At 38.8% G+C, this 72,089-nt stretch overlaps 1 protein-coding gene across 1 annotated transcript; it reads right to left on the bottom strand.

The window, feature by feature from the left end:
* Positions 1-17,706: 17,706 nt before the first annotated feature.
* Positions 17,707-51,722, bottom strand: PNRC1 (proline rich nuclear receptor coactivator 1). Its single transcript, XM_053710535.1, has 2 exons — positions 51,383-51,722; positions 17,707-18,864 (listed from the first exon to the last, which is right to left on the bottom strand). The coding sequence occupies exons 1-2, from the start codon at positions 51,614-51,616 to the stop codon at positions 18,418-18,420; spliced, it is 681 nt and encodes a 226-aa protein (XP_053566510.1). The 5' UTR covers positions 51,617-51,722; the 3' UTR covers positions 17,707-18,417.
* Positions 51,723-72,089: the final 20,367 nt, after the last annotated feature.

Here is a 72,089-nt window from a genome sequence, read left to right as displayed (position 1 = left end):
ATGCGGCTCTTGTTCAGATGTCCAGTTGCCAACCTTGACCACTTCCATTAAGGCCAGACCTTCTGTCTCAAGGTCCGTTTTTCCATCAGGATCTCAAATAATTAAATTTGAAGGTATGGGAATTGAAAGCCTAGTGCTTAGTCATAGAGGTTTCTCTGACTCAGTGATTAATACTATGGTACAGGCTTGTAAATCTGTTTCTAGGAAGATTTATTATCGAGTTTGGGAGACTTCTATTTCATGGTGTTCTTATAAATTCTCCTGGCATTCTTTTAGAATTCTTAGAATTTTACAGTTTCTTCAGGATGGTTTGGATAAGGGTTTGTCTGCAAGTTCCTTGAAGGGACAAATCTCTGCTCTTTCTGTTTTATTTCACAGAAAGATTGCTAAGCTTCCTGATATTCATTGTTTTATACATTCTTTGGTTCGTATCAAGCCTGTCATTAAATCAATCCCTCCTCGGAGTCTTAATTTGGTTTTGAAGGCTTTACAGGCTCCTCCGTTTGAGCCTATGCATTCTTTGGACATTAAACTACTTTCTTGGAAAGTGTTGTTCCTTTTGGCCATCTCTTCTGCTAGAAGAGTTTCCGAATTATCTGCTCTTTTTTGTGAATCTCCTTTTCCGATTTTCCATCAGGATAAGGCAGTTTTGCGGACTTCATTTAAATTTATACCTAAAGTTGTGAATTCTAACAACATTAATAGAGAAATTGTTGTCCCTTCTTTGTGTCCTAATCCTAAGATTTCTTTGGAGAGATCCTTACATTCTTTAGATGTGGTAAGAGCTTTGAAATATTATGTTGAAGCTACTAAAGATTTCAGGAAGACTTCTAGTCTATTTGTTATCTTTTCTGGTTCTAGGAAAGGTCAGAAGGCTTCTGCCATTTCCTTGGCATCTTTGTTAAAGCTTTTGATTCTTCAGGCTTATTTGGAGTCGGGTCATCAGCAACTTGGCTCTCTTTGCATACATTTACTAAATTCTACTGTTTTGATTTATTTGCTTCTTCAGAAGCAGTTTTTGGTAGAAAAGTTTTTCAGGCAGCTGTTTCAGTTTGATTCCTCTGCTTATGTTTAAGTTTTTTTCTTTTCATTATGAGAATAAACTTATTTTTTGGGTTGTGGATTAATTTTTTTCAGCGGAAAATGGCTATTTTTTTTTATCCCTCCCTCTCTAGTGACTCTTCTGTGGAGTTCCACATCTTGGGTATTACTATCCCATACGTCACTAGGCTCATGGACTCTTGCCAATTACATGAAAGAAAACATAATTTATGTAAGAACTTACCTGATAAATTCATTTCTTTCATATTGGCAAGAGTCCATGAGACCCACCCTATTTAGGGTGGTTATTTTTTGTATAAAGCACAATTATTTCCAAATTCTTTTGTTGATGCTTTTTACTCCTTTCTTTATCACCCCACTACTTGGCTATTCATTAAACTGAATTGTGGGTGTGGCGAGGGGTGTATTTATAGGCATTTTGAGGTTTGGGAAACTTTGCCCCTCCTGGTAGGATTGTATATCCCATACGTCACTAGCTCATGGACTCTTGCCAATATGAAAGAAATTAATTTATCAGGTAAGTTCTTACATAAATTATGTTTTTTAGGGGTTAATTGTTTTAGTAGTTTTTTTTCAGAACCATTTAGCTAGTTTTAATTTATTTTTGTAAAAAATTGTGAGACCCAAAGGCCCTTTTGAGAGCCATTAACCCCTAGCTTGCCAGTGATCACTATAAATTACTTGGCACTAGCACATCAGCACTTTTTTGCTCTCTGCATTTTTTTAAGGGTTCATTTTTTTAGTAATTTGTTGTGAGACCCAAAGGCTCTTTTCAGAGCCATTTAGCTAGTTTTAATTAATTTTGTATTTTTTTATTTTAATTTTATTTATAACCAACAAAGGGTACAATTATACATAATGTATCAGCATCACATCTCGCAAGTTAAGTTAACAGGCAGACATAGCCGGTCAATAAAAAGAGGCAACATATATATTGACATATACATGAGAGTATATAGCTCAATTGAAACTATGAGTTTGAGAGTCTCAATGGATCGAAGAGTGTTCCAACAGGAACATGTCTGCACTACAGTGCTGGGATTTTTTGTTGAGAAACTAAACTAAATTAACGTAACCAACCAAGGGTACAATCATATAAAGTATCAGCTTAACATCTCACAAGTTAAAGGGACACTGTACCCAAAATTTTTCTTTTGTAATTCAGAAAGAGCATGCAATTTTAAGCAACTTTCTAACTTACTCCTATTATCAATTTTTCTTTGTTCTCTTGCTATCTTTATTTGAAAAAGAAGGTATCTAAGCTTGTTTTGGGTTCAGTACTCTGGACAGCAACTTTTTTATTGGTGAATGAATTTATCCACCAATCAGCAAGGACAACCCAGGTTGTTCAACAAAAATGGGCTGGCATCTAAACTTACATTCTTGCATTTCAAATAAAGATACCAAGAGAATGAAGAAAAATTGATAAAAGGAGTAAATTAGAAATATGCTTAAAATGTCATGCTCAATCTGAATCATGAAAGAAAAAATTTGGGTACAGTGTCCCTTTAAGTTAGCAGGCAAACATAGCCGGTTAATAAAAAGAGGCAACATATATTGACATATACATGAGAGTATATAGCTTAATTGAAACCATGAGTTTGAGAGTCTCAATGGATCGAAGAGTGTTCCCAACAGGTATGTGTTTGCACCAAAGTGTTGGGATTTTTTGTTAATAAACCAAACTAAATGAACTTAAATAATCTAAACATAAAAATAAAAACAAAATTCAAACAATAATTAACTCTAGGAAAACATTACAGAAATAATAAGGTGGCTCAAGGCAGATCATGGGGTTTACCCTTAAAGGGACATTCCAGTCAAAATATAAATGTACATAGATTAATTACATATTTGAATAGAAACATATTTGTAATATACATGTATTAGCAAAAATGCTTCTAGTAAAAGGTAGCACTGTTTTAGTGTTAACTTTTTCCTCTGCATGTGATGCATAGCTAGATATTGTTACTGCACCCACATTTTAAATATTGCAGATGCTCAGATCATCGGTGGGGCTTGTATCATGTCAGCAATTAACAAATTGAGTCATTACCAGATGGTACAAGTAACTTAGGCTCTCTGAGCAATTGCTGTGTTTAAAATGCTGGTGCACAGCGCATACTTAAATACACTTTTAAAACAGCTATAGCTTTTATTAGAAGCATTTTTGCTAATGCATGTATATTACAAAATTGCTTCTGTTCAATACCGAAATGTACACATGTGGTTTGCAATTTTGGCTGGAATATCCTTTTAAGGAGAAGGCTAAAAAAGGACATGCATGTTCTTAATTATATTGGTCATTGTTTATTCAATGATATAGACTATGGCATCAGGGAGAAAATTGGAATGGGTGTAATATTTCCATTATGCAAAGAATCTGAGAGAGGGTACATTAGCCATGACGGCATGTTACGTTCATATTTTCATAAAATGTAGGGATGGGGGGGGGTTAGTAAAGGTTTAACCTAGGGGATAGTGGGATACAAGGATACAAATGTAGACCTGTAAAGTTATCTCTGAACCCAGAATATTAAGCCAATTTTCGGTGTAAACCGCATTTTATCTGCAAGGCCTTTAATATGTAGAAGGGCTTAAATATATGTATTTATCCTGATACAGGATGCAAGAAGTTTAACTAGATCACTAGGAGAGCAATCACAATACACTCTTTCATAGGTGCAACATGTCAAGCCCATAATACCTTTGTGGGTCTATATGTCAGTGTATTTACTTTGGGTTGGAGTGCCAATAGATTACTAGCAGGGTATATTGTATAAAGTTCGGCAGGGTTTGTTGCCCTAAACTGATGCCCTATATTCATGCAGTTAACCCCAACTAGGGTATAAATATAGTGAGCAATTATGATCGTTGGTATGCAGAGGGTGAAGTGTATCATATTATAGAATAGAATTTAAGTAAAATTGTGGATGTGCTCAGCCCTATGTGGTAATTCTAGTGAAGGATACAAACAATATTCAATTATCTAGCACAATCGGTCAGTGTGGATAAGGAGTTTGCAAGATGAAATAAATGTGCACCTTTTATATCATGATTAATTGTATGCTAAATACATTTTTCGGCCGCTTTGAAGATACTAATTACATATTACATTACAAATTGACTACATACCCATTTTAAACTTGTGTAAACCTGTTTTGCGTTATGAGCCATATTTTAGGTTATGTACATGAGCCAAGACAAACATAGGACAGTAAACACAATCAAATAATTTCTTAATAAACTTCCATAACAACCATCTAAAAACATTGTGAGGCTAGTGGACTGCTAGGAGACGTGCATGAATAATAAAGTGAGACATCAGCTTATACAACGTAGTGTTAGAGAGTCCTTAGATTCAATTCTGTTCCACGTATAAATAGGCTGACTATATGAATGTATTGTTGTAACAGGCATTGTGGAAACTGCAATGTCTGCATAGTCACATACATTTTTTTTATGGAGGCATGTGTTGTGACGCCTAAGCTAGCAGTTATATTTACAAGGTGTAAGATTTTATAACGGGTCACCTCTTATGAGATTAACGCAGGTGGATAAATTGACCCGTAGTAGCTTTATCCATATTTTCAGCCAATGCCCATTGTCCTATGAATGTACCTTATATAGTCCCCCACTTGGGGCTGTTGGCATCTGCAAGTGGCATTGATTCAGATGTGTATTAGCTGAGTTGCTATTGATCATGATCCTCTGAGCGGAATGCTGCTATGTAGCTGGTATGCAGAGTGGGAAGTTGCGCTTCTCATCGACTGGTGAGAGGAGAAGTGCCAGAAGCACACAGCTGTGTAAGTGTATTGCCTGTTACTGTCTTACCCAGCAGCATATCTTCCATGTCTATGGTGGTCTCTTCTTCACTGTTTTGTAGTGTGGAGCAGTGGTCCGATGAGCCGGTGACAAATAAAGTTATATCAGGTAGCTGTGTCTGTATCTGCCACCCCTTTAATCTCTCAATCTTTTCTGGCTGATGCAACTTTGGAGTCACGCAGATATTGTCACGGAATGATTCTGCTGAGGTTTGGCGCAATTTTGAGGAGGATGAGAAAAAAAGTATAGTGTTCTGCGCCACGTGATAAAACTGCACAGGCTCACTTGAATTTAAACAACAGCCTAACACAATCGTTCTTAAAGAGACACTAAACAAATTCTAGATAGAATGAAGCTTTCAAAGAAAAGATTAGTCTGCGAATAACATGTAGATGTATTTCTTTCATGTAATTAGCAAGAGTCCATGAGCTAGTGACGTATGGGATATACATTCCTACCAGGAGGGGCAAAGTTTCCCAAACCTCAAAATGCCTATAAATACACCCCTCACCACACCCACAAATCAGTTTTTACAAACTTTGCCTCCTGTGGAGGTGGTGAAGTAAGTTTGTGCTAGATTCTACGTTGATATGCGATTCGCAGCAGGTTGGAGCCCGGTTTTCCTCTCAGCGTTCAGTGAATGTCAGAGGGATGTGAGGAGAGTATTGCCTATTTGAATTCAATGATCTCCTTCTACGGGGTCTATTTCATAGGTTCTCTGTTATCGGTCGTAGAGATTCATCTCTTACCTCCCTTTTCAGATCGACGATATACTCTTATATACCATTACCTCTACTGATTCTCGTTTCAGTACTGGTTTGGCTTTCTACTACATGTAGATGAGTGTCCTGGGGTAAGTAAGTCTTATTTTCTGTGACACTCTAAGCTATGGTTGGGCACTTTTATATAAAGTTCTAAATATATGTGTTTAAACATTTATTTGCCTTGATTCAGGATGTTCAACGTTCCTTATTTTCAGACAGTCAGTTTCATATTTGGGATAATGCATATGAATAATTCAATTTTTTCTTACCTTAAAATTTGACTTTTTTTCCTGTGGGCTGTTAGGCTCGCGGGGGCTGAAAATGCTTCATTTTATTGCGTCATTCTTGGCGCGGACTTTCTTGGCGCAAAAATTTTCTTGTCATTTCCGGTGTCATACGTGTCGCCGGAAGTTGCGTCATTTTTTTTTACGTTTTTGCGCCAAAAAATGTCGGCGTTACCGGATGTGGCGCCATTTTTGAGCGTCATTGTTGTCTCCACAATATTTAAGTCTCATTATTTATTGCTTCTGGTTGCTAGAAGCTTGTTCATTGGCATTTTTTTCCCATTCCTGAAACTGTCATTTAAGGAATTTGATCAATTTTGCTTTATATGTTGTTTTTTCTATTACATATTGCAAGATGTCTCAAATGGACTCTGAATCAGAAGCCACTTTTGGAAAAACGCTTAACTGAGTTTCAGTTCTACCAAAGCTAAGTTCATTTATTTTAAATGTTATAAATGTTTATCTTTAGCTATGGTTTGTAATAAGATATTATGTTATACTTTTACATGCGGAATCCATTAGTATTTATGCTTTATATATTTTCTTTTCTTACAAGAAATATTTAGAAGACTTATAAGAAATATTTTTCTGATTCTATGTTAAAGGCTTTGTCTGACTTCGTGCCTTCTAATAAAATTTTTAGGTCTTTTTAACTTCTTTTTTAATTATTGAAGTTTCAAATGACCAACAACATACTGATTTATCCTTCTCTGATGATGTTTTTTTCAGAAATTTTCTTCATCAGATATTGACACTAACAAATCTACTTTTTTTTATTATTTTTCAATTATTAAAGTACATTTGTTCTTTGTTGAAAAGGTGTTGATTATTTTGGATATTAAGGTAACTAGTTCTTTAAGACTAGCTGACATTATTTCTGCCTATTTATTTCTTTAGAGGTTTTCTTTCCAATTCCCTATACTAGGGAATGGAATAGGCTGAGAATTTTCTTTTATTCCTTCTTCAAAGGTTTTAAACTATATTCTTTGCCAGCAGTTAAACTCAATTTGGAGGGTTCTCCAATTTATTGGGGCTATCTCTAATTCTACTAATTATGCTATTGTTTCTATAGCAAAATAGTATTTATTTTCCTTTAGATAGTTGTATCTTATTTATGGAAAATTATTTAGTTTCAGGTACTTTTCTTGGTGATTCTGTGATTTATTTGGATATTGCAATTGCTTCATTTTCTCTGTTTACTTTAAGATCAAGTATCAGATTATGATTTATTTTAGCATTGTTAAAGGGACAACATTTACTAGACTAGGTGCTGTTGCATTTGTCTTGTTTTGCATTTATTGATTATGCAAGTCCACTGTATTGGCTGGTCCTTTAAACTAGACTATCATGCTAATAATTTCATTTGTGTCTTCATTTTATTGAATATTTTCGCAAATGAGGGTTAATCTATGTCTTTAGCTTTTTTAGCTAGAAGATTTTTGTGATTTTTAAAAAAAAAATAAAAAAAATCCATATTTCCTTTGTTCTAAGATAATCAATTATTTGTTTTATAATTGGATTCAATTCTTAACTGTTACTCTGGGTTTCAAGGTTGAGTTCTAAGACTAAAACTTTAAGCTTATACTAGTTTGGTTGTTCTTATTAAGGAACGAATTCCTGAGTTCTTTCCCAAGTAACATGTCTATAATTGGAGTTTGAAATCAGCTCCCTAATTTTGCGATGTACGTGCCGTATTCCAGCTTGGCTGGTAAGGGGCAGGTTAAGGCTTCTTTGAAATTTATTTTGTCCAAATTTCTTTGATTTTATTCCAGCAAGGCTAACACTTTCTTTAAGTGTGTTTCTGTCCTATATATTTTGGGTACTGTTGAAGCATGGCTGGGTACCCATGGGGTTCAAGCGCTGCTCAGACCTGGAATCTTCTGGGGTATTTCTTCCAGTTTCTTTTGAGGAACCGGGTTTTGGAGTTTTATTCAAACTATTTTGCCTTTTTATGGTCTTTGATAGCATTATTTGTTTTCATTAGATACAATAAATGCATATTTTCATTTTTCTGTTTTCATTCAGATTATTTTCTGAGGATGCGGAATCTCATATGATTCACTTACTCTTCAGGACATAGTTAGAGGATCTTCTTTTCTAAAGCTCTTGATTCCTCACAAAAGGGTCACCTTTTTTAGGTTTCCAGATAGTTTGTGTCACTGTCCTTGTCTCTATCAGACAAGGGATAATGTTATTGGGTTCCGTCTATCGGTACCTTTAGTCTCTATTATTTCCTTCAGTTGCTATTTATGCATAGAAGTTTTAGGTCTTATGGCCACAGCATTGGATTCAATTCCTTTTGCTCATTTTCTCTAGAAAGAACCTTTCCAGTCTTTTATTAGTGTTGTTTCTTCAAGAACATGGTTGGAGGATCAATTTACCAAAAAGTTTGTTTGATTCCTCAGACAATGGTAACCTTTTTAGGTTTCCTGATAGATTCAGTGTTCTTGATTCTGTCTCTGACGGACAAGAGGCGTCTGAAATTGGTTTCAGCTTATTGAAACCTTCAGTCTCAATCATTCCCTTCGGTAGCCTTATGCATGGAAATTCTAGGTCTTATGACTGCTGCATTGGACGGAAAGAAGAAAGAGAAAGAAGTCTCTTGAATACTTGTATGGGCGGAATCCAGCTCCTGTCTAATTTCTGCGGTTCATATCCCAGGTATAGACAATTGGGAAGCGGATTATCTCAGTCGCCAAACACTACATCTGGGCGAATGGTTTCTTCACCCAGAGGTATTTCTTCAGGTTGTTCAAATATGGGGACTTCCAGAAATAGATCTGATGGCTTCTCATCTAAACAAGAAGCTTCCCAGGTATCTGTCCAGATCCAGGGATTCTCAGGCGGAAGCAGTGGATGCATTGTCACTTCCTTGGAAGTATGATCCTGCTTATATCTTTCCGCCTATAGTTCTTTTTCCAAGATTCTAAAGGAACGTTCGTTTATTCTGCTGGTGGCTCCAGCATGGCCTCACAGGTTTTGGTATGCGGATCTTGTCCGGATGGCCACTTGCCAACCGTGGACTCTTCCGTTAAGACCAGACCTTCTATCGCAAGGTCCTTTTTTCCATCAGGTTCTCAAATCCTTAAATTTGAAGGTATGGAGATTGAACGCTTGATTCTCAATCATAGAGGTTTCTCTGACTCTGTGATTAATACTATGTTACAGGCTCGTAAAACTGTATCTAGGAAGATATATTATCGAGTCTGGAAGATTTTCATTTCTTGGTGTTTTTCTCATCATTTTTCTTGGCATTCTTTTAGAATTCCTAGAATTTTACAGCTTCTTCAGGATGGTTTGGATAAGGTTTGTCTGCAAGTTCCTTGAAAGGTCAAATCTCTGCTCTTTCTGTTCTTTTTCACAGAAAGATTGCTAGTCTTCCTGATATTCATTGTTTTGTACAAGCTTTGGCTCGTATAAAACCTGTTATTAAGTCAATCTCTCCTCCTTGGAGTTTGAATTTGGTTCTGGGGGCTCTTCAAGCTCCTCCGTTTGAACCTATGCATTCGCTGGACATTAAATTACTTTCTTGGAAAGTTTTGTTTCTTTTGGCCATCTCTTCTGCTAGAAGAGTTTCTGAATTATCTGCTCTTTCTTGTGAGTCTCCTTTTCTGATTTTTCATCAGGATAAGGCGGTGTTGCGAACTTCTTTTAAATTTTTACCTAAGGTTGTGAATTTGTCAACATTAGTAGAGAAATTGTGGTTCCTTCATTGTGTCCTAATCCTAAGAATTCTAAGGAAAACTCGTTGCATTCTTTGGATGTAGTTAGAGCTTTGAAATATTATGTTGAAGCTACTAAGGTTTTCCGAAAGACTTCTAGTCTATTTGTTATCTTTTCCGGTTCTAGGAAAGGTCAGAAGGCTTCTGCCATTTCTTTGGCATCTTGGTTAAAATCTTTGTTTCATCATGCCTATGTCGAGTCGGTTAAAACTCCGCCTCAAAGGATTACAGCTCATTCTACTAGGTCAGTTTCTACTTCCTGGGCGTATAGGAATGAAGCTTCAGTTGATCAGATTGGCAGAGCAGCCACTTGGTCTTCTTTGCATACTTTTTCTAAATTCTACCATTTTGATGTGTTTTCTTCTTTTGAAGCATTTTTTGGTAGAAAAGTACTTCAGGCAGCTGTTTCAGTTTGATTATTCTGCTTATTAATTTCAGTTTTTTTCATTATAAGATTTAAACTTTATTTTGGGTGTGGATTATTTTCAGCGGAATTGGCTGTCTTTATTTTATCCCTCCCTCTCTAGTGACTCTTGCGTGGAAGATCCACATCTTGGGTAGTCATTATCCCATACCTCACTAGCTCATGGACTCTTGCTAATTACATGAAAGAAAACATAATTTATGTAAGAACTTACCTGATAAATTCATTTCTTTCATATTAGCAAGAGTCCATGAGGCCCACCCTTTTTTGTGGTGGTTATGATTTTTTTGTATAAAGCACAATTATTCCAATTCCTTATTTTTTATGCTTTCGCACTTTTTTCTTATCACCCCACTTCTTGGCTATTCGTTAAACTGATTTGTGGGTGTGGTGAGGGGTGTATTTATAGGCATTTTGAGGTTTGGGAAACTTTGCCCCTCCTGGTAGGAATGTATATCCCATACGTCACTAGCTCATGGACTCTTGCTAATATGAAAGAAATGAATTTATCAGGTAAGTTCTTACATAAATTATGTTTTTTTCAAGTTTCATCAGTTTAAATAGTGACAACATAAGTTTAAAGTTTTAGTGTCTATAAAACAATGGGAGCTGCCATGTTGTAACTTAGGTTACCTTCTCTGCTGTCACCAATTAGGAACAGTTATAAATAAGTCACTAGAGTGTGCAGCCAATGGCTGTGTGGAATTGAACAGTGTTATGCATTTCCATTTCTAAAAGGAACTGAAAAGTTCACAATTTCAGAATGTAATTACAGGAAAAGGGGACACAATAAATAAAAAAATATATTGCAGAGGTTTTTTTATATATACAATTCATCATTTTATATTACCATCTCAAAGTGTTTAATGTCCCTTTAATAAAGGTTACACAAGTATTTGAAAAGGAGCGCCTCCTTCAAAAGAGGGTGGCTTGAGTGTGGCGAAGATGCGTAAACCCTATATGAAAGTGCAGGAAGTGCTGCAATGTTTTAAAAAATGTGCAATTTGTGTGCTGCAATGTTTTAAAGTGCAATAAATAGTCCTGCAATCTTTTAAAGATGTGCAATTTAAAGAAGCATATAGTGTGCTAGTTGTGTATATCAACGTAAGCTGTATCATAAAAATGAGATACAGTGGATCAGAAATGCGATCAAAAGTGTAATAAAAAAACCTAACATTTTGAGTTGCAGTTTAAGTAACAAATCTCTCTGTGTGAAAAAAAATCACAAAGTTACATAAAGAAAGGGGTTAAAAAGTTGAAATCAAGTATTCTATTACAAATCAGTACAAGTGAATGAGAACATTAAATTAGGAGATAGGAATAATAACTAAGTTGTATAAAGTGCTTAAAGTGTGTGGAAAGTTGTTTCACATAGGAGTTGAAGTGTAACTTTAAATCATATCTAGTACCGGATACACATGGTTTATGTGTCACAGGTGATATTCAGTAAGTTCAGGTAGCAAGGCTTACTGTTAAAGGGACACTGTAAACAAAATTTTTCTTTCGTGATTCAGATTGAGCATGAAATTTTAAGCAACTTTCTAATTTACTCCTATTATCAAATTTTCTTCATTCTCTTGGTATCTTTATTTGAAATGCAAGAATGTAAGTTTAGATGCCGGCCCATTTTTGGTGAACAACCTGGGTTGTCCTTGCTGATTGGTGGATAAATTCATCCACCAATAAAAAAGTGCTGTCCAGGGTACTGAAACCAAATAAAAAGCTTAGATGCCTTCTTTTTTAAATAATGATAGCAAGAGAACGAAGAAAAATTGAAAATAGGAGTAAATTAGAAAGTTGCTTAAAATTGCATGCTCTTTCTGAATTACAAAAGAAAAAATTTGGGTACAGTGTCCCTTTAAGTATTACCTGGTAATACTATTTTAATTTACAAATACAGAGCAACAAACCATTACAAATATAAAAATAAGTGGATGTATCTCATAAATACATATTAAAACATATTGAAACACAGTGTTACATTTGCATATGTTAGAGCTGGTAATTGCTGCAGCAATAGGAACGTATTAACAGCTTAAAAAAATTATAAATAAAATACATATAATGAGGGGCGGAGCTGGCCGTCGAGGTGAATGGCTGCACTTTGAGTGAGCTCCTTAGGTTGCCCCAGATTTAACGCTAAAAACAGCGTGAAAAGCACAGATATCATACTCCAAACATGGATGCATATACCTAGAGATCATTCCTCACCTATTAAGCTACTTTTCATCGCTCAAAAAGGTCGCAACCGCACTTTTGGTTCGCTACCGGCTCCGGACATCTACTACAGCCCCTGGCCTCATTCTGGGCCTAACACGTACCTGTTGCTAATTGTAGGAAAAGGGCTGGCATCAGTATCCCCATGTAATCCGAGGACACTACGGCTCTCTAAGAGGCCAGAAACTGCTTTTTTCTGACCGGATTATCAGTTTTACTCCCAATAGACCTCAGGCCTCATCAAGGCCTATCCCAGCCACTGCCGGATTTGCTCCAACTCTGAGGTATCAGCAGGGTATGTAGTCTTCTATGCCAAATTGTACCATGCTGATACTGAATCTGCATTTATCCACTTAAAACTGGATCTCCACTCGCATGGCATACACATTTCAAAGCGCAACACTCTTCACCCAACTGTGGCCTACCTAAGAGTACAACATCCACGAGGACTAGCTGGAGCTGCCCACTGCCATGATTAAGGTACTGTTATATACATCCTATAACCACAGAACCCATAACATGTAGCTTATCAATATACTTCTCATCTGAAAGCAATGTACAGAGACAATCTGCCTTTACATGCGGTAACTTAACCCTCCCCTGGGCCTGCATATCACATCAATCTGGCTACTAACCACTTATACTAGCAGTTCTATAACTGTTCTCTCAGGATTGATGAGACTACAAATACTGCATCTTCTGCACCTTTTCTTGCATAAAATTACCTTGCTACACACCGTCATAAAAGAACTTCAAATCCACAGACAAATCAACTTTCTATTGCATAGAAATGTCTCCAAGGAGACAGGTAAAGCAAGATAAAGTGACTAAAAGTCATCATAGTATAACAGGTTCTATGAATAAATTCTTCAAACCACTTGAAAACACTGATTTGCAGCTAGAAGCTATGGATTCTGCAGATGAGGCACCACAGCTCCAGGCTGCTACGGATACCCGAAGCCCCAAGTCCATGCAATTAACACAGGCCTTCCTTGAGACCCTTCCATCTACACAAGACTTTACTAATTTAGTCTCATAGGTGAAATCCTGTATCAAAGAAGAAATCTCAGAACTATGCAAGGAGATGCATGAGATCGGGGACAGGGTGGAATTCCTCGAAGAGGAATCTGAGACACAACAATCTGACATCGCAGACCTTATCCAGAATGTACAAGCTCAGAATACTGTAATTGCTCAACTCCAGGACAAACTGGAAGATATTGAGAACAGAAGCCAAAACATTAGAATAAGAGGCATCCCAGAGACCATCACTGCAGAGAACCTTCTCGCTTACCTACAAGATCTGTTCAAAGAACTGAAAGGTTCACCTTCCTCAACTCCAATCGCACCGGACAGATACCACAGAGCACTGAGACCTAGGCCTAAGGATGGCTTACCACCCAGAGACGTAATTATACAATTCCAAGATTACCAGCAGGCCAGGATTTCTTCACCACTACGCTTCCAAGGATCTGCACTTTTGATTTATGCTGACCTTTCGATACGAACACTGCAGAGAAGGAAATTTGCCTCGCTAACCACTGTGCTCAGAAACCACATCTCATATAGATGGGGCTTCCCTTGTCATATACAACTATTGTGGGAAGGTCAGAGGAAAACATGCATGGATCCAGGAGGAATAGAGGACTTTTGCAAAGATCTGAATCTTGAACCTCCAACCTGTAATCAGATACCCACATCTACCATTAAACAGCTGAACAACCATCCTCCCACAACTAAACCCCAAAGAGTGCCTTGGCAAACAGCGGCATCCAAGAGACAGAAATATTATTATGTTATAAGTTTTATGTTTGACAATGTTGCTGTATGATGCCTTCTTTTTTCTTAGATAAATTGCCTATGTGCCTTCACGGACTCACTACCCACTAAAATTTGGGACGCCACTGGCCCCCAGTAGGAACATTATGCTAACAATATGAATAGTAACACTAGGTTACGAATATCTTATTCACTAACCACCCTTGCTATTACAAGCAGGGGCTATCCGTTAGCTTACCACATGTTTAGTTTAAAAATGTTTCACACGTTGTTATCCTGTTTATTGTTATGTTGTCCTATTACGCATTGTTATTCCATGTAATATTTCTTCATGAAACATCCAAATTATGTCACACCTCCTATTACAACACCTCACCAGGGATCTTCTGCACCTACCCTATAAAACATTGACATAATGACTCAAACGATTTCCGACCACTTATTTACCACACTCACTATTAATGCCAAGGGCCTAAATTCTCCCTTTAAAAAGGTCTAAAGCATTCCACGACCTACATCATAAGAACAGCAGCATCTTGTTTTTCTCACTACCCAAATCACTTTCATAGCAGTAATCCTAAAAAAAAAAGTTAACAGAGTTAGTATACTACTACATAAAGACCAAGACGAGGAGGGTAGATACTTGGGTTTACATGGTCTCCTATATGGGAAACCAATCACACTAGTTAACATCTACGCTCCAAACATGAACAAAGCCTCTTTCTTCCAACGCATTACCAATTCCATACTCATGTACCTGAAGGGTCCACTTATTCTGGCGGGTGATTTCAGCCTCCCGCTGGATCCAAAACTGGACAGTACTAACCAAAATCTAAAACTCTCTAGCACTACACTACATTCTGTCTGGAACAACTTATCGCTACTTACCCTACACGACACATGGCGACACTTACATCCACAGAAACTTGATTATACATTCTTTTCTAACCCAAACAAATCCTATTCCAGAATCAATTTTATCACGGCAGACAACCTGTCCTTACTGAATCTTCGCCATTCCCGCATTATCCCCATAAGTTGGGCAGACCGTTAGCTGTTCCTTTTTCTGGCCCTTGATCCCTATTCGTCCCTTCCAGTGGAGGCTCGATGAATCTTTGCTGTCAGATCCCTTGATATCATTAGATGTAGGGAAGGCCCTCCAAAAATACTTCTCCATAAATTCCCCTGGGGCCACCACACCAATTATTTCCTGGGAAGCACATAAGTGTATCAGAGGTATATTAATGAAACACAAAGCTATTAAAAACAAACAAACAAACAAACAAACAAACAAACAAACAAAGACAGAAATATCTCACGCTCACACAAGAAATAAACAAATTTGATTACTCTCACAAAAGACATCCTACGGACTTAGATATTTAAAACAAACTATACTATGGCCAGACAACAGCTCAATGACCTACTAGACATTAAAGCTCAGAATAATGCATTTCTCCTATGCCAAAAATATTTTATACAAGGGAATAAGCCAGGCAGGCTACTGGCTAGAGCTCTTAAGAGTAAACAATCCTTGACATATATACATTCATTAACGACCAATAAATCCACAAAGACTACAAACTCCAAAACAATAACCAATGAGTTCCGTAATTATTATAATAAACTTTAGAATCTACACCCTTCCCACATTAAATTATGCAATAAATATTTGGACCATCTCCAACTTCCCCAGATCCACCCCAAACATCTTTAAATTTTAAGTCAATCTATTACTCCTCAGGAACTAGATGATGCTATAAAGTCCCTTAAACAAGGTAAACGTCCTGGGCCGGATGGCTTCATTCATTTTTACTACAAAATACATAAACTCTCTCCCCCACATTTTAAATCTCTTTAACTTTATAGGCCCAGATAGTCCATTCCCTCCAAGCATGTCCCCATCCCTCTCCCAAAATCCATGATCCCAAAACTCCAACTTCTCTATCAACTTTGAGAAATCAGACATCCTCCCAGTCCACATCAATCAGTCAGATCTAACATCCCTCCAACACATTGCCCAATTCACGCTAATGACCCAGTCTCTTAAATACGTAGGCATACATTTATCCCCAATTCAAGCGGATTTAATCAAACTTCATTATGACACATTAACCTTGAATATACTTTCAAACAACACGAATTGGTCTCCTAAATCTGGTTGGGCAGAATTGGGGCAGCTAAAATGACATTACTCCCAAAATCTTATATGTCTTACAGACTGTCCCCATCCCTCTCCCAAAATCCACAATCTCAAAACTCCAATCAATCATTAATGCCTACAACTGGAAAACCAAGCCACCTAGGATTGCCAAATCAACCCTATACAGACACCCTACCCAAGGGGGCATGGGGTCCCCAATGTATGTGAATATAGAAATGCCATATTCCTTTCCAGGATTATAGATTGGTGCTCTTTCGAAGAGCACAACAATAAACAATGGGTCAAACTCAAACATGAACTTTCAGACTGCACTCAGTTGGGATCCTCCTGTTGGACCGATCCAAGATCAAGCACTCTAATAACCCAAATCATTAGCGAGACCTATAACACTTGGCTGGAAACCGTTAAAACGCACCCTAGCCTGTCTACAATCCCTTCCCCACTAACGCCCACATTACAGAATGAAAGCTTCCCACCAGGACTAACTTCCACTCCCACAGGTACTAGGGACATCCACATTTTGATGCCCACTTATATCTTGACAGAGGGGGGGTAGCTTACTACCTAGACAATCTATTGCACTACTGGGCGAAGGATTTTTTAATAAGTGGTTCCGATATCACCAACTCATCCACTACTTACAGACAACAAACTTTTTCTAACCAGACAACGCATGCAGTTCGAGATTTTGTGTAGCTCATCCTCACCTAATCTCCACACAATTTGACGAACCTATAAATTAATGATTACACCAGCTGAAACAGATCTACCAACTTTCACAAAAGCGTGGAATAGAGACTTGCCGTTTTTAATCCCAAATACAGAATTGCACTCAATTTTTAAAGCTATAAAAAAGTCAGCACACTCAGCCAAACTCATAGAAACTAACAGAAAATTACTAACAAGGTGGTATCTCACCCCACAGAGACTCAAATACCTCTTCCCCGGTTCGTCTAGCTGCTGTCGGAGACAGTGTAGGAGTGAAGGCACATTTGGTGGGCCTGTCCCAAAATTTAAGTATTTTGGACAAATAAAATCTTGCTTGAAGAAAATTTTCTAACACCTAACGTTACCACTTCCTTGCTGTACACATAAGCAAAGAGAATGACTGGGGTGGGAGGTAATATTTAACAGCTTCCTGCTAGGCAGGAGTGATATTCTCATTAGTAATTAGATGATCCGTGGACTCATCGTGCTCTTTACCGCCTCCTGCTAGGCAGGAGTGATATTCTCATTAGTAATTAGATGATCCGTGGACTCATCGTGTTATTAGAAAGAAACGTAAATGTGATTCAATTTAAAATAACTTATATAAATGTAATGGTATACAAATGAGGAGAGTTTATTATTGACCTTTAAATTACAAAATGGGACTATTTCATACCAAAATTGCTCACCATGTTCATAGTAAAAAAAAAACAAAAAAAAAAAACACACTACACACAAGAACAACACAGACACAAAGTGGGGGTGGCCAAATTATTATTTTTATTTTAGAATTAATCAATTCGTAGAATGGGACATTTGATTTCAGTGAGGATTTTTTACACACTCAACTGTTCCAGTGCTTTATATTTCAGGGATAATATAAACTTTTTGCAAAATTCTATATATTCAAATTACTTTGAAGTACAAAGCTAAAATTTGTCTTGCATCATTGCCAATAAACCTGATGAATGCATACAAAGTTGTTTGAAGAGTTAATCATTTTGTTAAAATGAAACTGAAAAAAAAAAAAAAAAAGCTTTCTTGTTGTCTCTGTTCCTGAGATGTTTCAAAGAACTGAACTGCATGCACAATAATATTATATGTTACTGAAAGGTAAAGAATGTGCAAAAGAAAAGCTTTCATTTCTTTTGACTTTACAAAATCTTAATTACTATGCATATAAAAACATCTACTTTTTTTGCTTGGATCAAAATACATACCTTTATAACAAAACTAAAAATTTACTTGGATAGTAAAAACAAGGATATACACAAATTACACTGTATACATTATTTACAAGACCATAGAAAATAGAATACTAGATCTTTGTACACAACATGTAAAATGCAAGTCCAATCTTCTTGCAAGAGAAGAGTTCAGGTCTTCTTACAAGATGGCGGGGTTCAGTGATATGTTTGTTAACAAATAGTACATAAAAAGACAAGACAAAGGGCACAAGATATGATGATTACAAGTGAACTTTCAAGAGTGTTTTTAACTGAAACGCCATTTGTTCTTTACACTGATCAAAATGCTGACCTTTATTTCCAAACCAATGACTGGGTGGCTTTGGGAGGACACTGGGCGAAGGAGGATCACTAAATCTTGCTCCTGCGTAATTAATTTTCTTTTCTTTTACATCTTTTGTAGAGTTTTCTTGTTTTAGATTTCCGTAGTTTTCAGAACTGGTCAGAGGCTTCTTATCTGGTCTTCGAACACCATTGCTGACCAGATTTGATTCTGCTTGAAGCCTTTCAATTTTTTTTGGAGAGTTAGTCTTTGCATGCTGCGTATTACCTTTACTTTTTTGTTTTGGAAGGCTTAGTTGTTCAGAGCGATGAGCAGTAGAGGTGTGAGGAATGCTGCTTTTTTCAGATCTAATCCTTTTTTCGCATTTTCCCACCTTTTTTTTTGTCTATACACAGGGAGAAAAAAACAAAACTATTTGAAATATATTCATTCAAAATGTTTTTCACATGAACAGTATCTGGTGGAACTGGGACCATGATACAGGGCTAGTAACCCCCCCCCCCCATAATTGTACAGTATGTACACAAACACAATGAGACTCTCACTTTTTAAAAATAATGTGTTCTCTATATTTAAGACCCCCAAAAGTCCTCAGTTCAAAGTTGATATCCCTCTTGTCTGGTGCTACATTAAAAACAACGATTAGTACTGCAAATAGTATCCCAATGTTGATAGAATTAGGTTGTGAAAGTTAAATTACTTACAAGTTCACTTTCGGCCATTTTGAGATGGCTGCCTGAGCCCTTCACCCCTGACATCATCCTGAGATTGTACACATTGTCCACTAAATGAAATGAATAGATCCTGCACATTCCCGTGATTTACGCATGCGCAATGAGCCGTTTATGCTGAAGGGGGCTTTTTCAGTAAGGAACTAAAAATAACCGCTCTGTATCATAGTGTTTGCATTCAATGCGGGGACACGCAGGATTGATTAGTTTCATTTAATGGACGATGTGTACAAGCTCAGGATGACATCTCAAAACAGCCGAAGGTGAACTTGTAAGTAATTTAACTTTCACAACATAATTCTATCAACATTGGGATACTGTTTGCAGTACTAATCGCTGCAAACAATATCTAAATATGTTTGAACATTTTTATTGGGTTGACTGGCCCTTTACCTCTTGAATGCCAACGATGGCTCTGAGCCGTCCCAAATTGTCTCACTCAGGTGCTAACGATGACTCTGAGCCGCCTCTAGCACTCTCCCACCTTGAGGGAGATCTGGAGGCTTCCACCTGCTCCTAACCCGGCAATCGGGCCTGTATAGTGACAGGCATCGCCGGGGCTTCACGTTTTGTGCGGTGACGTCACTCATAATGACGTCACCGCTCAACTTTATTTAAAATGGACAATGCAAAGTATAGGGAAAGAGGGCATGCTGCATAGCAGCTACAGACCCTCAAGACCCACCGTTGGAAAGGTAATCGCCTTACCTTTCCAACTGTATAAGTCTTGGGGATCTTAGCACTCAAAGGTTTAAAAGGGAGATGAAATACAATTTTTTCTTTCATGATTCAGATAGAGTATGTGATGGTAAACAACTTTCCAATTTGCTTTGTTCTCTTGATATAATTTGTTGAATAAGATACCTAGGTAGGCTCAGGAACTGCTGATTGGTGGCTGCACATATATGCCTTATCTTACTGGCTCACCAAATTTGTTAACTAGCTCCCAGTAATGCATTGCTGCTTCTTCAACAAAGGATAACAAGGAGATAATAGAAGAAGTAGAAAGTTGTTTAAAATTGTATTCTCTATATCAGAGCTTTCCAAACTTTTTATGTTGGCGACACACTTTTTAGACCTACATAATTTTGCGACACAGTAATTCAGTTGTACAAGCAAACAGGAGGTTAAACTAGCTTGTTTTAAGCGATACGGACACATACATAAATTATATAATAATGAAATTTACATGTAACACTATGTATGTGCAAGAATTAAAAAAAAGTTTAATAACACCAATAGCTACTTACTATTTTAATGGGATGTATGAGGTTGATGGGATGAACACAATTTCTTAATATTTGGTGGAATATTAGATAAAGACACTCGCATTTCATCATCAAGCATTTTTAAGTTTCCACTTCCTATCCATAAATCAAGAGCAGGAGCAGCAATGCACTACTGGGAGCTAGTTGCAAAAAAACCCACTGACTTCTGACTTCAGCTCAGCATTTAGGCTGCCGCCCTCAGAGCTCGGTGAGTCCGATTGACTACTGCTCGCTCTGCAAACACACTGCTGTCCCACTCAATGACTACACATGCAGTCACGTGCCAATTAAGGAGACTACACGTGCAGTCAGGAGCCAATGTGCCATCAAAGCCGCCAATGGGAATAGTTTCAGTTCCCACTGAGCTGCGCCAATAGGTTAAGATGATCTGTGACCCACATGGTATCAATCACGTGTCAACCATATGATATGCATAGCAGGCAGGCGGAAATTCAGAAACCAAAAAAATAAATACATTTAAAAAAAAATTGTGCTGAAGCAGGGACACACCAACACACTTCTGCCGACACACTAGTGTGTCCCGACACACAGTTTGGAAAGCACTGCTCTATATGAATCATGAAAGAAAAACTTATGCTTACCTGATAATTTTCTTTTCTTCTCACAGCTGCATTAATTACTTTTGGGAATTCAGAACCTGGCCACCAGGAGGAGGCAAAGACACCTTAGCCAAAGACTTAAATACCTCCCCCACTTCCCTCATCCCCCAGTCATTCTGCCAAGGGAACAAGGAACAGTAGAAAAAATATCAGGGTGAAAAAAGGTGCCAGAAGAAGAAACTAAATTACAGCCGCCTCATCGATAAACGCGGGGAGCTGTGGACACTTCCCGTCAGAAGAAAAGAAAATGATCAGGTAAGCATAATTAAGTCTTTCTTCTTAAAAACGGGAAGAGTCCACAGCAGCATTTATTTCTTTTGGGAAAACAATACCCAAGCTATAGAGGACACTGAATGCAAACAAAGGGCGGGTACAGAAGGCGGCCCTTTCGAAGGGCACCACAGCCTGAAATTACCCATAAAAAAAAAAATGAACAAAAGTAACTGCCCATCAGTTTAACAACCGGCATGCCGTGCTGGAGACCACTCAAAATCCTTAGATTCCACTGAGCACAATGCCTCTGAAGAGCCAAGTCCCGCAGGCTCCCAGATCACACAAACTTACCCGAAGGAAAAGCACCTCCACCTACCCCCGAAGGGGAGAACGGAATACCAAAAGGACCGTCAGAATAGGGTAAGAAACCCCAAAGACAAAGCAAACTAACCTTCAGGTAGATAACAAATCTCCCATGAGAGATAAAAACCAACCCCCCAAAAAGGGACAAGCAGACGTTCTAAACCCTAAAGTTTGAAACTGAACCGCCCAGGACCGAGTGCAGCGACCCGGACCCAAAAATCTCAGACAAGAGACATGGCCCTAAGCCAGAACCCCCCCGAAATCCGGGACAGGCCGTATGTCCTGAGGAACCACCAAGTTGCCTCATATGGAAAAGAGCACTCTAGGTAGTGCATGCCACACCCCAATGTCCTTGGACACTCGCAAGAAACTCAGACCAAGATCATAGACATCTAGACAGGCCTCAGAGATGGCAACCCGCACCCGTGGTGGAGGTGGAGCTGAACCCACCACTTGCAACCCCAGAAACCAAGAGCTCCCAGAGGCTTGAGTGCAACACTCCAAGTCCAGGGACCCCGGAGTTTACCAGGGATGGGGCTCCATATAATGGAGAACATACCACAATAGCTGGATTCAACACGCAACCTTAGCCATGTGGGCAACCCACTAGGCTACACCGCCAAGCATAACCAGCCACTTAGTTGGAGAGCCAAAGATCCTCAGAGGATCAGCCTCCCGGAAATCCCTGTACCAGGAATAACAGACAACCCCCAAAACTCCCTCTGAGAAGTGAGCCAGAGGCAGTTGCTGGGGAAAAAAAAGGGGAGTAACCCAACCCCTGCGCTCTATCTCATGAGAACGTGCGATATACTGAAAAAAAAGGGGAAACAGACATTTCCGGACTCAGATGACCAGTCCACTCAAGTAGGGAAAAAAAAAAAAAAAACAGTCTCAGCAGCCTCGAGGGGTATTTGCGACTAGGCCACAATAAAAACAGACACCCGGAATACCAAGATTGAAATGAAAATAGTCATCAAAACTGGTACCCCAACTGTCCAGCGGTCATCCAGAACGCCAAACCCCTTGGGAATAGAGAGAACTTCGGTTCCGAGGCCAAAAACATCCAAAACCCACGAGGAGTCATAGACGGATTCCCACAAAAGGAACGGCAGAGGACCTATACAATCCCTCCGACAGTTCATTGAGGACAAGGAGCAGGTTGACGTATAAGAAACGAAAACACCACCTCAAGCAATGGATAAATAAACATAAAACGAACACTTCAAACAAAGTGAACGACTTAATCCCAATAGAATAACCAGCACCACGTGGATGACATGAACCCTAAGGAACAGCAGCTAGCGCCTGACCAGTACCTGCCTGGTACAAGGAACACCTGAACTGTCCAAGGTCCAAGAAAAAACGAAACCCCAAAGAGATCGAAAACATAAACTATAATCATAACTAAGTTCTGATATAGAAAGTGCGCAGCTTTCAAGGAAGCGCGCACGCGACCACAAAATCGCAAGTATCAGTTACAGAGAAGAAATGTTCCCAAAATAGAAAATTATAGCAGACATGAGCTTCCTAAAACAAATCAAATATATCCTAACCGGATTAAATAAAATAAAGGCAGCACCCGAGGGTGAAAGCGCAAAGGAAAATGGCACACCAAACGGACCAGCCGATTAGAGGCCCAAACTCAGAACTGGAACAGATACTCAAAAGAAAAGAAACAGGGAGACGTTAAAGAGATTGCTTTATCCCCACACGTCTAATCCTCCAGCACCGCCAAAACATGCTTAATAAAACACGAAGACGTGCCAGTCTATAACGGAAGGCAAAATGTTCCCCCGCCAGATCAGTAGGCGACCCCAGCCCCGAGGTTGGGGCCCCTGAAGATTCAGAGGCCAACGCTTCCCCATTAGGTCTGACTGACTCAGGCAATCCCACACCCGACGAACCCCGGTTAACAGAAAACAGTAAGTATCTTAAAAATACCTCTCTAGGAATATATAAATACGCCTGCGCCATACATATTGGCCGTGCTGTAACCTCTGGAGGAAACAAGACGCCTTCCAGAGAAGGAGTAACGGCCATAGGTACACATCAGCTTGCGTAGCAAAAGAAGGTTCTGGGGCACACGCCTCATGGGACATGGAATCCACAGGGGCGGATGGCTCAACTGACTCTAAATTCCCTGATTCAGGGGAAGAAAGTACTCTAGAACGGCAATCGGAACATAACTGATGGGCATGGATAACCCTGGCCATTTCATACTGTTCGCAAGACGTATAACTCTGAATCCTCCATAACTTGGAGATTGCAATTATGGACACTATTATAAACACTAACGGCACCTTACACCTCTAATGGCTGGGGCACTCACCACCTCCTGTGAACTAGACAACTAACGAACAGACTCTCTCTGTCGCCACTTGGTCAAGGTGCGGAAATGGAATACAATGTGACCATACCTGGTCACGAGGTGCATGGCGTATGCCAAAAAAAAACACGCCAGTCCCTAGGACCGAGAAAACTGATGAAATAAGGCCATTATGCCTGAATAACCATGAGCCCAAGTATAACTACACAATAGCAGACAAAATCACATAGCAAACATGATTAAAATCCCCCCTGTTCAATAACCCTGCTCAGGAGATATTAACCCTTGATTCCATAACATAAAGGAGTCCCACTGGGACACTGACTTCTTTCGGAAACATTGCATTAACATATCGAAATAAAATGATCTTACCGGAATCTACGCCGTGGAACAGGAACACGGCCTTTCAAGTGTGACAGATAGTAGCCTCGCTTCTGACATGGACTGGAGTGAATAAAGGCAGGCAGCCGATTGCCCAGGAGCTGTTACTCTCCCTGTATCTCCGGATTTTAACTTTCACCCATGCTCTCACTGAGAGCCTGACAGGATTACTTAAAACTCCAGTCCCATTTCGAAAAGTACTACCCTCCATGAGATACCATCTTCAATCTTCTGACACTTCTCTGCCAACCTCCTGAGACAAAAGGCAAAGAATGACTGGGGGATAAGGGAAGTAGGGGAGGTATTTAAGCCTTTGGCTGGGTGTCTTTGCCTCCTCCTGGTGGCCAGGTTCTGAATTCCCAAAAGTAATAAATGCAGCTGTTGACTCTTCCCGTCTAAGAAGAAACATTTGGGGTTTCACATCCCTTCAAGGACAGGGAATTCGAGAGAAAAACTTGCCCAAAGTATCAGAATTTTTTAGCATTTTGCAATCTCTACATTTAAACAGAAATACATGGAGATATATATATATATATATATATATATATATATACACACACATACACAAACACACACACACCAGAAGTCCAGTAGGACTTAGAAAAATGCTTTGCTATTTTCAACATGTATCTGTTGTAAAAACTTTAATTTTTATATTAGGTTATTGCTACTTTTTCTAATACTGCCCCACACAATTTTCAAAATAACAAATAAAGTAATTGTAGAGATTTTTACGAGCCATTAGGAAACACAATAGAGAGGCAAAGCTTCTACGGGAATTTGCGAAGACATTAAAAAGGGATATATGGCGCCTACAGCATCCAGATGAACGCGAATTTTCGTGCGAATCAAAATCATTTAAAAACTTTTCGCGGATAGATATGTTCCTGATAGATGAGAAATTATTGGTTCTGGAAATGGAGACACAAATATCCGAGATAGTAATATCAGATCATGCGATAATAAGCTTGAAGATAGAGGGTGGGCCGGATAAGGGCAGTAACAGGAACACATTTAGCTTCCCCAGATATATGTTACAGGACGAGAATTTCCTGAGCTTCTTAATGGAAAGATGAAGAGAATACCATAGGCAGAACAGATTAGAGTTGAGCAGCCCAGAAATACTCTGGGAAGCTGGTAAAGCTGTCTTACGGGGTGAAATCAAAAGTTATATGATAAAAAGAAAGCGGAAGTTCAAAGATAGAGAGACCCAACTAGCCAATCATCTTAAAAATTCATATAGTAGATATGTGGTAACTCCAAATAGACATTCCTGGAATAGCTACAAAACAGCTAAAATAGAGCGGGAGACCTTTCTGAGAGAAAAGTGGGCAAGAGAAGATATTCGGACAAGAGCATACTGTCAGGGGTATCAGGGGATCTCCGCAAAGCATTTGGCAAAAATAATAAAACACATGCAGATCTAGCTATGCTTACGATCGATGCAGAAAAAGCATTCGATTCCATCATTGGGATCATCTATTTTTGGCTCTTTTGGGCCTTAGAAGCCTATAAATTTAGCACATTTACTCTGTGAGCTTGCTCTTTTAGGCTTGCTGTATTGATTCTCTGTTAAAGTAACATTGTCTGTTTAAGTATAATAGCTAACCAAGCTATTTTCTAAATTATTTGCTTTGCAAGGGTTGCATTTTTATTTTAAAAAAAGGAAATAACTAAATAACTTTTTTTCTAGCATTCCATTTTTTTTTTTTTTTGTTTTTCTGTCTGTGTGGGTAATTAGGGGTGGGATTATTTTCACCTGTTTGGGCCTTGGAAGCCTATAAATTTAGCACATTTACTCTGTGAGCTTGCTCTTTTAGGCTTGCTGTATTGATTCTCTGTTAAAGTAACATTGTCTGTTTAAGTATAATAGCTAACCAAGCTATTTTCTAAATTATTTGCTTTGCAAGGGTTGCATTTTTATTTTAAAAAAAGGAAATAACTAAATAACTTTTTTTCTAGCATTCCATTTTTTTTTTTTTTTTGTTTTTCTGTCTGTGTGGGTAATTAGGGGTGGGATTATTTTCACCTGTTTGGGCCTTGGAAGCCTATAAATTTAGCACATTTACTCTGTGAGCTTGCTCTTTTAGGCTTGCTGTATTGATTCTCTGTTAAAGTAACATTGTCTGTTTAAGTATAATAGCTAACCAAGCTATTTTCTAAATTATTTGCTTTGCAAGGGTTGCATTTTTATTTTAAAAAAAGGAAATAACTAAATAACTTTTTTTCTAGCATTCCATTTTTTTTTTTTTTTTTTGTTTTTTGTTTTTCTGTCTGTGTGGGTAATTAGGGGTGGGATTATTTTCACCTGTTTGGGCCTTGGAAGCCTATAAATTTAGCACATTTACTCTGTGAGCTTGCTCTTTTAGGCTTGCTGTATTGATTCTCTGTTAAAGTAACATTGTCTGTTTAAGTATAATAGTTAGCTAACCAAGGTAGTTAGGCAAACAAGGTTTTGGGGTAACCAAGGGGAAATATATTTATTTTATACTTTTAAGTTAAACCTTTTATTAAGAATGTGTGAGAATCTCATTCAGTGTACAGCTTGCCACATGTTTGCATCACTGGAGCAGCCACTTCTGGGATTATATGTTTGTGGCAAGTGCGAGCATATTGTCTCTTTAGAAACTCGTATTGGGGATCTGGAGGAACGAATTGCAACACTACATGAAATTCAGACACTTGAAAGGGAAATGGATAGAACTGAGCTGGTTGTTAATGGTTCCAGCAGTGGGAATGGGGAGGATTCAGATGAGGAGACTCCAGGATGTAGCTGGGTCACAGTTAGAGGGCGAAGTAAGCGGAAGAGACAGGCCAGTTCTGAGCTGGTACACCCCAATAGATTTGCAAGATTAAGTGAAGATGTTGGGGATATCAGTTCAGGGGTGGCAGTGTCAGAGAGGGCCGTGTTGCCTAGTATAGTGAACAGTCCTTTAGCTGTGGAAGAGGAGCATACTATGGTGGGCAGTCCTTCAGTCATGGAAGAGGGGCATACAAGTCAGGGCCAGAGGCAGATGTTGGTGGTAGGAGACTATTATAAGGAAGGTTGATAGGGTAATTTGTCATCCAGACCCTTTACATAGAACAGTTTGCTGTCTTCCAGGGGCTCGTGTTAGGCATATTGTGGAGCGTATTGATAGATTGTTAGAGGGATGCGGGTCTGATCCTGCAGTCATGGTGCATATTGGTACTAATGAAGAAATCAGTGGGAGATGGAGAGTCCTAAAAAATGACTTCAGGGAGTTAGGTAGCAAGCTTAAAGCAAGGACATCCAAAGTAATATTTTCTGAGATATTACCAGTGCCGTGTGTTAACTCAGTAAGGCAGAAGGAGCTAAGGTCTGTTAATTCATGGCTAAAAACATGGTGTAAAAATGAGGGGTTTGACTTTTTAGAACACTGGGCTGATTTTTCACTAGGGTACAAATTGTACAGTAAGGATGGATTGCACCTGAATGACATGGGTGCAGGTGTGTTGGGGGAAAGGATGGTAGCACGTTTAGAGAACCTTTTAAACTAGGCAAAGGGGGGGAGGGTCAATTTGAACAAAATAGAACAGAGAGATCAGTGTCTGAATATGTCACTCCATTAATATCTCAAGGAAGGGATGACTTAAGAAATGTCACATTAGAAAGTATAGAGGAAAGTACACCAAGTAGCAGCAGAAAGCACATGAAAATTAAATGTATGACAACAAATGCAAGAAGCATGACAGGTAAAATGGGGGAGCTGACGCTCTTAGTTGCAGAAGAGGACTATGATGTTATCAGTATAACTGAAACTTGGTGGGATGATTCACATGACTGGGCAGTTAACTTAGAGGGGTATACATTATTTAGGAGGGACAGGAATAATAAAAGGGGTGGAGGAATCTGCATGTATATTAAACCTGACCTTAAACCTACAATAAGGGAAGATATTTATGATACAAGTGACAATGTAGAGACCCTGTGGGTTGAAATAAAGAGTGGGGGGAAAAATCCTAAAAAAATATTACTAGGAACATGCTACAAGCCTCCCAACATTAGTGACCCGGAGGAAACTCAACTACTTATCCAAATAGGTAAGGCTGCTAATAACAGTGCTGTAATTATGGGAGATTTTAACTACCCTGATATAAACTGGGCCAATGAAACTAGTAATTCAGCTAAGGGGGATAGATTTTTAAATGTTCTCAGGGATAACTTCTTGTCACAATTAATAGAGGAGCCAACTAGGAGTAAAGCTATATTGGATTTAGTGCTATCAAACAATACAGATATAATATCAAACATAGAAGTTAAAGAACATTTGGGTAACAGTGATCATAACATGGTCACATTTGAAATCTCTTTTCATATGCAGTGTTTTAAAGGCTTAACTAAGACTTTTAATTTCAAGAAAGCAAAATTCAACGATTTAAGGAAATCATTAAATAATATAAATTGGGACAATGTATTTTCTAATAAAAATACAGAGGATAAATGGATAATATTTAAAAATTTGTTAAATAAATATACATATCAATACATACCATATGGTTATAAAAAAAAAAATTAAAAAAAAAAGCCGTTATGGCTAAATAAAAATGTGTTAAAAGAAATTAGGAAAAAACGTAGGGCATTTAAATTATTAAAAGAAAATAGTACAGACTCAGCATACAATATTTATAAGGAATGTAACAAAGCATGCAAAAAAGCAATCAAATTAGCCATAATTGAAAATGAAAAATTAATTGCCAAGGATTCTAAGTCTAACCCTAAAAGGTTCTTTAAGTACATAAATAGCAAAAAATCTAAGAAGGATAATATAGGTACATTAAAATGTGTGGAGGGTAGCATGATAAATGACGGGGAAAAGGCTGAGGTACTAAACCAGTTTTTTTCTTCAGTATACACAAGAGAGGAACCATTGAATGATACTTTGGAACAGAATAGAACATGCCAGTCCATACCACTAACTGGGTTTTGTTTAGAGGATATCAGGAAAAAACTAAAAAATATTAAGGTAAATAAAACTCCAGGCCCAGATGGAATACACCCAAGGGTGTTAAGTGAATTTAGCACTGTTATAGACAAACCTTTACTCTTAATTTTTCAAGACTCATTATCCTCAGGCATGGTACCCCAGGATTGGCGTAAAGCTGATGTGGTGCCACTCTTCAAAAAGGGAAGCAGGAATGATCCAGGAAGCTATAGACCAGTTAGTCTGACATCAATAGTGGGGAAGATATTTGAAGGGATTATAAGGGATTATATTGATGAGCATATTCGTGTAAACAAGATTATGAGTTCTAATCAGCATGGCTTTAGGAAAAATAGATCATGTCAAACTAATCTAATTAGATTCTACGAGGAAGTAAGTAAAAATATAGATAGATAAAGGGGAATCAGTTGATGTGATATACTTAGATTTTGCAAAGGCATTTGATACAGTGCCACATGAGAGATTAATGCACAAAATTAAGGGACTGGGAATAGCTGAAAATGTTAGCTCATGGATAAATAACTGGATAAAAGATAGGGAGCAACGAGTAGCAGTTAATGGATCATACTCAGATTGGACAAAGGTAATCAGTGGCGTCCCCCAGGGATCAGTACTGGGCCCTGTTCTTTTTAATATTTTTATAAATGACTTGGAGCAAGGATTAAATAGCGACATCTCTATTTTTGCAGATGATACTAAGTTAAGTAAGGTCATTAGGTCAGAGCAGGATGAACTCTCTTTGCAAAGGGATTTGCTAAAATTAGAACTATGGGCAAGTAAATGGAAAATGAGATTTAATACGGAAAAATGTAAGGTTCTACATTTTGGAAGTAAAAATAAGCAGGCTATGTATTTTTTAAATGGGACAAGACTTAGCCAAACACAGGAGGAAAGGGATTTGGGAGTAGTAATAGATAACAAGCTAAAGATGAGTGCACAATGCAGAGCAGCGGCTTCAAAGGCTAATAAGATACTAGCATGTATTAAAAGAGGCATTGATTCAAGGGAGGAAAGCATAATTCTGTCATTATATAAAGCCCTGGTAAGACCTCACCTTGAGTTTGGAGTGCAGTTCTGGGGACCGATTGCTAAAAAAGATATTGCAGAACTAGAAAAAGTTCAGAGAAGGGCCACAAAGCTAATAAGGGGATTGGAGAAATTAACCTATGAAGAGAGGCTAGCCAAACTGGGTCTGTTCTCTTTAGAAAAAAGGCGCTTGAGAGGTGACATGATTACTTTATATAAATATATTCAAGGCCCATATACAGAGATGGCAGAAGCTCTTTTTATTCCAAGAAAATTGGTTCTGACAAGAGGTCATAATTTAAGGTTGGAGGAAAGGAGATTTAATCTCCTGCAACGGAAACGTTTTTTCACTGTAAGAGCAATAAAATTGTGGAACTCACTACCAAAGGAGGTAGTGAATGCCAATACCATAGATACATTTAAAAATAGTCTGGATAATTTTCTGTATATAAACAAAATTCATGGATATGATTGCTAGTATTAAATGGGTCACATTTTAATGGGGTTATTTAAGCTTAACTGGAGCTTTTTGTAAGTATTTTAGATTTGTATAGGTTGAACTCGATGGACTTCAGTCTTTTTTCAACCTTATCTACTATGTTACTATGTTACTAAGGAATTCGGTTTTGATGGTAACATAGTCCAGTTAATTAAAAGGATTTATACCAGCCCGCGGTCTCAACTGCTGGTAAACGGAGAATTATCTCACTACATAACTTTACAGAGAGGGACCCGACAGGGATGTCCCTTGTCTCCATTATTATTTGACTTGGCACTGGAACCACTGGCTGTTCAATTAAGACAAGAATTAAAGGGACTTGAATTTGGGAGAAATAATCTCTTAATTTCCTTATATGCGGATGATGTTATGCTGTTCTTACAGCATACTGAAACAAGTATTCCCAAATGTCTAGCAATCATCAACAATTTCAGTCTTTTTTCAGGATATAAAAATCAATAAGAAAAAGTCAGAGCTGTTATAGATAAACAAATCAAGATCGAGTTATCTGTTACATGGATTTAAAGAAGTCGATAAACTATTTAGGAATAAAAATTAGTAAAAATCCCAAAGATTGGTATAGTTTAAATTATGCTGAGCTTTTTTGACAATCTTGAGGGTAGATTAGGTAGGTGGAATCTCCACTACTTATCGCTCTCTGCGAAAATAGTGTTGATTAAAACGATTGTTTTCCCCAGGCTATTGTTTTTATTGCAAAATCTACCTCTGTGGATAACCAGACAAGATATAGCAAGGTATAATAGAGCTTGCGCACATTTTATTTGGGGTAAGAGGAAAATCAGAGTAGCGACCGTGAAACTTACCCTAAGTAAAATATATATGCCGGTTTGGCTTTACCGGACATCATAAAATATAAAGTTGTCGCTGTTACGGTTACCCTTAGTCTCGCTGAGAGATGGACCGCTTAGTAGCCTGGATCCCTATTGCTAAAGAGGGGAGAAGCTGCTTTCCATAGTATTCTATATGAGTCTCGCAAATATAGAATAATCTCCCTTAGCTGCAGTACAGCTAGGATACCCTTCTGCCCACAAAAACGAGTCAACGCTGCGATTGAGGGTCAAACAAGAACTCAGGACTGGGATGCCCAGCCTGCTTTTTATTAAGGTTACATGCACACAGGGCACTCCCAGGGGGAGAGGGGGGGGGGAGCACAAAATCCCCCATCACACATTTAGATAGAGAGCACTGTCCTTTGACAGGCCACAATAGGATTACAGTACTTAAGATAACAAGTTTACAAGTTCATCTTAGCAATTAGTCTGGCTCCAGAGGTGATTAGACAATGGGATTTGTTATCACTAAACTTAGAGCTGAGGCCAGCAAAAGTGTATTTAGGCAATAGTTTCTAAAAGCTGAAAAAAAAAAAGAGTTAACTCTTTATGAAATGATACTTGTTATGGTTCTTGGAGCCCTTCTTAGGCGCTGGCTTGCTGGTTCAGGCATTGCTGCTGGGAAATAAGCTCTTCACAACAAAATAACTAATGCTTCTGTAACAGTCGCCCTTATGAAATTTGGAGTAAACTGGATTACGGACGCTAATTATGTGACTTATTATGATTTAGAATCCACACTGTTAAAGCCCTTTGATCTTAAGGCAATATTACATCATCCGTATAGGAGTCTACCTAGCAATGTTAGTACTCTTAACCTTTGCTAATGTGGTTCGCGCATGGCAGAAATTTTGCGGTTATGTGGGTCAAGATTTCCATTTATCACAATTCTTGCCACTTATTGGTACGCCGGATTTCATGCCAGGGATGAATAATATGGTCTTTAAAGTCTGGAAGCAAAAAGGTATACGTTACTTCTATCAGTTATTGCAAGGAGAGGGGCAAGTGATGCAATCATTCCAGACACTGGCAAGACAATATCAGCTCCCGAGTAAAACTTTTTTCGCCTATCTTCAGGCCAGGAGTTTCCTCCTCAAATTGTTGCAAACGTATAGAATCGTGTGGGACCCAGAAATTGATTCAGGAATGAAATTATATGTGGCCGGCAAAAGATCGATATCGTATTGGTATAAGTTTTTACAAAATCTCTCAGGGAAAGAACATATACAGGGAGTGCAGAATTATTAGGCAAGTTGTATTTTTGAGGATTAATTTTATTATTGAACAACAACCATGTTCTCAATGAACCCAAAAAACTCATTAATATCAAAGCTGAAGAGTTTTGGAAGTAGTTTTTAGTTATAGCTATTTTAGGGGGATATCTGTGTGTGCAGGTGACTATTACTGTGCATAATTATTAGGCAACTTAACAAAAAACAAATATATACCCATTTCAATTATTTATTTTTACCAGTGAAACCAATATAACATCTCAACATTCACAAATATACATTTCTGACATTCAAAAACAAAACAAAAACAAATCAGTGACCAATATAGCCACCTTTCTTTGCAAGGACACTCAAAAGCCATCCATGGATTCTGTCAGTGTTTTGATCTGTTCACCATCAACATTGCGTGCAGCAGCAACCACAGCCTCCCAGACACTGTTCAGAGAGGTGTACTGTTTTCCCTCCTTGTAAATCTCACATTTGATGATGGACCACAGGTTCTCAATGGGGTTCAGATCAGGTGAACAAGGAGGCCATGTCATTAGATTTTCTTCTTTTATACCCTTTCTTGCCAGCCACGCTGTGGAGTACTTGGACGCGTGTGATGGAGCATTGATCTGCATGAAAATCATGTTTTTCTTGAAGGATGAAGACTTCTTCCTGTACCACTGCTTGAAGAAGGTGTCTTCCAGAAACTGGCAGTAGGACTGGGAGTTGAGCTTGACTCCATCCTCAACCCGAAAAGGCCCCACAAGCTCATCTTTGATGATACCAGCCCAAACCAGTACTCCACCTCCACCTTGCTGGCGTCTGAGTCGGACTGGAGCTCTCTGCCCTTTACCAATCCAGCCACGGGCCCATCCATCTGGCCCATCAAGACTCACTCATTTCATCAATCCATAAAACCTTAGAAAAATCAGTCTTGAGATATTTCTTGGCCCAGTCTTGACGTTTCAGCTTGTGTGTCTTGTTCAGTGGTGGTCGTCTTTCAGCCTTTCTTACCTTGGCCATGTCTCTGAGTATTGCACACCTTGTGCTTTTGGTCACTCCAGTGATGTTGCAGCTCTGAAATATGGCCAAACTGGTGGCAAGTGGCATCTTGGCAGCTGCACGCTTGACTTTTCTCAGTTCATGGGCAGTTATTTTGCGCCTTGGTTTTTCCACACACTTCTTGCGACTCTGTTGACTATTTTGAATGAAACGCTTGATTGTTCGATGATCACGCTTCAGAAGCTTTGCAATTTTAAGAGTGCTGCATCCCTCTGCAAGATATCTCACTATTTTTGACTTTTCTGAGCCTATCAAGTCCTTCTTTTGACCCATTTTGCCAAAGGAAAGGAAGTTGCCTAATAATTATGCACACCTGATATAGGGTGTTGATGTAATTAGACCACACCCCTTCTCATTACAGAGATGCACATCACCTAATATGCTTAATTGGTAGTAGGCTTTCGAGCCTATACAGCTTGGAGTAAGACAACATGCATAAAGAGGATGATGTGGTCAAAATACTCATTTGCCTAATAATTCTGCACTTCCTGTAAATAAAAGGAAAGTGTTTGTTATGAAATATGTTAGCTCGCTACAAGGTGAGGAAATTGAAAGGAGTCTTAGACTGGCAGATGCAGCAACATGTTTGGTGAGCTTGAAAGAATCACAAGTTAAGTTTTTAAATAATTATTACTTAACTCCCATGAGGATGAGTAAATAGGCGCAGAATGAGCATAAGGAGAACTGCTTTAAATGCCATAAAGAGGGAGCAGACCTGAGCCATTGTCTCTGGGAATGCCCAAAAATCAGTCAATTCTGGAGCAAAATCCAACATTGGGTGAACAGGTTTTTGCCAGAAAAGCTTACCTTCCAGCTGAGGCATATTCTTCTTTTAAAAGAATATGGGCGTATCAAAGGTGAGGGTCTACTAATCAATTTCGCTATTCTGGCAGCACGACATATGATATTTTCGAAATGGAGATCTCCTGAGGCCCCGACTATATGCGAGTTTGTCAATACTATTAAGTCACAAATGATCATTGAAAGACAACATTTAGTAAGAGTACCTGAAAAGACTCATAGAATATTTTTTGACAAATGGAAGAAGGTAATACTAACTTGGCCCCGGTCGGCACAGCTGCAATTTGTTTCTCTGTTGAAGAATAATGTAAATTTCATAGCGCTGGTTGTAGGGGAGGTACTCCCAGTATATTGGCTTTGAGCTTCTCTGGGATAGGGGGTCGGACTGACCTCCAAGTTGGGGGGTTGGGGTTTCTTCCCTTTTTTTTTTAATTTTTTTTATTATTCTTTTCTTCTCCTTTGATGGCTGAGTAGTTAGTCAACGCAGAAGCTCTGAGCTGGAGCTGTGTCTCCTTTGAATATTTCTGTACACAAGGAAGCTGTGTCTTCCAAGAGCTGCGTGAAGTTTATTATATTTTTTATCTTATATGTATCTTTTTTTTTTGATGTTGTGATGTGTGCAGTGCTATAATAAAAATAAATATAGGTCAAAAGAAAAGTGTCTTAAAAGTGCTGCTCTATCTGAATCATAACAGTTTATTTTGTCTTGAGTGTCCCTTTAAAAATGAATTCTCTGTCTGAATCATGAATGTCTAATTATGACTTTACTGTCCATTTAAGTTACAGAATTTTCTTTTCAGTCCCTCTGTGTAGCAAACACAATTAATAAACAATCTCACGAGGTGAAAAAAAATAAAAAATTGTAGAGGTTTTTGCAGTATACTCACAGTAACACTGCACTTCTCAGGTCAATGTTCTCAAATTATAAGGGGATATATAACAGAAAACAGGTGTCTAGAATACATAAAGAATTAATCCCCTAATCTGGTCAGTATAAAATATGCCTTGCCTGAAAAAGATGATGGTTAAAAGTTTGACTATAGTAGAGGTGGATTCTACACTTTACTGTCTTAGCTTTTTTTTTTTTTTTTAAGCAACCTTAGCTTGATGGCTGCACAGTGGAGATGGCAGAGGTATCATATTTACTTATTCCTACTTTTCTTATTTATCATTCTCCTTGTCCTGCTGTAGCAAAATAACTACCTTGTTAGTGGCTTTAAGAAGTAGGGATTCTACAGTAATAAAATGTGCCACTCATCCATAGTAACTGCAAAGAAATGTGTGTAACAGAGTTTGTGTGTGTTAGTGAGAATATGAGAGAGTGAGAAATAGGATGTGTGTGTGAGAAAGTGAGAATATATGTGAGAGAAACTGTGTGACAGTGATTAAAAGTGTGTGTGAGTATATCCCTCGTTATATATGTTGACATTTCATGGGACCACTAGCTCTTGGACAACTTTTTCAATCTCAGTATAATATATATATATATATATATATATATATATATATATATATATATATATATATATATATATATATATATATATATATATATATATATATATATATATGGGCTGAAACAACTAATCGATAATAATAGATAATGAAAATCGTTGTCAACGATTTTCATTATCGATTAGTTGTTCAGTCGATTAGTTGGGCTGCATGCAGCATACGCGTGCAAAGTCAGGAAGAGAGGAAGACACGACGTGGGACAGTTCACTTCTCTCATGCTGCACTGTTGTAAGGTAGGTCTCCCCCCGGTTATCTAACTTAGTTTACATGCTAACTACACATGCAGGCTGCAGTGTGTCAGATCGGTCCTGTAAGAGTGCGGACGATTGTTGGGAAGGGCTGTGTAGGTGGGGGCCATCAGTCATTTATCCTGCACACTCCAGCCGCCCGGCTCAGGAAACTTATAGTGCTAGCTAGCAGACGTCAGCAAGACTTGGGAGTGCTGTCAAGGTAAAGAGCTGTGTGAGGGAAAAGCACATGCTGTGATAAGCTTAGCCCTAAATATAGGAAACAGTTTGCGAACGTGTGTGCTAACTTAGTGACTGGCATCTGCAGGCACCATGTTTATTTATCTCTCAAAAATATAACATGGTGCCTGCAGATGCGGGTCACCAAGTTAGAACCTAAGTTTGCAACTTTTTCCCTATGTTTAGGCCTAAGCTTTTATCACAGCGTGTGCCTTTCCCTCACACAGCTCTTTACCTTAGGGAGATAAAAACCGGCCGTGTGTTGGGAAGGGCTGTGTGGACGGGGGTATCAGGGACAGGAACCATTTATTCCAGCGCTTAGGAAGCCTTCTTAGGGCGTACTGGAAGTTGCTTTTTTTTGTTTAAAATAAATATATATTGGGCTTGGCTGAATGGCTTGCAGATCCTGCAATATATTATTAAAAAAAAAATGTAATATTCCCTCCCTGGTAGTCTAGTGGGGGAGCATTTGGTACATCTGAGAGCTGGAAATTGGAGTAGCAATTATTATGGTTTGTCTGTAGTGTACCAACACTACAGACCAACCATACTAATTGCTACTCCAATTTCCAACTCTCACTGACTTACATCACTGAGAGCCAGCCAGATGCCTACTTTTTAATATATATTGCAGGATCTGTAAAAGTAACTGGCACTGCAAAATTGCTATTGCACATGGTTGGCTAAAAATTGAAAATCAAAAAGGATAAGGATTTTTCTTTCATGTAATTAGCAAGAGTCCATGAGCTAGTGACGTATGGGATATACATTCCTACCAGGAGGGGCAAAGTTTCCCAAACCTCACAACGCCTATAAATACACCCCTCACCACACCCACAAATCAGTTTTACAAACTTTGCCTCCCATGGAGGTGGTGAAGTAAGTTTGTGCTAGATTCTTCGTTGATATGCGCTTCGCAGCAGGCTGGAGCCCGGTTTAACTCTCAGTGTGCAGTGAATGTCAGAGGGATGTGAAGAGAGTATTGCCTATTTGAATTCAATGATCTCCTTCTACGGGGTCTATTTCATAGGTTCTCTGTTATCGGTTGTAGAGATTCATCTCTTACCTCCCTTTTCAGATCGACGATATACTCATATATACCATTACCTCTACTGATTCTCGTTTCAGTACTGGTTTGGCTTTCTACTACATGTAGATGAGTGTCCTGGGGTAAGTAAGTCTTATTTTTGTGACACTCTAAGCTATGGTTGGGCACTTTTATATAAAGTTCTAAATATATGTGTTTAAACATTTATTTGCCTTGATTCAGGATGTTCAATATTCCTTATATCAGACAGTCAGTTTCATTATTTGGGATATGCATTTGAATAATCAATTTTTTTCTTACCTTAAAATTTGACTTTTTTTTCCCTGTGGGCTGTTAGGCTCGCGGGGGCTGAAAATGCTTCATTCTTGGCGCGGACTTCTTTGGCGCAAAAAAATTTCTTTGTTATTTCCGGCGTCATACTTGTCACCAGAAGTTGCGTCATTTTTGACGGTTTTGCGCCAAAAGTGTCGGCGTTACCGGATGTGGCGTCATTTTTGGCGCTAAAAAATATGGGCGTCATTATTGTCTCCACATTATTTAAGTCTCATTGTTTATTTGCTTCTGGTTGCTAGAAGCTTGTTCACTGGCATTTTTTCCCATTCCTGAAACTGTCATTTAAGGAATTTGATCAATTTTGCTTTATATGTTGTTTTTTCTATTACATATTGCAAGCCAATAGAATGCGAGCTCAATCTGATTGGATCAGCCAATCGGATTGAACTTGATTCTGATTGGCTGATTCCATCAGCCAATCAGAATATTCCTACCTTAATTCCGATTGGCTGATAGAATCCTATCAGCCAATCGGAATTCGAGGGACGCCATCTTGGATGACGTCCCTTAAAGGAACCGTCATTCTTCAGTTGGACGTCGCCGGAAGAAGATGGGTCCGCGGTGGAGGTCTTCAGGATGGAGCCAGTCGTCATCGGATGAAGATAGAAGATGCCGCTTGGATCAAGATGGTTGCCGGTCCGGATCGCCTCTTCTTCCCGGATAGGATGAAGACTTTGGACCCTCTTCTGGACTTCTTCAGTGGATGTCTAGCCCCCGCTTGGGTTGGATGAAGATATCGGAGCCAGGACGGATCGGTGATACCCGGTGAGGTGAAGGCAAGGTAGGATGATCTTCAGAGGCTTAGTGTTAGGTTTATTTAAGGGGGGTTTGGGTTAGATTAGGGGTATGTGGGTGGTGGGTTGTAATGTTGGAGAAGTTTAGAGAAAGAGGCTATCCTGTTGATCTTATTAGTAATGAAATAAAGAGAGCTAAGCAAGACAACAGTGGCAATAAAAAGAAAGTGGCCAGTAGAGATGATAGAATTATCTTTGTTTCAGAGTATAGCAATCAAAGTCATAAAATACAAAGAATTGTGAATAAATATTGGTTTTTGCTAAGAGATTGCCACCAAAATTGTAAGATTTTTGCTAATGGACCAATGCCGGCATATAGGAAAGGTACCAGTATAAAAGATAAACTTGTAAGAGCAGATGTAGGTAGTAAGAAATTGAAACAAAGTTTTATCTCTGGAAAGAATTTGGGTTGTTATCCCTGCTTAGGGTGTGGTAATTGTAATAACATGGCCAAGGGCCGTAAGTTTACACATCCTCTAACTGGTAAAGTATTTAAAATTAATGGCTTCTATACTTGCAATACAGAGTATGCAATTTACTTAATTAAATGCCCATGTGGGTGGATTTATATTGGAGAGACCACCCAAAGGGTGAGGGACAGAATCATACAGCATAAGTCCAATATTAGGTGCAAAGATTTTAATGCCCCTGTCTCCAATCATTTTCTGACCTTTGGCCATTCAATTGCACAATTAAAATTCCAAATTATAGATCATGTCCCTGTCCCACGGAGAGGTGGGAATAGAGAACTGATCTTAAAAAAAGAGATAATCTATGTGGATTTATAGGCTAGATTGTCTGTATCCAAAGGGAATGAACCGTGAAATTGATTTTAATATCTTTTTGTGATTTTGCAGATTCTACAATAATTCCCTTTCTGTATATAAAGGATCAAGATGAAGAGTTATCCCTCATTACCATTCTTGTAAATATTAAATTGTGCATTGTTCTGTGACTTTGATATGAAATGTAAGATGCAGTTGAAATAAGAGTATGTAACACTGTTAGACTTTTTTATATAGTTTAATTGATGTATTAATTTATTTACACCACTAGGTGGCAAGAGTAGTATAGAATTGTAACAGGTACAAGATTAAAATGTGATTGTACACACCTGTGGTGTGGGGTATTTAAGGATGTTGTATACAGCATGAGGGTCATATGATTAAGGGCTATTGAGCCCGAAACGTCATGTTTTTACCTCCAGGTACTAATAAAGTTTGAAAGATAAACTACTGTGGTGCTGCTGGACTTTCTTTGATTGTAATGTTGGGGGGGGGGGGTATTGTATGTTTTTTTTTTTTACAGGCAAAAGAGCTGAACTTCTTGGGGCATGCCCCGCAAAGGGCCCTGTTCAGGGCTGGTAAGGTAAAAGAGCTTTGAACTTTAGTAATTTAGAATAGGGTAGGGCATTTTTTATTTTGGGGGTCTTTGTTATTTTATTAGGGGGCTTAGAGTAGGTGTAATTAGTTTAAAATTGTTGTAATATTTTTCTTATGTTTGTAAATATTTTTTTATTTTTTTGTAACTTAGTTCTTTTTTATTTTTTGTACTTTAGTTAGTTTATTTCATTGTAGTTATTTGTAGGAATTGTATTTAATTTATTTATTGATAGTGTAGTGTTAGGTTTAATTGTAGGTAATTGTAGGTATTGTATTTAATTAATTTATTGATAGTGTAGTGTTAGGTTTAATTCTAACTTAGGTTAGGATTTATTTTACAGGTAATTTTGTAATTATTTTAAGGTTAGGGGTTAATGAGTGTAGGCAGGTGGAGGCGACGTTGAGGGGGGCAGATTAGGGGTTAATAAATATAATATAGGGGTCGGCGGTGTTAGGGGCAGCAGATTAGGGGTACATAAGTATAACGTAGGTGGCGGGTCTGCAGATTAGGGGTTAAAAAAAATTAATCGAGTGGCGGCGATGTGGGGGGACCTCGGTTTAGGGGTACATAGGTAGTTTATGGGTGTTCGTGTACTTTAGAGCACAGTAGTTAAGAGCTTTATAAACCGGCGTTAGCCCAGAAAGCACTTAACTACTGACTTTTTTCCTGCGGCTGGAGTTTTGTCGTTAGATGTCTAACGCTCACTTCAGACACGACTCTAAATACCGGAGTTAGAAAAATCCCATTGAAAAGATAGGATACGCAATTTACGTAAGGGGATCTGCGGTATGGAAAAGTCGCGGCTGAAAAGTGAGCGTTAGACCCTATTTTGAGTGACTCCAAATACCGGAGGTAGCCTAAAACCAGCGTTAGAAGCCTCTAACGCTGGTTTTCACGGCTACCGCCAAACTCCAAATCTAGGCCTTAGTTTCTAAATCCATTAAGAAGGCTATGTCTGTTATTCCTCCTTCTAGTAAACGTAAAAGGTCTTTTAAAACTTCTCATTTTTCAGATGAGTTTTTAAATGAACATCATCATTCTGATTCTGATAATGATTCCTCTGGTTCAGAGGATTCTGTTTCAGAGGTTGATACTGATAAATCTTCATATTTATTCAAAATGGAATTTATTCGTTCTTTACTTAAAGAAGTATTAATTGCGTTAGAATAGAGGAATCCTCTTGATTCTAAATCTAAACGTTTAAATAAGGTTTTTAAATCTCCTGTAGTTATTCCAGAAGTTTTTCCTGTCCCTGATGCTATTTCTGAAGTAATTTCCAGGGAATGGAATAATTTGGGTAATTCATTTACTCCTTCTAAACGTTTTAAGCAATTATATCCTGTGCCATCTGACAGATTAGAGTTTTGGGACAAAATCCCTAAGGTTGATGGGGCTATCTCTACTCTTGCTAAACGTACTACTATTCCTACGGAAGATAGTACTTCTTTTAAGGATCCTTTAGATAGGAAAATTGAATCCTTTCTAAGAAAAGCTTACTTATGTTCAGGTAATCTTCTTAGACCTGCTATGTTTTTAGCGGATGTTGCTGCAGCTTCAACTTTCTGGTTGGAAGCTTTAGCGCAACAAGTAACAGATCATAATTCCCATAGCATTGTTAATCTTCTTCAACATGCTAATAATTTTATTTGTGATGCCATCTTTGATATCATTAGGGTTGATGTCAAGGTATATGTCTCTAGCTATTTTAGCTAGAAGAGCTTTATGGCTTAAAACTTGGAATGCTGATGTCTCTTCTAAATCAACTTTGCTTTCCCTTTCTTTCCAGGGTAATAAATTATTTGGCTCACAGTTGGATTCTATTATTTCAACTGTTACTGGGGGGAAAGGAACTTTTTTACCACAGGATAAAAAATCTAAAGATAAATTTAGGTCTACTAATCGTTTTCGTTCCTTTCGTCACAATAAGGAACAAAAGCCTGATCCTTCCCCTACAGGAGCGGTATCAGTTTGGAAACCATCTCCAGTCTGGAATATATCCAAGCCTTTTAGAAAGCCAAAGCCAGCTCCCAAGTCAACATGAAGGTGCGGTCCTCATTCCAGCCCAGCTGGTAGGGGGCAGATTACGATTTTTCAAAGAAATTTGGATCAATTTGATTCACAATCTTTGGATTCAGAACATTGTTTCACAAGGGTACAGAATAGGCTTCAAGATAAGGCCTCCTGCAAGAAGATTTTTTCTTTCCCGTGTCCCAGTAAATCCAGTGAAGGCTCAAGCATTTCTGAAATGTGTTTCAGATCTAGAGTTGGCTGGAGTAATTATGCCAGTTCCAGTTCTGGAACAGGGGCTGGGGTTTTACTCAAATCTCTTCATTGTACCAAAGAAGGAGAATTCCTTCAGACCAGTTCTGGATTTAAAAATATTGAATCGTTATGTAAGGATACCAACATTCAAAATGGTAACTATAAGGACTATTCTGCCTTTTGTTCAGCAAGGGCATTATATGTCCACAATAGATTTACAAGATGCATATCTGCATATTCCGATTCATCCAGATCACTATCAGTTTCTGAGATTCTCTTTCCTAGACAAGCATTACCAGTTTGTGGCTCTGCCGTTTGGCCTAGCAACAGCTCCAAGGATTTTTATAGGTTCTCGGTGCCCTTCTGTCTGTAATCAGAGAACAGGGTATTGTGGTATTTCCTTATTTGGACGATATCTTGGTACTTGCTCAGTCTTCACATTTAGCAGAATCTCATACGAATCGACTTGTATTGTTTCTTCGAGAACATGGTTGGAGGATCAATTTACCAAAGAGTTCATTGATTCCTCAGACAAGGGTAACCTTTTTAGGTTTCCAGATAGATTCAGTGTCCATGACTCTGTCTCTGACGGACAAGAGACGTCTGAAATTGGTTTCAGCTTGTCGAAACCTTCAGTCACAATCATTCCCTTCGGTAGCCTTATGCATGGAAATTCTAGGTCTTATGACTGCTGCATCAGACGCGATCCCCTTTGCTCGTTTTCACATGCGACCTCTTCAGCTCTGTATGCTGAACCAGTGGTGCAGGAATTATACAAAGATATCTCAATTAATATCTTTAAAACCGATTGTACGACACTCTCTGACGTGGTGGACAGACCACCATCGTTTAGTTCAGGGGGCTTCTTTTGTTCTTCCGACCTGGACTGTGATTTCAACAGATGCAAGTCTGACAGGTTGGGGAGCTGTTTGGGGGTCTCTGACAGCACAAGGGGTTTGGGAATCTCAGGAGGCGAGATTACCAATCAACATTTTGGAACTCCGTGCAATTTTCAGAGCTCTTCAGTCATGGCCTCTTCTAAAGAGAGAGTCGTTCATTTGTTTTCAGACGGACAATTTCACAACCGTGGCATATGTCAATCATCAAGGAGGGACTCACAGTCCTCTGGCTATGAAAGAAGTCTCTCGAATACTGGTATGGGCGGAATCCAGCTCCTGTCTAATGTCTGCGGTTCATATCCCAGGTATAGACAATTGGGAAGCGGATTATCTCAGTCGCCAAACGTTACATCCGGGCGAATGGTCTCTTCACCCAGAGGTATTTCTTCAGATTGTTCAAATGTGGGGACTTCCAGAAATAGATCTGATGGCTTCTCATCTAAACAAGAAGGTTCCCAGGTATCTGTCCAGATCCAGGGATCTTCAGGCGGAAGCAGTGGATGCATTGTCACTTCCTTGGAAGTATCATCCTGCCTATATCTTTCCGCCTCTAGTTCTTCTTCCAAGAGTGATTTCCAAGATTCTAAAGGAGCGCTCGTTTGTTCTGCTGGTGGCTCCAGCATGGCCTCACAGGTTTTGGTATGCGGATCTTGTCCGGATGGCTACTTGCCAACCGTGGACTCTTCCGTTAAGACCAGACCTTCTATCGCAAGGTCCTTTTTTCCCATCAGGATCTCAAATCCTTAAATTTGAAGGTATGGAGATTGAACGCTTGATTCTCAGTCATAGAGGTTTCTCTGACTCTGTGATTAATACTATGTTACAGGCTCGTAAATCTGTATCTAGGAAGATATATCGAGTCTGGAAGATTTACATTTCTTGGTGTTTTTCTCATCATTTTTCTTGGCATTCTTTTAGAATTCCTAGAATTTTACAGTTTCTTCAGGATGGTTTGGATAAAGGTTTGTCTGCAAGTTCCTTGAAAGGACAAATCTCTGCTCTTTCTGTTCTTTTTCACAGAAAGATTGCTAGTCTTCCTGATATTCATTGTTTTGTACAAGCTTTGGTTCGTATAAAACCTGTCATTAAGTCAATTTCTCCTCCTTGGAGTTTGAATTTGGTTCTGGGGGCTTTTCAAGCTCCTCCGTTTGAACCTATGCATTCGCTGGACATTAAATTACTTTCTTGGAAAGTTTTGTTTCTTTTGGCCATCTCTTCTGCTAGAAGAGTTTCTGAATTATCTGCTCTTTCTTGTGAGTCTCCTTTTCTGATTTTTCATCAGGATAAGGCGGTGTTGCGAACTTCTTTTAAATTTTTACCTAAGGTTGTGAATTCTAACAACATTAGTAGAGAAATTGTGGTTCCTTCATTGTGTCCTAATCCTAAGAATTCTAAGGAAAGATCGTTGCATTCTTTGGATGTAGTTAGAGCTTTGAAATATTATGTTGAAGCTACTAAAAATTTCCGAAAGACTTCTAGTCTATTTGTTATCTTTTCCGGTTCTAGGAAAGGTCAGAAGGCCTCTGCCATTTCTTTGGCGTCTTGGTTAAAGTCTTTGATTTATCATGCTTATGTCGAGTCGGGTAAAACTCCGCCTCAAAGGATTACAGCTCATTCTACTAGGTCAGTTTCTACTTCCTGGGCGTTTAGGAATGAAGCTTCGGTTGATCAGATTTGCAAAGCAGCAACTTGGTCCTCTTTGCATACTTTTACTAAATTCTATCATTTTGATGTGCTTTCTTCTTCTGAAGCAGTTTTTGGTAGAAAAGTACTTCAGGCAGCTGTTTCAGTTTGATTCTTCTGCTTATAATTTCAGTTTTTTTCATTATAAGATTTAAACTTTGTTTTGGGTGTGGATTATTTTCAGCGGAATTGGCTGTCTTTATTTTATCCCTCCCTCTCTAGTGACTCTTGATAAATTCATTTCTTTCATATTAGCAAGAGTCCATGAGGCCCACCCCTTTTTTGTGGTGGTTATGATTTTTTTGTATAAAGCACAATTATTCCAATTCCTTATTTTTTATGCTTTCGCACTTTTTTCTTATCACCCCACTTCTTGGCTATTCGTTAAACTGATTTGTGGGTGTGGTGAGGGGTGTATTTATAGGCATTTTGAGGTTTGGGAAACATTGCCCCTCCTGGTAGGAATGTATATCCCATACGTCACTTGCTCATGGACTCTTGCTAATATGAAAGAAATGAATTTATCAGGTAAGATCTTACATAAATTATGTTTTTTTTTCTTTATTAAAAAACAAAACACCCCACTGCCACTCCACTGGATCCCCAGAGATTTTAAATTGATATTATGTATTTATATAATCTTCAAGTTTTTGCTATGTGTGTGATTTTTTTTTTTTAAATGTGTGTTTGAATCTGTGTGAGTGTATGAATCAAATTCAATCAATGTATTATTGTTCTTGCTAATTATACCCACAACTTAATAAAATGTGCTTAGCTTTCAGAGAGAGCAGACCAAAAGATTCCTTATTTTATTTCTCACTTTTTACTTGCAGATAGCAATACTTAGAGTAGAGAAAATCAGAAAATTAAAAAGGAACTTATTAGTACCTCTCTGTTTATGTTACAACCTCACTGGGAGCATAACCATGATGACATCCCATGTAAACCTAAACTATTTTTTTTTAAATAATTTTGAGAAAAATAAGTCATTTTAGTTTTTGGTTTTATGGAAACGGCAGCAGAGAGATAGGTTGAACCTGAAACCAGTCCACATCTGCTCTAATAATATTTGTATTTGTTTTTTACAGGGTTGCTTTTTGTGTGTTTCTTTTTAACCGATTAATCGGAAAAAAAAAAAAAAAATCAACCAACTAATCAATTATGAAAATAATCGTTAGCTGCAGCCCTAATATATATATATATATATATAAAAATAAATGTATTTAGTATATGGGGCCTTCCTTAGACACTCAACTCCCTGATCCCCCCCACAACAGCTTTCTAACCCTACTCCCCTCACTAGCTGGCACGTTATTAGGTACTGGCAATTTGTATTTTTCTTGAATTATTATTAATTTAAAAACAAAAAACACTTCTGTAGTGTAGCGATCCCCCCCAACTGATTGCTGGAAGGAGCCCCTTGCCTCGCACTTTTTCATAGTGTTGGGGAACCCATTCCTCCCCCCTCCCTGAGCAAACATTCTTTTTCGTAGATAGGGAATATTCCCTTCCCGCGATGTGCCGCCCGCCTTCCCTCCCACACGGCAGCACAGCATGCAGATGCAATCAGTGATACAGAGTGTCACTGTTTGCATCTGTGATCTACTTCATATGATAATGGGAGCGCTCTCAGATCCCTTCACCTCTGGCTGCGGTCTAAGCTGTCATAGCTGACAGCCAGGACTGCAGCATGAGGGAGAAGGTTGGTATACTACGTCAATAGGGTATGCTGGGCAAAGTACCCTGTGACATAGTAGCTTCGTCCAACTGGCAGAAGGGGTTAGTCAGTCATGTTTTGTTTGTTAATGTTTTAAAACTAAACGTATACTATTGCTGCAGCCTCCAGTAAGACCTCATTTGCACATCTTATTTTCAAATATATGCTGTGAAGCCCAAACTATAAGTTTCAATGATCGTATACTCTGTCTAGTGATCATTACTTTGGGGTAACACATGTGCAATGTCTCCCCATCCCATGAAACAAGCACAAAGGGGCACGTCAACAGTGAAAACAGTGACTTGAGTGCAGTTTTTACCATTAATGACCAGGGTTATTTTACATGTCATAGACCAAAGTTTTAGTTTGCTCTTTAAAGGGATATAAAAAACCCTTATTTTCTCTTTCATGATTCAGATAGAGCATGCAATTTAAAGCAACTTTTTAATTTACTCCTATTATCAATTTTTATTTGTTCTTTTGCTAACTTTATTTGAAAAGCAGGCGTGTATGTTAGGAGCTGGATCATTTTTGGCTCAGCATCCTGATTAGCTACATTTAGCCACCAAGCAGCAAGTGCTACCCAGGGCGCTGAGCCAAAAGTGGGCCAAGAAAGAAGAAAATTGATAATAGGAGTAAATTAGAAAGTTGCATGCTCTATCTGAATCATGAGAAAGTAAAGTCAATATTTTGTTAGATAGCGTACCCCAAGACTTTTGTTTAAGAGACAAGACCAATTACACATTCATAGATTTTATGTTTAACCCCTTAACGACCGAGGACGTGCAGGGTACGTCCTAAAAAAAAAGGCAGTTAACGCCTGAGGACGTACCCTGCACGTCCTCGGTGTGGAAAGCAGCTGGAAGCAATCCTGCTCGCTTCCAGCTGCTTTCCGGTTATTGCAGTGATGCCTCGATATGGAGGCATCCTGCAATAACCTTAAATGGCCATCCGATGCAGAGAGAGCCACTCTGTGGCCCTCTCTGCACCGGACATCGATGGCCGGTATCGTTGGTGGGTGGGAGCGGACTTGGGAGGCGGGGTGGGCGGCCATCAATGCGCCGTGTAATGTGCAGGGGGGCGGGCGCGTGCACGGGGCGGGAGCGGGAGGGAACCGCTACACTACAGAAAAAAAAACACAAAAAAGCTATAATAAAATTAAATATGTTATATAAAGTTTCTAAGTGATCTGCAACTGGTGAGAGGTTGGTGGTGGGGGAAGCTACACTACAGAAAAGGGGATTTTTTAAAAAAAAAAAAAGATTCCTTTTTTTACTAAACTGGGTACTGGCAGACAGCTGCCAGTACCCAAGATGGCGCCCGCTAAGGCAGAGGGGGAGGGTTAGAGAGCTGTTTGGTGTGGGATCAGTGAGGTTGGGGGCTAAGGGGGATACTACAAAGCAGCATATGTAAATATGCTAAAAAAAAAACAAATATACCTTTTATTTTAGTACTGGCAGTTTCTGCCAGTACTTAAGATGGCGGGGACAATTGTGGGGTGGGGGAGGGAAGGGAGCTGTTTGGGAGGGATCAGGGGATCTGATGTTTCAGGTGGGAGGCTGAGCTCTACACTAAAGCTAAAATTAACCCTGCAAGCTCCCTACAAGCCACATAATTAACCCCTTCACTGCTAGCCATAATACACGTGTGATGTGCATCGGCATTTAGTGGCCTTCTAATTAACAAAAAGCAACGCCAAAGCCATATATGTCTGCTATTTCTGAACAAAGGGGATCCCAGAGAAGCATTTACAACCATTGGTGCCATAATTGCACAAGCTGTTTGTAAATGATTTCAGTGAGAAACCTAAAATTGTGAAAAATTTAACGTTTTTTTATTTAATCGCATTTACTGTGAAATGGTGGCATGAAATATACCAAAATGGGCCTAGATCAATACTTTGGGTTGTCTACTACAATACACTAAAGCTACAATTATCCCAAAAAGCTCCCTACATGCTCCCTAATTAACCCCTTCACTGCTGGGCATAATACACGTGTGGTGCGCAGTGGCATTTAGCGGCCTTCTAATTACCAAAAAGCAACGCCAAAGCCATATATGTCTGCTATTTCTGAACAAAGGGGATCCCAGAGAAGAATTTACAACCATTTATGCCATAATTGCACAAGCTGTTTGTAAATAATTTCAGTGAGAAACCAAAAGTTTGTGAAAAAATTTGTGAAAAAGTGAACGATTTTTTGTATTTGATCGCATTTGACGGTGAAATGGTGGCATGAAATATACCAAAATGGGCCTAGATCAATACTTTGGGATATCTTCTAAAAAAAAATATTTACATGTTAATGGATATTCAGAGATTCCTAAAGATATTAGTGTTCTAATGTAACTAGCGCTAGTTTTGAAAAAATAATGGTTTGGAAATAGCAAAGTGCTACTTGTATTTATGGCCCTATAACTTACAAAAAAAGCAAAGAACATGTAAACATTGGGTATTTCTAAACTCAGGACAAAATTTAGAAACTTTTTAGCATGGGTGTTTTTTGGTGGTAGTAGATATGTAACAGATTTTGGGGGTCAAAGTTAGAAAAAGTGTGTTTTTTCCATTTTTTCCTCATATTTTATAAAATTTTTTATAGTAAATTATAAGATATGATGAAAATAATGGTATCTTTAGAAAGTCCATTTAATGGCGAGAAAAACGATATATAATATGTGTGGGTACATTAAATGTGTAAGAGGAAAATTACAGCTAAACACAAACACAGCAAAAATTTAAAAATAGCCTTGGTCCCAAATGGTCAGAAAATGGAAAAGTGCTCTGGTCATTAAAGGATTAATCCTGTAAAGAAGCTGGAACATGTTTTTGGTCTCTAATGTACATATGGATTTAATGTCTGTGGTTCTATTGAACTTTTCGTATCTATTTTTCAAATTGTGTGAAGCTTTACAACCATATGGGTTGGATATATTGATTAATAAAGAATATATATATATATATATATATATATATATATATATATATATATATATATATATATATATATATATATACATAAACACATATACATATACACACACAAATAACAAAAGAAGTCCAGAGATTTTTAGACTGTGTAGACATGTATACACATCAACAGGTTTCTTAAAGGGACATAAGCCTAAAATTCAACAGAGCATTTACTTTTAAAGAAGTTTCCAATTTACTTCAACAGGTAGAAAACCCTTTCTACAAACTGCTTGGGACTGGAAATGGTTTGTATTTCGGAATATCTGTAAAAAGTGACAGTTTGGAGAGGGGATAGATCCAAGTGTAAACAACAATATCATAATTTAGGTGATATTTACAGATCATAATACAGAGTATACATGTAAGCTAAATGTAGTTTTAAATAATTTTTAATACTTTGATATACATAGTACCATCAGAAATATCGGTACAGTACTTTGATCAGAAAGGTAATTGTCGTTTTAAATAAATATAGACTATTTGCATTTTAGAAGACACAGGCAGAAAAGATTGTGACTTAAAGGTTGGGAAAAATAGAAATTTGTGATCATTTTATTTAAAAAAAATTTTTAATTAAATTACAAAGTTAAGATTTTAGAATAAGTTTGGATTTTGGAATTCCAGATTTGGGGGATTTGTACCGGTATTATCTAATTTTGCTTCATTCTCTCTGTATTCTTTATTGAAAAGTAAATCTAGTTAGGCTCAGGAGCACCAATGCTCTATTGGGAGCTAGCTGCTGATTGGTAACTGCAAACATATGCCTCCTGTCATTGGCCCACCGGATATATTCAGTTAGCTAACTCCCAGTAGTGCATTGGTGCTACTTCCACAAAGGATATCAAGAGAATGAAGAATATTTAATAGTAGAAGTTGGAAAACTGTTTAAAATGATATCCTCTATCGAATCATGCATAGAAACCTTTTTTGGTTTCTTGTACTTTTAAAGCACCAGACCATGTTACCTCTCATCTAGTTGTGTATACACAGAAGTTACAAATAATGGCTCTTCTGACTCTCCATCCAATGGATAGCTGTGTCCACCTACTTTGAAGAAAAAAAACACCATACAAGCACAACACAGGGGCTGGCTGGTGACCGTAGAGAAAGTATAATATGGTCTACAAACCATGCATCCTAAGATACATGCTGGTCTTTTAACTCATTGGATGTTTTAAACCTTTATTACCCCCCCCCCTTAAATAAACTGATAAATCATAATCATTAGGACATATGCAAACAGAGGAAGAGGAAAAAAAAAACACCTAAACCTTAATACGTCAAAGGAGGGGAACAAAGACGCTTATTCATGTCATTTATCACATTATTCACTCCCGTCGCTAGTCCAAAAACACAATATAGTAATATTACAGTTAGATTGTTGTCATTAAGAAGTATTTAGTTCTTTAGAGCTGTCAGTGCACGGGTCAGTAGTACCACTGAAGCTCGCCTCAACGCGCTGCGCGTCCTCCCCTCTCCCCACCCTTTGAGCGGAGGTCCCTAACTTACCTCCCTCCGAAATTGCCTGTATTGCGCTGCCCTAACGGGCTCGTTGTCTACGGAGCACGGGCTAGCAGTCATAGCTGTATTGTCCCTGGCTGCGCCCTGAATCGAGTAATGATTATGATAACCCCGGATTGGAAATGGCGTGTTTCGGATTTTGTTCTTCCTGCCATTCATTCGGGCTTTACTAAATCCCCTTCTTCGTCTGTTATTACCCCTTCCTCCACCGGGTTCGGTCATTGCTGTACCAGTTCTAGCTGGTGTTAGTGCTCCACTGATTTCCTTTATCAGTTGTCACTAGGCAAGATGGTGCTCAAACGCGCCGCCTTCGATTGTTATGTTTTGCTTCAGGAACCCGCAGCGCGTGCCCGCTTTAGCTGTCAAAGCGCCCAAAAAGCAGCAGCTGGAGCGGAGCCAGATTGTGAAAAGATGCAGCGTGTTTCCAGGCATTCGCATCGTCATGTTAGGCAACTTGAACAGCCACAGATTTCAAACACGTATAGTTTATGTTATAGAGTTTGTAAATTGTCAGAGGTTGTTTGGTCTGGCTTCATGTTTAAATTAAATAATTTGTGCTGCAACTCTTGAGTGTTTCACGCTAAACATCCCTTATGATCTCTTGAAATGATGCAGCCATCTATTTAGCCTCATGAATAACACTTTATGCTTACCTGATAAATTAATTTCTTTCATGGTGGTGAGAGTCCACCATTCATTACTCATGGGAATTAGCTTCCCTACCACCAGGAGGAAATCCCAAACCCCAAGAGCTCTATAAAACCCATCCCTCACTATACCTTCTTAGTGTAACGTATTGCCAAGCAAGGTGAGGTAAGAAAAAGGAGCAAGAGCTAAAAACAGGAGCAGGGAAAAAGATATGCTTAAAAAAAAAGAAACAAGAACCCATAGTTGCCAACATTTCCAAAAAAATTCCAGGGACACTTTGCAGCAGAGCAAGCAAGCGGGTTACTGGAGTATTGACGACCTACTGTTCAACTGCTCCGCCTACTCAGTTCTGCAATCAAAGCACACCCATTTGAAAGTAATAGTATAATTTAGACTTATCCATAGTTTATTATACAGATTACAGCACCAAGCTCTTACACCTACCCAGTCTCTGGAACACATTCTGGGCATATGATTATTTTTACAACACAGCATCAAAATTAGAAAGACAAATAATATGTGAACCCATTCAATAATAACAATATTCCATTAGGAATGAATTATATTTAAATAATACACTATATCTATTTATCATCTATCTATCTGTATATATGTATGTGTATATGTGTGTGTGTATATATATATATATATATATATATATATATGCAAACAACAAATGTTGTACAAAAGAGATTTTCAGGGACATTTCCAGGGACAAAAAAAATCCAGGGACATACAACAAAATCCAGGGACTGTCCCTGGAAATCAGGGACTGTTGGCAACTATGAGAACCCAAAAAACAAAAGTGTAGGGTCTCATGGACTCTCACCACCATGAAAGAAATGAGTTTATCAAGTAAGCATAAAATATGTTTTCTTTTATATAAATGGTGAGAGTCCACAATCCATTACTCATGGGAACTTATACCCAAGCTGTGGAAGTCCACAAGTAATAACATAAACGGAGGGATTTAAAAAGTATCTTTTTCACTGAGAAATTAAATCCACAACCCCACTAAAAGATGAAAAAACTTTTTTTTAATTTTTTTTTCTAAATACTTAAATAAAAGAAATAGGCAAAAATCAAACAAACAAACTGCTGCCTGAAGCACCTTTCTACTAAAAGCTGCCTTAGTAGAAGCAAAAACATAAAAATGGTAGAATTTAGTAAAAGTATGCAAATAGACCAAGTAACAGCTTTACAAATTTGATTAACAGAGGCCTCTTTTCTAAAGGCCCATGATGTTGCAACTGATCTAGTAGAATGAGCAGTAATCTGTTGCGGTGCAGGCTGAGCTGTCTCAAAGTAAGCCTTGTAAACCAAAGTTTCAACTAAGAATCCAAAGAAACAGCAGAAGCTTTCTAAACCTTTCCTAGAACCAGAAAAGAGAACAAAAAACTAGAAGTTGGTTTGAAGGCCATAGTACCATCAATGTAATACTTTAATTCACTAACATCCACATTATCCAAAATTCTTTCTGAAGCAGATTTAGGATGTGGACATAAAGAAGGAACATCAATTTCTCTATTTATATTATCAGAAGAATCAACTTTTGGAAGAAAACCAAAAGCAGTTCTTAAGACTGCCTTTTCCTTATGAAAAATCAAATAAGGAGACTCAGAAGAAAGAGCAGATAATTCAGAAACTCTCCTAGCAGATGAAATAGCTAAAAGAAACAGTATCTTCCAGGAAATTTTATGCATAGGCTTAAATGGAGGAGCCTGCAAAACTCTTAGCACCAAATTAAAGTTCAAAAGAGGAGAAACTGGCTTAAAGGGATACTGAACCCAATTGTTTTCTTTCACGATCCAGATAGAAAGTTGCTTAAAATTGCATGCTCTAATTTACTCCTATTATCAATTTTCTTTGTTCTCTTGGTATCTTTATTTGAAAAAGCAGGAATGTAAGCTTACGAGCCGGCCCAATTTTGGTTCAGCACATTGGATAGGGCTTGCTGATCGGTGGGTACATTTAGCCACACATCACAGCAAGCTGTACCCAGGTGCTGAACTAAAGGTGGACTGGCTCCTAAGCTTACATTCCTGCCTTTTTAAATATAGATACCAATAGAGTGAAGAAAAACTGATAACAGTAGTAAATTAGAAAGTTGCTTAAAATTGTATTCTGAATCATGAAAGAAAAAAAATTGGGTTCAGTATCCCTTTAATTACAGGCTTGATACAAACCAAAGTCTTAACAAAACCATGAATATCGGGAAGATTAGCAATTTTCCTATGAAACAAAACTGAAAGAGCAGAAATCTGACCTTCCAGAGAACTGGCAGATAAACCATTATCCAAACCATTCTGTAAGAACTGTAGAATTCTCGGAATTCAAAAAGAATGCCAAGAAAAATCACAATCTATACATCAAAATATAAAGACTTTCTAGACTTTATGATAAATCTTTCAATTCACAGGCTTTCAAGCCTGAATTAGGGTTTTAATCACAGGATTAGAGAAACTCCTATGTCTAAGAAATAAATATTTAATCTCCATTCCTCAATCTGAAAATCAGTCTGAGTAGATGTACCAACAGATACAAAATCTGAAACCACGAGAGAAGTAGTGGAAAAACTACTATTATTGTGTAAAGGTCCCTGTCTTAACACCTTAAAGTGAAAGTAAAGTTGGTCCCCTTCGAACACATTAATTTCTTTCTACTACCTTAGTATATTATGATCGCTAACTTTATTTTCATAAATGTATCAATAATTAGAAGTTTTATTAAAAATCTAATTTCCTACTGTATTTATTCCAACTCCTCCCATCCTCTACTTCTTATATTTCTGGGTTCTGACATATAGAACGGTCCCAACCCGCTCTATACGTAGCTCCAAAGCGCATTCACAGTGGCTATTTGTATTGCGCATGAGCTAATCTGTTACGGCTCCATCTACTGCGCATGCGCTTCTTGACGAAACTGTTTGTGCCCAGAGAAACGGGAGCGCGCTCCTGATATCTTAGTGTATGGCCTTGTATTGCAAATGCGCAAATCCCGTACGGCTCCGTCTACTGCGCATGCGCTTCACAGCAAAACTGTTTGTGCCCAGAGAAACAGGAGCGCGCTTCTGATATATTAGTGTCTGGCCAAACATTTGCGCATGCGTAGATTAATAAGTAGGCGGGTGACGTGGTTTCACGGCCGCCTAACGGCCAGATTTTCAATTGGCTGTTGACAACACGTGACCCGGAGTGATTTTTTTTATTTATTTACGGGTTGAATTTGGATAGTTTATAAAGTTTTGTAAATAAGGCGATAACTTTGATTCCAGCTACATTTAAAAAAAACGATGAATGAAAGTCATATTATTTATGCCCAAAGACTGCTACTGAGAATCACAAACCAGGTAACTTTACTTTCACTTTAAGGACCGGGCATTTCAGACAAAAACTTCCCCAAAAGACCAGAGCATTTTTGCCATTACTACATTTCAACAGAAATAGAGGCTTTTTTATATTTACCTATCAAAACTATATATATTGTTTTTAGTAGACAGCCCAAAGTATTGATCTAGGCCCATTTTGGTATATTTCATGCCACCATTTCACTGCCAAATGCGATCAAATAAGAAAAAAAGTTAACTTTGTTTACAATTTTAGGTTTCTCACTGAAATTATTTACAAACGGCTCGTGCAATCATGGCACAAATAGTTGTAAATGCTTCTCTGGGATCCCCTTAGTTCAGAAATAGTAGCAGACATATATGGCTTTGGCATTGCTTTTTGGTAATTAGAAGGCAGCTAAGCATCACACTTCTATTATGCCCAGCAGTGAAGGGATTAATTAGGTAGCTTGTAGGGTTAATTTTAGCTTTAGTGTAGAGATCAGCCTCCTACCTGACACATCCCACCCCTGATCCCTCCCTGACCCCCCTCAAACAGCTCTCTTCCCTCCCCCACCTCATAATTGTCACCGCCATCTTAAGTACTGGCAGAAAGTCTGCCAGTATGAAAATAAACCTTTTTTTTTTATTTATTTTTTAAAATATACATATATTTGCTGCAGTGTAGGTTCTCCCCTAACCCCCCAACCTCCCTGACACCCCCAAAAAAGCTCTCTAACCCTCCCCCCTCTACCTATTTGACGCCATCTTAGGTACTGGCAGCTGTCTGCTAGTACCAAGTTTGCTGCAAATTTGGCTATTTTAAAAAAAAAAATGAAGACCAATTTTTTTCTGTAGTGTAGCTGCCCCCCCTCAATACCCTACCCCCCTCCCTAGGTCGCTTTCCGTTAACGGATCGCCCTCATTGTCCCTACTCCCTCCTTCCCCCTCAATGACCCATTTTTTTCAAATTATTTTTATTCAATGTAGCATGGCCGAGCGTTCCCACCCACTCCCGCCCTCCTCCAGCGATGGGTCACCCACCCGCCTCCCTCCTTACAGGGTACATCGCTGGTCCTTAAGGGCATAACGACCAGCGTCATACAGGGAACAACGCTGGTCCTTAAGGGGTTAATAAGTGCTTGAGAATATTGTCGAATATCTGATTGAACACATTCCGAAACAGAACACTACTCTAGATGATCTGGTTCATTAAACCCTAGAATGAGAACTACCAATGCTAAACAATGGCTGTTCTTAGTCAAGAGAGAACTCAAAACATTACCATTATTGCCAAGAAATGGAGGAATCCTTTCAGATAGATGGCATAAATAACTACTGGGACCCTGTCTGACTATAGATCAAATTTCTTTTTACTTTTCAACAGATGATAAATTTGAAGGGCCCTGAAGATTACATAGAGTCTCTGAATTTATATTGGGAACCTCGCCTTCCGAGGAAACCAGATTCACTGAGCTCTTAGAAACCCCCATGCAGCATATAGGTATCGAAGCAACAATGTTGTTCTGAAAAAGCTCATTTTCTTTGAAAAATAAAGGGATTTGAGCACAATACCCTACTCAGATTCGTCCAAGGAACTGTTACAGTTACTGATGTGATTCCAAGCTTTAGAAATTGGATATTTAAAAGAAACATGATCAGTAGTCATAGAACTAGGACATTATATACAAATTCCAGCAGATAAAATGGACAGGATACTACAGTAAGCACTATTTCCCTCTTTAGTGGAGGTAAGGTACATGTTAGGATTTTTAATATATACAAACTTTATTAAATTCCATTAAAATGGGTAACAATAGAACATTAAAAACAGTTGCAGCAAGTAAGCATAAAGTCATATTACAATTCCCTCAAATAGTATGATGTGTTACTGTCCTGAGCTGATAATGGGAAGACTTCTGAATCTCACTGTCTGAGTAGCACAGCTGATCTCAGAGGGGGATTGTAAAGAGGGTGATGATACTGATAATTCTCCTGGGACTATAATCCTCCATTAAACATCAAACTTACCTTGCAAATTGACAACACATAAGTAACATTTCTAGACTTAAAAATAATTAAAAAAACAAATGAGGAGATCAATACTCACTGATCTCTACAGGAAAGAAACAGCCACAAATACTATTTTACACCATTCCAGTGCCCATTCTCCTCAGACAGTTAAAGCTCTACGGGAGAATTCCTAAGAATAAGGAGGAACTGCACAGATTTGGAAATGTACAAAATACGAGCTAAAGAACTGGAACAAAGATCACTTCAGAGAGGATACAGCAAGAGATCTCTAAAAAAAAACCCAGAGATGGGCATTAACAACTGAGAGAAATGTTCTGCTGAAACCCAAGATTAAGAACATAGAAGAAGAGACCAGGCTAAAGTTAACGTGCAATTCACAGTCAGATAAAGTTCTAGAAATAATTAACAAGTACTCGCATATTCTCAAAACAGACCCTGTATTCAAAGAGATTATAGGAGGAAAAATCAAAGTGGGTTATAGAAGAACTAGAAATCTGAAGGAGAGGATTAGTCACAGTCACTATGCTACATTGGTCTAAGGGAAAAGAGGAGCAGAGGCGCCAAACATGGCCTAATATCGCCCAAACACTTGATAGCAGGTCAAACAGATGATAATATATACTCCCAAGTGAGGCACACCCATATGGTGCTAGTGAGACAGACTGGAACTTCAACAGTGGTCCAGCTCACTGAATACAGCCAGCACGACTTTCAATCCAATGTATCCTTCTAAAGGCCCGTTGGTTAATGCCTGTGTCCTGTGAAGTGGAACTGCTGTGACAGCTTGTCACGCAACTTGGATTACACAGTTGGGGGCGTGATGAGGTTTTGTTACCGGCACTGGTCCCTTGAGATTCCTCTACCAGCTGCTCCGTAGGTCTCAGGCTTAGAGACTGAAGCGTGCTTTTTTAACACACAGGTCTGGTTGAATCCGTCAGTTGTGGCACAAACAGATGCCGGTGGGCGTGGCTTAGTTCCGCTCACGATTGGGAGGAATAATTTTAGTTGCAAGAGTGGAGCTGTGCTCTGGGTATGAAATAGGTAGGAATCCCAAAATGAGAGAGACTTTGCTGTGAGAAAGCGTTAACCTTCAGTTTCAAGTTAAAGTTCTCAGCTCCTTGACGATCCTGTCATGTTTAACTGAAAACAGCAGACTGCGAGTTGAGAGTTTGAAATAAGAGAGTTCTCCCACAGAATGTATTCCTCTGTAGAGACAAACGGTATGCTGTTGTAGGTAATCCTTAAAGTTTAGAATTTAGGTAATCCTGAGTACGTTCTGGGTCTGGACAGACTCAGAGTTTGGCATAGCTTCTGGCTGCAAACCACAAATACTAAGCCCTGTAGATCTTGCTCCATGTGTGTAACAATGTAGAGAAAATAAAATCTTTCCAAGACACATTTGGACATGTGCATTATATCCATGATTACATAGACTGTAACACAGACAGAGTGATATATGGTATCACCTGTAAATGTAACCTTATCTATGTAGGCATGACCTCCAGAAAACTGAAGGTTAGAATCTTGGAACACTTAAAGAATATCAAATCAGCCACTAAAGATCTTGAAGATGGCAAAAGATTGATAAGTGTGGCAAATCACTTTTTTTATATCACCATCAATTGAGGAAATCTGATTTAAGATGTTTGGGTTTACAAAAAATATCCCTGGGAATCCGAGGAGGCGATATAGAACAGACATTACTAAAAGCAGACACTCGTTGGATCTACTTACTAAATACTGTACAGCCTCATGGTCTAAACAAGCACAATAATTACTTCTCATTCCTATAAGACAAGGAAAGTCGAACATAACAACCAAATACCAAGGAATAATGTAGAATAGAGAGGAGATCTAAATCCAACCACAAAATGATTACAAATGTATTAATAAAAACTATAGTAAACAGATAGAATTTTACATAACTTATACAATTTATATAAGTTTAATATTTAAATCCCAAAAAGTCACAATTCCAACACGCTTCTCACACAGACACTAATTAATAAGTCACTAACAATATGGAATCACTTTAAGATACTTATTATACAAGAACACAGTACATACCCAGTGTTAACTTAGTCAGTGTTGATTATTTATTATTTAGCACAAGTTTTGATTTTCACTTTTTAACATTTTATCTGTTAAGTTTTAATTTGAATCTCATATCACCTTCTCACCATTCACCTTATTGCTCTGACGACAGCATCTATAATATTGCAGGTCAATATTGTAAAGTACCAATCACATTGAAGAAATCAACAAGAATACTATAAGAATAATAAAAAAACAAAATTTATGCTTACCTGATAAATTTATTTCTCTTGTGGTATATCCAGTCCACGGATTCATCCATTACTTGTGGGATATTCTCCTTCCCAACAGGAAGCTGCAAGAGGATCACCCACAGCAGAGCTGTCTATATAGCTCCTCCCCTAACTGCCACCTCCCAGTCATTCGACCGAAGACAAGCAAGAGAAAGGAGAAACTATAGGGTGCAGTGGTGACTGTAGTTTAAAAATAAAAAACACCTGCCTTAAAATGACAGGGCGGGCCGTGGACTGGATACACCACAAGAGAAATAAATTTATCAGGTAAGCATACATTTTGTTTTCTCTTGTAAGGTGTATCCAGTCCACGGATTCATCCATTACTTGTGGGATACCAATACCAAAGCTATAGGACACGGATGAAGGGAGGGACAAGGCAGGCGCTTAAACAGAAGGCACCACTGCCTGTAAGACCTTTCTCCCAAAAATAGCCTCTGAAGAAGCAAAAGTATCAAATTTGTAGAATTTAGAAAAAGCATGAAGCGAAGACCAAGTTGCCGCCTTACAAATCTGTTCAACAGAAGCCTCATTTTTAAAAGCCCATGTGGAAGCCACCGCTCTAGTGGAATGAGCTGTAATTCTTTCAGGAGGCTGCTGGCCAGCAGTCTCATAAGCTAAGCGGATTATACTTCTTAACCAAAAGGAAAGAGAAGTTGCTGAAGCCTTTTGGCCTTTCCTCTGTCCAGAGTAGACAACAAACAATGCAGATGTTTGATGAAAATCTTTAGTAGCTTGTAAATAAAACTTTAAAGCACGTACCACGTCAAGATTGTGTAAAAGACGTTCTTTCTTTGAAGAAGGATTAGGACACAGTGACGGAACAACAATCTCCTGATTGATAGTCTTATTAGATATCACCTTAGGAAGAAACCCAGGTTTGGTATGCAAAACTACCTTATCTGCATAGAAGATCAGATAAGGGGAATCACACTGCAAGGCAGATAACTCTGAAACTCTTCGAGCCGAAGAGATAGCTACCAGAAACAGAACTTTCCAAGATAAAATCTTGATATCTATGGAATGCAGAGGTTCAAACGGAACCCCTTGAAGAACTTTAAGAACTAAATTTAAACTACATGGCGGAGCAACAGGTTTAAACACAGGCTTGATTCTAACTAAAGCCTGACAAAACGCCTGAACGTCTGGAACATCCGCCAGACGCTTGTGCAAAAGAATAGACAGAGCAGAAATCTGTCCCTTTAAGGAACTAGCTGACAATCCCTTCTCCAATCCTTCTTGGAGAAAAGATAATATTCTGGGAATCCTGACTTTACTCCATGAGTAACCCTTGGATTCACACCAATGAAGATATTTACACCATATCTTATGATAAATTTTCCTGGTGACAGGCTTTCGAGCCTGAATTAAAGTATCAATGACCGACTCGGAGAAACCACGTTTTGATCAAATCAAGCGTTCAATCTCCAAGCAGTCAGACGCAGAGAAATTATATTTGGATGGTTGAAAGGACCCTGAAGTAGAAGGTCCTGCCTCAGTGGTAGAGTCCATGGTGGAAGGGATGACATGTCCACCAGATCTGCATACCAAGTCCTGCGTGGCCACGCAGGTGCTATCAAAATCACCGAAGCTCTCTCCTGCTTGATCTTGGCAATCAATCAGACGAGGGAGCAGAGGAAACGGTGGAAACACATAAGCCAGGTTGAAAGACCAAGGCGCTGCTAGAGCATCTATCAGCGCTGCCTTGGGATTCCTGGACCTGGATCCGTAACAAGGAAGCTTGGCGTTCTGACGAGACGCCATGAGATTCAGTTCTGGTTTGCCCCAAAGTTGAATCAACTGTGCAAACACCTCTGGATGGAGTTCCCACTCCCCCGGATGAAAAGTCTGTCGACTTAGAAAATCCGCCTCCCAGTTCTCTACTCCTGGGATATGGATAGCTGATAGATGGCAAGAGTGAACCTCTGCCCATAGAATTATTTTTGAAACCTCCAACATTGCTAGGGAACTCCTTGTTCCCCCCTGATGGTTGATATAGGCTACAGTCGTGATGTTGTCCGACTGAAATCTGATGAACCTGACCGCAGCTAGCTGAGGCCAAGCCTGAAGAGCATTGAATATCGCTCTTAGTTCCAGAATGTTTATCGGAAGGAGTGCCTCCTCCTGAGTCTTCAGGGAGTTCCAGACTGCACCCCAGCCCAGAAGGCTGGCATCTGTCGTTACTATAGTCCAATCTGACCTGCGGAAGCTCATCCCCTTGGACAGATGGACCCGAGATAGCCACCAGAGAAGAGAATCCCTGGTTTCTTGATCCAGATTTAGTAGAGGGGACAAATCTGTGTAATCCCCATTCCACTGACTGAGCATGCAAAGTTGCAGCGGTCTGAGATGTAGGCGGGCAAACGGTACTATGTCCATTGCCACTACCATGAAACCGATTACTTCCATACACTGAGCCACTGAAGGACGAGAAGTGGAATAAAGAACACGGCAAGAGTCTAGAAGTTTTGACAATCTGGCCTTCGTTAGGTAAATCTTCATTTCTACCGAATCTATCAATCAGAGTCCTTAGGAATGAAACTTTTGTTAGAGGTGATAGAGAACTCTTTTCTTCGTTCACCTTCCACCCATGGGACCTCAGAAATGCCAGAACAATGTCCGTATGGGACCTGGCGATTTGAAAAGTCGACGCCTGTATCAGAATGTCGTCTAAGTAAGGGGCTACTGCTATACCCCGCGGCCTGAGGACCGCTAGGATGGACCCTAGAACCTTTGTAAAGATTCTTGGTGCCGTGGCCAACCCGAAGGGAAGAGCCACAAACTGGTAGTGCCTGAAAACGATGATGATCTTTGTGTATCGGGATGTGAAGATAAGCATCCTTTAAGTCTACGGTAGTCATATATTGACCCTCCTGAATCATAGGAAGGATGGTTCGAATAGTCTCCATCTTGAAGGATGGGACTCTGAGAAATTTGTTTAAAATCTTGAGATCTAAGATTGGTCTGAATGTTCCCTCTTTCTTGGGAACTACAAACAGATTTGAATAGAAGCCCTGCCCCTGTTCCTCCTGCGGAACTGGGTGGATCACTCCCATATGTGTTTGTAAATTTTGTCCTGTATCTTACAAGTCTTGTATTGTTTTATTTAAATGAATTTTATCCATGGACAGCGCTGCGGAATATGTTGGCGCTTAATAAATAAAGTATAATAATAATAATAATAATAATAACTAGGAGGTCTTGAACACAATGTAACAATGCCTCTCTCTTTATCTGGTTTGCAGATAAATGTGAGCGATGAAATCTCCCTTTTGCGGGAGAGGTTTTGAATTCCAGAAGATAACCCTTGGACACAATTTCCAATGCCCAGGGATCCTGGACATCTCTTGCCCAAGCCTGGGCGAAAAGAGAGAGTCTGCCCCCTACTAGATCCGTTTCCGGATCGGGGGCTGCTCCTTCATGCTGTCTTAGAGGCAGCAGCAGGCTTTTTGGCCTGTTTCCCCTTGTTCCAAGCCTGGTTAGGTCTCCAGACCGGCTTAGACTGGGCAAAAGTTCCCTCTTGTTTTGTGTTAGAGGAAGTTGAAGCTGCGCCACTCTTGAAGTTTCGAAAGGGCCGAAAACTAGACTGTTTGGTCCTTAATTTGTTGGACCTGTCTTGAGGAAGGGCGTGACCTTTTCCTCCAGTGATGTCAGAAATGATCTCCTTCAGTCCAGGCCCGAATAGGGTCTGTCCTTTGAAGGGAATGTTGAGAAGTTTAGACTTTGAAGTCACATCAGCTGACCAGGATTTAAGCCATAGCGCCCTACGCGCCTGAATAGCAAAACCTGAATTTTTAGCCGTTAGCTTGGTTAAATGAACAACGGCGTCAGAAACAAATGAATTGGCTAGCTTAAGAGCCTTAAGCTTGTCAATAATATCTTCCAACGGGGTTTCAACCTGTAGAGCCTCCTCTAGAGACTCAAACCAGAAAGCCGCAGCAGCAGTGACCGGGGCAATGCATGCAAGAGGCTGGAGAATAAAACCTTGTTGAATAAAAATTTTCTTAAGGTAACCCTCTAATTTTTTATCCATTGGATCTAGAAAAGCACAACTGTCCTCGACAGGGATAGTGGTACGCTTAGCTAGAGTAGAAACTGCTCCCTCCACCTTAGGGACCGTCTGCCATAAGTCCCGTGTAGCGGCGTCTATAGGAAACATCTTTTTAAAAACAGGAGGGGGAGAGAACGGTACACCTGGTCTATCCCATTCCTTAGTAATAATTTCAGAAAACCTTTTAGGGATTGGAAAAACATCAGTATAAGTAGGTACTGCATAGTATTTATCCAATCTACATAATTTCTCTGGGACTACAATAGCGTCACAGTCGTCCAGAGTTGCTAAGACCTCCTCGAGCAATATGCGGAGGTGCTCAAGCTGAAATTTAAATGTAGACATATCAGAATCAGGTTGAAGTATCTTCCCTGAATCAGAAAAATCACCCACAGATTGAAGCTCCCCTGCTTCAGCTTCAGTACATTGTGAGGGTGTATCAGACATAGCCACTAAAGCGTCAGAGAGCTTTGTATTTATTCTAGTCCCAGAGCTGTCTCACTTTCCTTGCAATCCTGGCAGTTTAGATAATACCTCTGTAAGGGTATGATTCATAACTGCCGCCATGTCTTGCAAGGTATACGCAATGGGCGCGCTAGATGTACTTGGCGTCCCCTGAACGGGATTTATAGGTTCTGACACGTGTGGAGAGTTAGACGGCATAACTTCCTCCTTGTCAATTTCTTCTGGTGATAAATTTTTTAAAGCCAGTATATGGTCTTTGTAATCTATAGTAAAATCAGTGCATTTGGTACACATTCTAAGAGGGGGCTCCACAATGGCTTCTAAACATAATGAACAATGAGTTTCCTCTATGTCAGACATGTTTAAACAGACTAGTAATGAGACCAGCAAGCTTGGAAAACACTTTAATAACTGTGAACAAGCAAAAAATAAAAACAGTACTGTGCCGGGGGCGGAGTTAACCGCCAAACTAGTTGGTCGCATTTCTATAGAGCTCCGGCTCCAACTATTATAAAAGAGACTCATACGACTTATTTCATAGCTCAAACTCATCTGGATTGAGTCCCATTGATAGAAATCACTTTCAGAACGAGCTGGAGAAGCCTTTATAAGCCTTATAATACTTTATTGGACGACTATTGGCATAGTGGATAAGGCTTTCGAGATAATCAAAATGGCGGAGCCTTCATGTGAACAGAGACTTATAGGTGTATTGGAGGAATGCTTTTCACATTTCAGGCAAAAACTTGCAAGAATGTTTGGGCAGGAACCGGTAGAAGAAGCAACTTCTAAAGATTCTAAGAGAATACAGTGCTTTCCCGAGGGTAATCTGCAATATTGCTGTGTGACTCACCCTTGCGGTATCGGAAGCGAAGCTGTCTTAAAGCGCGAAGGGAGCCTTGGGTCTACACTGAACTATCTGATCTCGGATGTGTCAGATGTCCACCTTGATGGACACAAGGTCCGGTATTTGGGTCATACCGTCCAATTACAGGCCCTGAGTGAGCACATGGCGGGGCCGTATCTAAACCTGACTAAACAACAAGAGAGCTTTTGGCCTAAGCATACTTACTTTGAAGCTCTGGAGTCAAGCGTTGGAGAGACTTCAGCAGACAAGGGTAATCCTCTTGTGCTTCTAAACCAGGGCTCCTGGCTACCGTTCATACCGGAGAGTGACCCACCCGTAAGTAAACAAAGTGCCGTCCTATCATTACATGGAGGAAGGAGACCCTGTCCTAATGCACTGGAGACCTATCTTCTAATACTGGAAAGTGCAACACCAGAGAGACCCAGCGCTAGTGGTCCGGTTAGTCGATGGGGTAGAGTATCTATAGGCTGGATAAAGGAACTATGCACTGCAGATCTCTTATTGTTCTGGGGAACCGCTGCTTGGATTCTTGGCATTGGATTAGGATGACTTATAGATGTACCCCCACGCTGCTACTTGGAGTAATGGCGTAGTTCCAAAAATATACCCGTTGTTAATGCTGTGCAATGTTTTCTGTTTGGTCTGGTTATTATTGTATGTTTACAATTGTTTTATATAAGCTAGTTTATGAAGCCATTGTTTAGCTGAATTAATGTTTCAGGTTTGCGCTATACACCCCGTGCACTCATCCTGAGCAGACTGTAATGCATTGTCTTGGGACATGATCTCTTTATGCAGTGAACATCGTGCAGAGTCCGGTGCATATCTGATGAGACTTTATGTTAGTTTGACAGTTCACCTCAGTTTGCCTGTTCTACAGTTACCGGTACTGTTCTACACATGCTAATGCACATGTACCACATCCTAGAGTGGAGTTATACTTGCTGACTCTTAATATGTTGCCCTGTTTGTACCAACTCGCAGGGCTCTATATGTTCCATATGATCCTTGCTTTCTATGTCAAGCGACAGCTTAGTCTAATGTTAATGTATATTTACCTCTAGACATAATAGCAAAGTGATAAGTGACAATGTTCTACCATGCACAGTTTGACATATCATTTTCTATTTACTTCATATGTTAGTTTTCACAGCAAGGAACTGTTGTACTGGCTTATATTTATATGTTATAAGAAGGTATTAGCTATACTGGTGCAACTTGGGTATGCAGTAATTAGCAGCCCATATATATTATTTTATATTTTTACTCCCCATCCTTGTGGTTAGTTTCCTATTCATACTCCGGCGCGGGCTGATTATTTTCAATTTTTATTTTTTGATCTATATGTCTATACCGGACATGTCCACTAGATGGGAGTACAACCACAATTCTACATTCACCAGTGAAGTGGGGTTTCTATTTTTGTTTTTGTTTATATCTTTAGCGCAGCAGTGAGTTGCAGTATGAAAAAGCTTATGCTGAACTCCTAGAGACTTTCTAGATCGTATGAGACTCTGGTAAGACAGGCTAAGCAGCAGCTGATATTTTTCAGTGTAAGATACTACAGGAAACAGGGTTATCCATATCATGTATGTATTTTCTGTAAAAATATTTGTATTTTTTATTCTCCAGAAATTATGCGAGTGCAAGGTTTCTAGTTGTATTATGTACATAAACATAAATATATTTCTATGGGTCTTTCTTAACCTATGGGATCATCCAGATTGTTACACATGCTGTATACATGTTCTGAATTTAGCCTCCCCCCTGGAATATTAACAGACATAGTATGGAACTCAGCTCTTGCAGGTCTCTGGGTGGGTTCTGACAGGGTTGATAGATATCCAGAGGTTCTTAAGATAATTGGGTATTTGGAGGCTTGGCTGTCAGCGGCCGAGATGGCCCATTCTTGACTATGTAGTAAATGATATTGAAGATTCTCCTTAACATATTAACACCCCAGGCACTCCAGAATATATTTATATAAGTTAACCACTACTATTACTTTAACAGCGCGGCCAGGGTTTCCTCATAATTTTCCCCCAAATAGTTCCGTATTTTATTTACATACTGCTTATTCTTAAACTCTTTATAGCAGCGATGAACATTTATTTAACATTCTTGCGACATACAAAAAACAAACAAAAAAAAACGGAAAAAAAAAAAAAAAACGTGAGACAAACTCCCTGCAATTTTATTGACTCTTTAATGGGTCCTGTATAAGCAAGGAAGTTAAGCTTCTGTATACCTTTATAGAGAATATGATATACCTCATCTGAAGACGCTATAGAGTACATATGGTATGAGTCCTTTATATTATGACAAACTCCGTTCCCCCATCATACAGCTTAATGATTAAGCAAAGGGGCACAGACCCCACACGAAAATCCCTAAACTTTGGATAAAACTTATCATACACAGCAGTTGTTGATATAATCCCCACCTACCCTCTATGCGGCATGATTATAACTATTTTACATGCTCTATCTGGTATAGTCATGTTCTATTAGTTTCAATAGCACCTAAAAGGTCCATAGGAACCTTATATTCTTGTAAACCTCCTTATATTCGCTATAATAGCTGTGTTAATGTTCCGAAAGAGACCCTAATTTTAGTTAGGAGGCAAAAAACTGAGGATTACCACTAGATAATATTCCTATATTTATTTTGATTGTATCAAGTAGTTGTTGCTTAGATAGTTGGTAACAATGTGGTACTAATCATATTTTCTCTTGTCCACATATCTATGCCTTCTTGTTCTAATGTCTCTTCTATGCTAAGGAATATATAATATGTACATTTTATACTGTTTGATTTGTTATAGTGGATTGTCTGTATGTATATTCTAATCCTCAATAAAAATATTAAAAAAAAAACAAAAACAAAAAAACAAAACAGTACTGTGCCTTTAAGAGAGAAAAAAAACAATCACAGAAAGTGCAAAACAGTGAAAAAAGCAGTAAATTTTACGAAATTTTTACAGTGTGTATAATAGACTGAAATAGCATTGCACCCACTTGCAAATGGATGATTAACCCCTTAGTTTCAAAACCGGATAAAAAAAACAGATATAAACGTTTTTAAACAGTCACAACCAACTGCCACAGCTCTACTGTGGCTCCTAACTGACCATACAACGAATTTGGAAGGCACAAAAACCCTTTAGAGAGGTCCTATATGTTCAGGGGACTCATTCAGGGAAGCTGGTTGTCTCAAGCTGCAAAAACTACTGCGCAATTTAGGCGCGAAAATAGGCCCCTCCCAACCTGTACTCAAAGTGAGAGGGCCTTAAAAAACTATCCCTAGTCAAAATCTAGTCAGCCATGTGGAAAAACTGGGCCCCAGAATAAAGTTTTAGCACCAATTTGTAATAAACGTTATATACCTCAAGCAAACGTTATATCTATTCAGTAATGAGAGTAAATAACAAAAATATTACCCTTTACAGCAAGCATGATACCAGTCGTTATTAAATCACTGTAATCAGGCTTACCTTAAATAAATCCGGTATTGTCAGCATTTTCTAGCTTATCATTTCTCTAGAAAAATTTAAAACTGCATATACCTCAGAGCAGGAGACCCTGCACGCTATTCCCCCAGCTGAAGTTACCCATCTCTTCAGTTATGTGTGAGAACAGCAGTGGATCTTAGTTACAAACCGCTAAGATCATCAAAAAACCACAGGCAGACTCTTCTTCAACTTTCTGCCTGAGGCTAAAATAGTACAACTCCGGTACCATTTGAAAATAATAAACTTTTGATTGAAGATAAACTACATAAATGCACCACATCTCTCTAGCTACTTCCCTTGTCGAGAGCTGCAAGAGAATGACTGGGAGGTGGCAGTTAGGGGAGGAACTATATAGACAGCTCTGCTGTGGGTGATCCTCTTGCAGCTTCCTGTTGGGAAGGAGATTATCCCACAAGTAATGGATGAATCCGTGGACTGGATACACCTTACAAGAGAAATAATTTTATCATTACATATATCTGACCTATAAAAAAAAGGTATAAATATATCATAAACACGAACAACAAATAAACTTCTCTAAAAGAACATTGATGTAAGTTTTCACCACCAATCCCGATAAAATAAGCTTTTGAAGATTCCGATAAATAATTGTATAACAGAATATTTTACTTTGAATTACCATTCCAATAACAAGGGATAAAATCAGCAATACTTCCAAGTGTAAGAAATCGACCTTTCCAGCCACAATAATATCAGGATGGCTAAGATTCTAATTGGATTAGCCATGATGAAGTCATAATAGAAGACGTCACTTAACATAGGAAGGATATATAAAGCCGCGAAATGGGCGGCGCCAGCACTTTTGAAAAAGCCGCAAGGCGAAACATGTTAAGGGGGGAAATGCACAGGGTATATGGGTATCCTGTCTTTTAATTAAGTCAGCTAACAAGCAATAATAATGACTGACTTTCTCAACCTCATTTGAAACTATTTAGTTACTAGTGTTTGATACAGCTCCTGGGCGCAGTCAAACCTATATAACGGCCATCTCTGATGAAGTGCATGTGCGCAAGCGCGAAACGCGTCAGTTGGTAGGGAATGCACCTGTAATCTGCATCTCTACCGCAGAATAAACTTAATTTGCAAGAGGACCTGGTCTCTTTTACTTCATTTTGTGTAACGGTCATTTATTGCTGACACAATCAGCATTGGCCCACTTTATTTAACAGCTGTTTCTCAGTAAATCAACATGCTATATTTATGTACTTTCTTACGGAGCTGTAATCAATGGGAAGCTAGAACAGTGCTGTTTTTGCAACACTGTCTCACTGTTAATAATAGCTTGTTTGACATTGTGATACTTTCCTGATATAATCTTGCTACTTTTTGTAACCGATATTGGCTGCACGTATATTCAGTGGTATTTATCTACCAACCACAATATAAATATACCCAAAAGATTTGGAGCTGGAGCGATTTAATGCTAATGCTGTTTGAGATTTAACAGTCAAAACGGCTTACCAAACACTCATAGTTAATAAAATATATGGAAGCATTGTTATCTATGCACATATAATGATGCAAGACCTGCAATATTGACCTGATATTTGGTTCAATAATTTAAAAATTTTTATAACCATTACGGTCGACATTTATTAGGTCATATTGCATGAATATCCAAGACCCATTGTGGTCTGGGTGATTTTTCACTGCCAATAATAACAAGCCAGTGGCTAACCTATTTTTGATTATTTAAAGAGACAGTAACACACTTATTTCATATAATTAATGGCTCATGTAACCATGTTAACATCCCTGTGACAGCTTACCTTACTGCCGTGAACTCTAGATATACCTCACATTTTTAATGGAGGATTGTAGTCCCTGGGGAATTATCACTATCATCACCCTCTTTACAATCCCCCTCTGAGATTAGCTGTGCTTCTCAGACAGGGAGATTCAGAAGTCTTCCCATTAGCAGTTCAGGACAGTAACACATCATACCATTTGTGGGCATTGTAATATGACCTTATATATGCTTACTTGCCGCAACTGTTTTTAATGTTCTATTGTTACCTATTTTAATGGAATTTGATAAAAAGTTTGTTTATTTTAAATATCCTAACACGTACCTAACCTCCACTAAAGAGGGAAAGAGCGCTTTCTGTAGTATCCTGTCCAGCTTATCTGCTGGAATTTGTATATAATTTCTATGGTTTGATACTCAGCAACTTTTAATACAAGTTACAAGCGTACTCTATTTCAATATATACCCTAATAATCAGTATAGTGTTCCCTCTGCTCCAATAAGAGTAGTGCCATTGATTCTCTTTAGCTACAGAACTAGGACAGACTGAAACTAAGCCTCTCAAAAGAGACTTAACCTGCCCCCTACAAGACAATCTGGATTTGGGGGCTGCACCGTCTTGCATTCTATGAATCAGGAGTAGATTTTTTAGCCTGCTTAGGCTTACTCCAGTTAGCACTGGGTCTCCAAACCGAACTAGAAGAGTTTTGTTACTGATTGGAGGAACTTCACTCATCCGATCCTTATTCTGGCGAGAAGAACGGAAACTGTTAAAGGTTTTAGACTTAACCTCAGATTTGTTATCCTGAGGTAAAAAAAGCCCATTTACCCCCAGTAACAATATAGATAATATAATCTAAATCAGAACCAAATATATTTTTGCCCTGAAAATAAAGGACAAATAATCTGGATTTAGACACCATATTAGCAGACCATGATTTAAGCCATAATGCTCTCCTGGCAAGGACTGCCAAAGACATATTTTTAACATTCATTTTCATGTCAAATACAACATCACAAATAAAAGAATTATCATTCTTTAGTAAAATCAAAAGATTGTCACAAACAGGATCCTCCAAACATTGGTCAGATAGACTGGATAACCAATAGGTTTAAGCAGCAGCCACATCAGCTATAGAAATGGCTGGCCTAAGTAAAAACATAATTTATGCTTACCTGATAAATTCCTTTCTCCTGTAGTGTAGTCAGTCCACGGGTCATCCATTACTTATGGAATATATCTCTTCCTAACAGGAAACTGCAAGAGAATTACCCAGCAGAGCTGCTATATAGCTCCTCCCCTCACCTATCATACTCAGTCATTCGACCAAAGCAGACGAGAAAGGAGGAACCATAGGGTACAGTGGTGACTGGAGTTTAATTAAAATTTAGACCTGCCGTAAAAACAGGGCGGGCCGTGGACTGACTACACTACAGGAGAAAGGAATTTATCAGGTAAGCATAAATTATGTTTTCTCCTGTTAAGTGTAGTCAGTCCACGGGTCATCCATTACTTATGGAATACCAATACCAAAGCTAAAGTACACGGATGAAGGGAGGGACAAGGCAGGAACATTAAACAGAAGGAACCACTGCCTGAAGTACCTTTCTCCCAAAAATAGCCTCCGACGAAGCAAAAGTGTCAAATTTGTAAAATTTTGAAAAAAGTGTGAAGCGAAGACCAAGTCGCAGCCTTGC

Source organism: Bombina bombina, chromosome 4 (genome assembly GCF_027579735.1).
Source record: "Bombina bombina isolate aBomBom1 chromosome 4, aBomBom1.pri, whole genome shotgun sequence".
Classification (NCBI taxonomy): domain Eukaryota; kingdom Metazoa; phylum Chordata; class Amphibia; order Anura; family Bombinatoridae; genus Bombina; species Bombina bombina.
The sequence above is the reverse complement of the archived record's forward strand: the minus strand, read 5'-3'. Positions and strand labels throughout refer to the sequence as shown.

What these genes read in the sequence shown, in the direction of transcription:
- PNRC1 (XM_053710535.1), bottom strand. Translation starts at nt 51,616, where the DNA reads ATGACCGAACCCGGTGGAGGAAGGGGTAATAACAGACGAAGAAGGGGA. An exon ending in ACAGGCAATTTCGGAGGGAG is followed by an intron (nt 18,865 to 51,382) that starts GTAAGTTAGGGA and finishes CCCTGTGTATAG; the next exon opens with ACAAAAAAAAAGGTGGGAAA.